This window comes from Rhinoderma darwinii, chromosome 8 (genome assembly GCF_050947455.1).
Source record: "Rhinoderma darwinii isolate aRhiDar2 chromosome 8, aRhiDar2.hap1, whole genome shotgun sequence".
Taxonomy (NCBI): Eukaryota; Metazoa; Chordata; class Amphibia; order Anura; family Rhinodermatidae; genus Rhinoderma; species Rhinoderma darwinii.
In genome coordinates this window covers 112,810,890-112,882,978 of record NC_134694.1, presented here as the reverse complement: position 1 = coordinate 112,882,978, position 72,089 = coordinate 112,810,890, and the positions used below count along the sequence as shown (strand labels likewise).

Below are 72,089 nucleotides of genomic sequence, written 5' to 3'. Positions count from 1 at the left end.
AGCGCCGGCCAGGGAGGCCAGTCTAGTCAGGTTGGACAAAGCGGCGGGGGAAAGGCGGGGTTTTGCTGGCAATTTAATGAAGGCCAGTGTAAGTTCGGGGCCACGTGCAAGTTCAAGCACATGTGTTCCGAGTGTAATGGTGCATCACACGGGGCGGCAAAATGTCTGCGGAAAAAGAGGTCAGGGAACCAGCCCTCCGCGGCTGGTCAAGGGGGTGTCGCCGGTGAGGGTGGAAAAGATGGCCCCTTATCTAAATGAGTATCCGGGTAGGGCGGCGGCTAAGTTGCTTTCCGAAGGGTTTCGTGTTGGTTTTGTTATTCCTCCGCCTCCTTATGAGGTTCCGGTTACGCGGAGGAATTTAAAATCGGCTTACTTGCATGCAAAAGTCGTGTCGGGAAAGTTGTTAAAAGAAGTTTCGTTGGGCCGCATGTCGGGGCCGTTTGTTGAGTCGCCTGTAAAAGATTTAGTTGTGTCCCCGTTGGGTATTGTCCCTAAACGCGAGCCCGGAAAATTTCGTTTGATTCAACATTTATCGTATCCCAAGGGTTCGTCGGTAAATGACGGGATTGATCACGAGTTGTGCTCCGTAGTCTATACCTCATTCGATAAGGCGGTGGGTTTAGTGCGGGCTGCGGGTCCAGGTGCGCTGCTAGCAAAAACTGACATTGAGGCGGCGTTCAGGTTGTTGCCTGTTCATCCAGAAAGCCAACGGCTGTTGGGTTGTTTTTGGGATGGGGCTTTTTACGTGGATCGGTGCCTTCCGATGGGGTGTTCCCTTTCTTGTGCATACTTCGAGGCGTTTAGTAGCTTCGTAGAGTGGGTAACGAGGGGAGTATCCGGGGTCAACTCGTTGATCCATTACTTAGATGATTTTTTGTGCATTGGCCCGGGGGGTTCGCCGGTTTGCGGTAATTTGCTTCATGCACTACAGAAGGTGGCGAGGGATTTTGGGATTTCTTTGGCGCCAGAAAAAACGGAGGGCCCGGTAGTGACCATTTTTTTTTTGGGAATTGAAATAGACTCGGTGGCAATGGAGTGTCGTCTCCCTGCGGATAAGTTGGGTGCTTTGAGGCTGGAGGTACGGCGGGCTTGTAGACTGAAGAAAATGACGCTGCGGGAGCTTCAGTCGTTGCTGGGGAAGTTGAATTTCGCCTGCCGGATTATGCCGATGGGGAGGGTGTTTGGTAGGAGGTTGGCGGCGGCAACGGCGGGAGTGCGTGCGCCGCATCATTTTGTGCGACTCAAGGAGGAGCACCGAGCTGATCTTCAGGTTTGGGATGACTTCTTGGGCCAGTACAATGGTCGCTCGCTATGGATGGCCCCAGCGCAGGATACGAGTGATTTGAATATTTTTACGGATGCGGCTGGGGCGGGCGGTTTTGGAGCTTACGGGGGAGGTCCGTGGTGCGCAGGTCAATGGCCGGCTAGTTGGGTGTCCAGTGGACTCACGCGGAATCTGGCCCTGCTCGAGCTGTTTCCCATCGTGGTGGCGGCTACCATTTGGGGGGACAGGCTCAGGGATAAGAAGGTCCGTTTTTACTGCGACAACATGGGGGTGGTGCTGGCCATTAATAATATCACGGCGTCCTCTCCTCCGGTAGTTCAATTGTTGCGGCATTTAGTGTTGGTGTGTTTGTCGTTGAACGCGTGGGTGGTGGCGGTGCATGTCCCGGGAGTACGGAATTGTATCGCTGATGCTCTTTCTCGCTCGCAGTGGGACCGGTTTCGGCAATTGGCACCGGGAGCGGAACGTCTCGGTTTGGCTTGTCCGGAACATCTTTGGGATCTGGTATCGGTCCCGTAGAACAACTGTTACAAAGGTCTTTGGCGCGCACGACGTGGAGTGCTTATGCTGCTTGTTGGAGGCAGTGGGAGGAGTGGGTAAGAGATTTGGGTGACGTCAATACGGATAGAGACAGGTTGGTGGCACTTTTGTACTGGTTAGGGGACGCCTGGGAGGCGGGGTTTTCAGTGGCAAAGGTGAACCGGTTCATATCTGCGGTGGCGTTTGGGTTTAAGTTGCGGGGTTTTCAGGATGTATCGAAGGAATTTCTGGTGTCGCAGGCTTTGAAGGGGTTGCGCCGAGGTAGGGTGGAGGCGGATAGTAGAAGGCCTGTGTCGTTTGCTTTGCTCAGCTCGTTGGGCGGTTCATTAGCATCGGTCTGTCGTTCTGCAGACGAAATGGATTTGTTTCGGTTAGCTTTTTCGTTAGCGTTCTTTGGGGCATTTAGAATAGGTGAGTTGGTGTCGCCAAGTACTAAACAGGCAGGGGGGCTGAGATCTGGGGAGGTGAGCCTATTCGCAGATCGGCTGGAGGTATGGTTGCGTCGGTCAAAAACTGACCAAGTAGGGAAGGGTAAGCTGATAGTTTTGTTCGCCCTCCCGGGGTCGGTTATGTGCCCAGTAGAGTGCATGCGGGGTTTTACGCCAAAAAGGGGGTCTCCAGATTTGCCTTTGTTACGTCATGTGGACGGGTCGTTTTTGTCCAGGTTTCAGTTTGGAGCTGTATTTAAAAAATGTTTGACGGCGGTTGGTGTTGCGGCAGGCTCATATTCATCTCATTCCTTCAGGATTGGCGCAGCAACAGAAGCGGGGCGCTGGGGGTTGGATGATGAGGGGGTGCGGCGTATTGGTCGTTGGGAGTCCAACAGGTTTAAGTCCTATGTTTGCCCCCATATGTTATGAGGTTTGTTGCTAACGCTTTAAAATGTTATATTGTTTTTTCCGTTTCAGATTCGCCTCCGTGTTTGGTGTGGTTGATGGGTCATTCTTACGTGCACTGGGGGGCTTTGAGGGCAGACGTCCGCCCGGATGGTCGCCAGTTGCGCATTTCGCGACAGGATGCGGTTGTGCATTGGCTGGGTTTTAGAGGTATGTCGTGGAGCAGGGTGTTGGCGGAATTTCAGACATATGCTCGGCTTGATAGGGTTCCGGAGGTTTTAGTGCTGCACGTGGGTGGGAATGACTTAGGAGTCCGCCCCTTTCGTGAGTTGGTGCGGGATATCAAACACGATATGTTGTGTTTGTGGGTTTCTTATCCCAAGTTGGTGATAGTGTGGTCGGACATAGTCCCAAGGAAACATTGGCGGTTGGCTAGATCTGTGGAGAGAGTCAATAAGGCTCGCATTAAAGTTAATCGGGCGGTGTCCCGTTTTGTGGCAAAAAGCGGGGGCATTTGCGTGCGGCACAGGGATTTGGAGTCAGGAGTGGGGAACTTCTGGAGGAGTGATGGGGTTCATCTGACTGAGGTTGGCATTGATCTTTGGAGCTTGGCGATAGCAGAAGGCATAGAAAGGGCGGTGGTGGTGTGGAGGAACTCACAGGCTTAAGGTGGTCAAGGCCTGTTTCGCTGTGGCGGGGGGAGTCCTTGAGGCCAGTCAGTACAAAATGGTGGGGGGGTCGCATCGGGGGTATGCGTCCCCCAAAAAAGGTACATGGTTGAAGACTTCATCGGGTGTTATCCCTTTGAAGTGGTCTTCTGGTAGAAGGTATATCACTTGAAGGCTTCATCGGGTGTTATCCCTTTGAAGTGGACTTCTAGTGGTCGGTATATCACTTGAGGGCTTCATCGGGTGTTATCCCCTTGAAGTGGACTTCTAGTGGTTGGAGCCATCTGCAGAGGTGAACGGTGCTTCCGAGCTGGTTTACGGCTGGAGGTAATTGGTGGTTTGCAGATGGCTAATTCGGTGTGTTCTTAAAAAAGGAATATCTGAAGGGGCTTCAAGGACTTCCTCTGCTCGGGTTAATGTTAACGTTAAATTGTTATTTACGATTCTGACCCATGTTGGGTCATGTGAATTATTAGGAGGAATTCTCTGGTGGATTCCTAACTAGTTATCCGAATGTTTCGGATTTAAATTGTTTTTATAAAACTGTGAAATTAATAAACGGCTGCTGTGGCCATTTCACATCCAACCTCGGTGTCATGTGTCTTTACTAAAGTGGGGGTGGTGGGATAGTATGGTCTAAGGTTAACACACGACTCTACTTAGGCAGGTCAAGAAGAGGCTGGACGCAGCCTGCAGGGCTTAAGGGAAAGCCGACATGACCGTCCTGGTAGGGAAAGGGTTAATTAGGTGAGGGAGAGTTGGAGGGGGGACGGGGAGGAGTCAGGGGGGACGGGGGCCGTTACTGAGCTTCCCGCTGTTTTTCGGCATTGAGCCGGAAGCAGCGGGAGGATTAACACGGGAGAAGTAAGCTCCCACCCTCCCGCCCTTGGTTTGTTACTCCTGTGGGTCTTATGTACGTCCGTCTATGAGCGTTGTGTTTTTATTTGTGTGCTTATTTAACATGTTTTTTCTTTTTTCCGGAGTAGGTTCTGTTGTCATGGCAGCTGGCGGGGGGAGTCCTTGAGGCCAGTCAGTACAAAATGGTGGGGGGGTCGCATCGGGGGTATGCGTCCCCCAAAAAAGGTACATGGTTGAAGACTTCATCGGGTGTTATCCCTTTGAAGTGGTCTTCTGGTAGAAGGTATATCACTTGAAGGCTTCATCGGGTGTTATCCCTTTGAAGTGGACTTCTAGTGGTCGGTATATCACTTGAGGGCTTCATCGGGTGTTATCCCCTTGAAGTGGACTTCTAGTGGTTGGAGCCATCTGCAGAGGTGAACGGTGCTTCCGAGCTGGTTTACGGCTGGAGGTAATTGGTGGTTTGCAGATGGCTAATTCGGTGTGTTCTTAAAAAAGGAATATCTGAAGGGGCTCCAAGGACTTCCTCTGCTCGGGTTAATGTTAACGTTAAATTGTTATTTACGATTCTGACCCATGTTGGGTCATGTGAATTATTAGGAGGAATTCTCTGGTGGATTCCTAACTAGTTATCCGAATGTTTCGGATTTAAATTGTTTTTATAAAACTGTGAAATTAATAAACGGCTGCTGTGGCCATTTCACATCCAACCTCGGTGTCATGTGTCTTTACTAAAGTGGGGGTGGTGGGATAGTATGGTCTAAGGTTAACACACGACTCTACTTAGGCAGGTCATGGCCCTGCTGCAGCTTCTTGAACTATTTGTCCTTGCTTCATATTGACCCCGGCTTACTGACTACTCTCCTGCTCTGCGTTTGGTACCTCGTACACTCCTAGTTTGACTCGGCTTGTTCACTACTCTCCTGCTCTGCATTTGGTACCTCGTACACTCCTAGTTTGACTCGGCTCGTTTACTACTCTTGTTGCTCACGGTGTTGCCGTGGGCAACTGCCCCTTTTCCCCTTAGCTTCTGTGTACACTTGTCTGTTTGTCTGTCGTGCACTTATTGAGCGTAGGGACCGTCGCCCAGTTGTACCCCGTCGCCTAGGGCGGGTCGTTGCAAGTAGACAGGGCCTGAGTGGCGGGTAGATTAGGGCTCACTTGTCTGTTTCCCTACCCCCGTCATTACAGTAATGTAATATATGTACACAGTGACTCCACTAGCAGAATAATGAGTGCAGCTCTGGAGTATAATACAGGAAGTAACTCAGGATAAGTACAGGATAAGTAATGTAATGTATATACACAATGACACCACCAGCAGAATAGTGAGTACAGCTCTGGAGTATAATACAGGCTGTAACTCGGGATCAGTACAGGATAAGTAATATAATGTGTGTACACAGTGACTCCACCAGCAGAATAGTGAGTGCTACTCTGGGGTCTAGTACAGGATGTAACTCAGGATCAGTACAGGATAAGTAATGTAATGTATGTACACCGTGACTCCACCAGCAGAATAGTGAGTGCAGCTCTGGAGTATAATACAGGATGTAACTCCGGATCAGTGCAGGATAAGTAATGTATGTACACAGTGACTCCACCAGCAGAATAGTGAGTGCAGCTCTGGAGTATAATACAGGATGTAACTCAGGATCGGTACAGGATAAGTAATGTATGTACACAGCGACTCCATCAGCAGAATAGTGAGTGCAGCTCTGGAGTATAATATAGGCTGTAACTCAGGATTAGTACAGGATAAGTAATGTAATGTATGTACACAGTGACTCCGCCAGCAGAATAGTGAGTACAGCTCTGGAGTATAATACAGGATGTAACTCAGGATCAGTACAGGATAAGTACAGGATAAGTAATGTAATGTATGTACACAGTGACTCCACCAGCAGAATAGTGAGTGCAGCTCTGGAGTGTAATACAGGCTGTAACTCAGTACAAGTTAGGTAGTGCAATGTATTTACAAGGTTACTCATAATTTTATGCAGTTTAGATCTATAGATACAGTCTATATTGCAAAGTGGTGGACATATTGTAACTGTAATATCTATCAGTCTAACTTCTTAATTACTTAATTCAGCTGGTTGTTCTGGGTGCAACATTGCATGGAATGGGATGGTTATTTTACATCTTTATATTAGTCTCTAAACTAAATGGCTGTAGTGAGATGTATTACTGCTCAATAGCGGTAAGATCCCCTAATGTGAGAGCTGTCTGTCACCCACAGACGAGAGTGAAGAGCGGTGGCAGGAGAACATAGTAAGGCAGAGACTATTTCCTTCCATCAGTACAGAAACTAAGAATGAAGGTTCAAATAAAAAAGAATGGAAATGATGATGGAGAAGAAGATGACTGATCGAGAGGGGATGATGGAAGAAGCAAGGCAGACGTGAAAAAGGAAGATTTTAGGAAAGTACGAGTGGCTGACAATAAAAAGTGACAGAAAGTGAAAGGAATAAATTCAGCTCAAAAATAGAAAGAGCAATAAAACATCAAGTGAAAGTTCTGTTTCTGACACTTCTCCTGTGGTTTGATGTAGAAGCCCCAGAAGTCTCCGCCGCCCTCTCTGTTCTACTAATCACGACTGGCTGTAATGACGCCGCTGACTCATAGTCATCAAATTGAGGTAAAGTTAGGTAAGATCTCTCATATCTTCTTCAATCAGTCGGGAACATGATAGACCATGAAATTGTAAAGTAGGGCCCAGGCTACATGACGTCACTAGACGCTTCAAGCCAAGATGACAGCACCTTCTACCATGGTGTTCAAGGAATAGCCTTCGTGTTCTTTGTATTGTACCAGCTCCGAAATAATAGATGGACTGGCCCACCGGAGGATCCTTCTACAGCCCAGTCTATAACAGAGTAATAGGCCTCAATGGTCTGTAGTTATAGGGGTCGCATCGGCCACCGCACCACGTCTATTTTAAGTTTCTATAGTAACTTGGGGCCTATGTTATAAACTACATGGGCCCCTGTTACTATAGTAACAGACAGTATACTTATCCTCCTCGTTCCCGAGCACAGCGGAGGTCCTGATGTCTCTTCGCGGCATGATGTCACAACGTTGTGGACCATGCATGACATCACAATGCTGTGCGCCGCGCACGTCATGACGCTGGATGGCATTAGGACCTTTTCTGTGCCCGGAGCCCAAGAGAGGGTTAAGTATAACATTACTGTCTGCTGGGGCCCTGTATCTAAGCCTACCATATGGTGTGATCCTGTCTGATGGGCCCTGTATCTAAGCTTACCACATGGTAGGCTTAGATACAAGGCTCCAGCAGATAGTAATCTTATACTGTATAAGATTACTGTCTGCTGGGCCCTGTATCTAAGCCTAACTTGTGGTAGGCTTAGATACAGGGTCCAAAAGACAGTATCACCCATGGGCCCTGTATCTAAGCCTACCACATGTGTCACTAATGGTTTTTCTTTGTGTTTTTTTTACAGGTTCGGTTATTAGACTATGTCAGACTCGAGGACTACTTTGATGACGGCTTTTTTTATTTTCAATAAAATGGTTAACGAGGGTTGTGGGGGGGGGGGGATTTATTTCAATAAAATATTTTTCCTTTGTCTTTGTATTTTTCTTAAGCTTTATTACTATAGCTTTAGTAATGGCCGCTGACTGATTGACAGCATCCATTACTAAGGCGGGGCTTAGTGTTAGCCACTGCAGAAGCTAACTCTCTCCCCCATTATTACCCCAGTACCCACCGCCACCAGGGGTACCAGGAAGAGCCGGGTGCGATCCAGTACCCGACCATCTGTAGTGATGATCGGGTACCGTGGCGGCCGCGGGCTGGTATTAGAATGGGAAAGGCCAGAAACCTTGGCCCTTCCCACGCTGGTAATGCTAGCCTGCTGCTGCTCTGTTGTATCTGACTGGTTATGAAAAATGGGGGATCACACGTAATTTTTTTAAAAATAATAATAATAATTGGAAAAAAGGATGTGGGGTCCCCCCTTTTTTTATAATCAGCCAAACTTTCTTGTCTCTTATGTATTGCATAAATGTGGGGTTAGTGACTGCCTCCATCTTTTGATCTTGCACTCCTCCCATTCTGCCCTTGGTGATTTTAATTAGTTTAATGCTGGTTCCTGCCATCCCCAAGAATATGTAGGCTTAGTGCCAGTTCTGGGTGTATGTGCAGCGTAGGTTCCCACCACATAGAGGTCGCCTTGTCGTGGCAGGTGGGCTCACACAATTTGATCAAAATGTGCGCTAAGAACCTCCCTATTGTAAGTAGATTTAGCAGTAATGCATATTTAATTATATTTAGCGGCTTAGGTGACATTAGTGTTCGCAGTGTGCTGTCGCCATTTTCTTGTGTACTGTATTTTTTGTAGTCACAGGCGTTCTTGCACCTGTATACACGTTTTGTTTCATTTTGCTGATATGTGCTGATCAAACTTTCTTGTCTCTAGTGTATATATATATATATATATATATATATATATATATATACACACACACTGTATTCTTATCTCCATATACTCACATTTTTCTAAGAGCTTGGTAATAAACCTGATGTATAACCTGACATCCTACACACGCTGATGCTAGTGCTACAAGGGGGAAATACTGATTTTAATCTCCCTTCTAAGTAAAACCACTTCCTCTGTTTTATGGTAAAGTACAATTACATGATTAATGGGGGGGGGGGGGGGGGGGGGTGAATGGAGAAAGTTAGAAGCTACATTATTGCTATGGGACCAAATATTGGAAAATTTTATTTTTTATGTCATATACTTAAAGGTTACTGATCCAGAGTTACAGCATTTATTATACCTCAGCGCTGCACTCACTATTCTGCTGATGGAGTAACTGTGTACATACATTGCATTACATATCTTGTACTGATCCCGAGTTACATCCTGTATTATATGCCAGAGCTGCACTCACGATTCTGCTGGTGGAGTCACTGTGTACATACATTACATTACTTATCCTGTACTGATCCTGAGTTATATCCTGTATTATACTCCAGAACTGCACTCACTATTCCGCTGGTGGAGTCACTGTGTACATACATTACATTACTTATCCTGTACGGATCCTGAGTTACATCCTGTATTATACGCCAGAGCTGTACTCACTATTCTGCTGGTGGAGTCACTGTGTATAATATATATTACATTACTTATCCTGTACTGATCCTGAGTTACATCCTGTATTATACTCCAGAGCTGCACTCACTATTCTGCTTCTGGAGTCACTGTGTATATACATTACATTACTTATCCTGTACTGATCCTGGGTTACATCCTGTATTATACCTCAGAGCTGCTCTCACTATTCTGCTGGTGGAATCACTGTGTACATACATTACATTACTTATCCTGCACTGATCCTGAATTCTATCCTGTATTAAACTCCAGAGCTGCACTCACTATTCTACTGGTGGAGTCACTGTGTACATACATTACATTACTTATCCTGTACTGATCCTGAGTTATATCCTGTATTATACTCCTGAGCTGCACTCACTATTCTGCTGGTGGAGTCACTGTGTACATACATTGCATTGCTTATCCTGTACTGATCCTGGGTTACATCCTGTATTATACTCCAGAGCAGCACTCACTATTCTGCTGGTATTTATTGGAAAGATTTAGCTTGTGAACAGTTATACTTCTACCAGTGTGGCCTTCAGCAAATATTGTACGGTATCTGGTATAAAGTCAGTACAAGAAACGTAATGTAATGTATTTACAAAGTGACTAAACTTTTTATGTAGAATATATCAGTTAGTGGATATAGACATATGCATTATAGTGGCACTGTAAGCACGGGTATTCTTTATTAAGTTACCTATAAAGGATACACAGAGTCCCACTGATCGGTCCCCCTGTCACACTTTGATGTCCCAGCATTGGCCAGCAATTGGCTGTCACAGTCATGCGTTGTGTACGACACGTCTTTGTGCTGGGGATGTAGACAGGATGTGGCGGAGGACCACGGCACAGGCGAATAAGTGATGACTTTTTACTCATCTTACCGTTTTGGAGTTTGTTAGTGGTTATTTTGGGGTGTTGGAAAACCCCTTTATCTTGTGAGATAATAATCCTATAACGGCCGCTTCACCTACAGTATATCAGTTGTTTGTTGGCTGCGCTGGACTCAACTGATGACAATGTTGTGCCCCTTTTACACCTGCCTGGGGTCACTTACACGTTTTCAGATTGACTAAACAGGGCCAAGATCAGCTGATGAGTAAGAAAACGCTCATTGATCGGCTGATCGCACACTTTATACAGCTACAAGAATGGTCGCTAGTCGGCAGGACGTCTCCTTGTATAAACATGGAGGAGTGCTGACGACATGGTACTAATCCACGGGGACGAGCGATCGTAGTAATGATTGTTTTTCCATATACTAAACAATCATTGCTCTGATTAAAGGGAGCGGCGAGCACCGATCGACAAGCTGCATTATTGATCAACGCTGTTTTTAAAAGTGTTAAACATGAGCGATATCTGCCCGTGTAAATCTCCCTGCCCCTCCCTCTCTCCATGTACATATGTATACAACTGTCTCTCTCTGCATCTCTCTATATAGATATATACACCTGTCTCTGTATATATATATATATATATATATATATATATATATATGTCTATCTAATATCTATCCATCCATCTATCTATCCATCCATATTTAACTGTCTCTCTCTCTGCCTCTCTCTATTACTGTCTCTCTTTCTCTCTATATATAATTCTATCTATCTATCTATCTATCTGTCCATCTATCTATCCATCTATCTCTATCTCTCTATTTATTTCTATCTCTATCTGCCTATCTCTCCCTTTCTCGCTCTCTCTCTCTATTTATCTCTATATATATATATATATATATATATCTATCTGCCTATCTCTCCCTTTCTCGCTCTCTCTCTATTTATCTCTATATATATATATATATATATATATATATATATATATATCTATCTGCCTATCTCTCCCTTTCTCTCTCTCTCTCTATATATATGTATATGTGGGGTTAGTGACTGCCTCCATCTTTTGATCTTGCGCTCCTCCCATTCTGCCCTGGGTGATTAAAATTAGTTTAATGCTGGTTCCTACCATCCCCAGATATATATGTGGGCTTAGTCCCAGTTCTGGATGTATGTGCAGCGTAGGTTCCCACCTCATAGAGCTTGCCTTGTCGTGGCAGGTGGGCTCACACAATTTGATCAAAATGTGCACTAAGAACCTCCCTATTGTAAGTAAATTTAGCAGTAATGCATATTTATTTATATTTAGTGGCTTAGGTGACATTAGTGTTTGCAGTGTGCTGTCGCCATTTTCTTGTGTGCTGTATAAATTTGCAGTCACAGGCGTTTTTGCACCTGCATACACGTTTTGTTTCATTTTGTTAGAATGTGCTGTTCAAAGTTTTGTGTTGTTTATGTGATCCATATATGTGGGGTTAGTGACTGCCTCCATTTTTGATCTCGCACTCCTCCCATTCTGCCCTGTGTGATTTTAATTAGTTTAATGCTGGATCCTACCATCCCCAGGTATATGTAGGCTTAGTCCCAGTTCTGGGTGTATGTGCAGAGTATGTTCCCACCACATAGAGGTCGCCTTGTTGTGGCAGGTGGGCTCACACAATTTTAGCAAAATGTGCACTAAGAACCTCCCTACTGTAAGTAGATTTACCAGTAATGCATATTTATTTATATTTAGTGGCTTAGGCGGCATTAGTGTTCGCAGTGTGCTGTCGCCATTTTCTTGTGTGCTATATATATATATATATATATATATATATATATATATATAACTCACTCTCTATCTCTTTCTCTCTCTCTCTCTCTCTATATATATATATATATATATATATCTGTCTCTCTGTATATAACTATCTCTATCTGCCTCTCTCTGTCTCTCTCTCTATATATGTATATATATATATATACATATATACAACTGTCTCTCCCTGCCGCTCTCTCTATTACTGTCTCTTTTAATCTCTATGTGACTGTCTCTCTCAATATATAATTGTCTCTCAATATATAACTGTCTCTTTCTGCCTCTCTATTACTGTCTCTCTCTCTCTCTCTATATATATGTATATATATATATATATATATATATATATATAAAACTTTTTCTCTCTGTATATAACTGCTTCTCTCTATATATAACCGTCTCTATACATTACTGTCTCTCTATGACTGTCTATACAGCTTATCATGAATCTTCCAGCAGGTACATAGGACACGTCTCGGGTGACATCTTGTGGCCTCCTCTAGATCTTCGGGTTAAGGAGCATTTCCAACCTAAAATACAGTTCCACCAATATCTGACAAGACGTCTGTCCAGAAAGTAAGCCCAACGTAATGAAGAGAGCACATGACAAGGTGGTTTGGGCATAGCTATATTTATATGCTAGTTCAAATGGGGTTAAATGGTTAAGTCAGAAGGGGTTTGGCTCAGGGGTGGATCTTCAAGTTAGGGGAGGCGCATGGTACGTGTAAGCCCTGGTGGGATAGAGGCAGCCCTCTTTCCCGCCAGACAACAGGAGAAGAAAGTTTGTGCAGGTAGTGTAGTGTGCTTACCTGCATGATGGCCAGTGCGATGGAGTCCATGATATCCCGAATCCGTGATGCGGCACTTCTGCATGGTCCTGGATGGCTGGAGCAACTATTTGCAGGGGCTCTGCCTTCTTTAGCAGCTGCTAACCCCACAGGAGGGGAGGGCCTCAGGAGCCGGCATTCCAGACCTCTGGAAAGGCTTTCTCCTGAGGTATCTCCTCGGTCCCGTCGATGTGATATCGGTGGTTATGTTACATACCGAGCAGCAATTTAAACCTTGCCCCATCATCCGACCCGCTCAGTATATTTCAGGTCCTCAGTAGTTGATTAATCCTTAAAGGAACAGCCCAGGCAAAACTGATACACTGCGTTATGTCTAGTGCAGGACCTGAGGGGGGCGGAGCATGACACAGAAATTCAAAGAATGGCAAAAAGAAAATCCCTGTGTCATGCTCCGCCCCCTCCGGTCCTGCACTAGGCATAACACAGTTCCTTTAATAGAACCATAAGAAGATAATAATCACTGTCCTTACATTTCACTTGTTTCTCACTTAAATATATTGTTTTTTGTGCCTAAATGTTATACTCTTATGTCCCCTGCACATTTCTATAGTAACCCCCACTTTATATTCTCCGCTATATCTGATTCCCTTCAAATATCTCTACACAGATCGGAGTCCAGCCTGGATATATAGAAATCGTCTTTATTTCACTGTATTAAGATGTCGGTCCCAAAAAGTCTCTTGCCGGTTGGAATGTTTTTTTTTCTTTTTTGTTTTTTATCTAGAACATGAAACAAAAGAGGCAAAAAGTCAATTTTGGGTTTTGAAAATTCAAAAAATGTAATTAGAAAAGAAATGCCCTCAATATTGCGGAATAGAAATTCATGATATATTAGATCATTTTAAGACTTTTTGTTTCATAATTTCAAAATCCCTCATGGCCTAGGGCAGTGAAAGGGTCAATAGTAAATACAGGTTGTTCCTGGGAGTATTGTCCCCCCAAAAAGCCCCTAGTAAATGGGGCCCTTAAAAATTTATCAACCCTAAAACCAGCCCTGATTAGATCGTTCTGCCATCCCACAATATCTTAACTCACTCCAAAAATTAGGGTGACAGCACACCAAAATCATAGGACTCCATAAAAAAAATCATAATAGCCTCACTTCCCACTCTGCCAAATATACTAAACCTTGATTATAGCTTTCAGGTCCAAAATTATGTGCAGATTTATTATAATATATATCTTTATAATTTTGACTGCCTGCAGCCACCACTAGGGGGAGTTAACTATATTTGGATTTATGCCGCTAGCATTGGATTCAATGGGAGCTGTATAAATCTGTCTGCAGTGAGCTCCCCCTAGTGGTGGCTGCAGGTTGTCACCATCATAGTGTCACGGTAAGCAGGGAAGAAGCTCAGTTTCTAAACCGAATAATAGCTCTGTAGCAGTTGCATGCCCCCTCTATTGTGGGTACCCCACAGTATGATACTATACAACCCCCTAAAACTTCACATCGGCTAAATACACAGTTCTTATATTCTGGTTTGGAGGAGCTGTACATAAAAAGTTATTCCTTCATATATTGTGATCTAAATACAAAGCATGACAGAAGTTAGTTTATAGGCTGGATAGAGCATGCCCTGATGTGGTTCATTATGGGAGATTTTGGCCCAAAATCAACCGAAACAACATATTCCACAATGCAATACATCAAGAGAATCAGAGACTCTCTTTCTAGAAGCTGATGGAGATGTTTTTGTCAAAATGGTGCTCTTAATGTTGGATTCTGCAGCTTCGGATGTGAATGGAGAAAATTAAATGATAACTAATTAGTAATAATTTGAGGTCAGTGTCCCTTTAAAACAAATATGTCGGCTTGTACAGTATTTTGATCCATAATAGTCCATAAAATCCATAAAAGTGGAAGCAATGACAATAAATGAGCCATCTCTTACCTCTATTCCTTCAGAAATGCCACACGGATTGATAAACAGGCTGCAAAGTGTTTGAATTTTGTCAGGTCGTCGGGTTTCGCGTGGCCGGATTTAGCTGTAACAGATGTGACCGGTTATATAAGAAATGACAGAAAACAATCAATGAACAAAGCACAATAATCATGTAAACCGGGGGCGGAGGTATAGAGGGTGGAGCGGCTCTAATCCCAGGCCTGGTATGTGATAGCCTAAAGAGAGGTTAAGAGTGGCCTGATTATCTAGGAAACCCCAATGATGATGCCCCAACTGTCTATCCACATGACCCAATAATAAATAACGCCCCATAACAGTGCCAATGATATTCTTCCTGGACATGCGCCATCCCCATGCCCTCCTTAAAATTGCCATCCATATACCCCCTTAAGAATGTTTTCCACATGACCCCCATATTACTATGATCCACATTGTCTCATATGTTGGCCAGCTCTCTACTTTAAACAAAGGCAAACCCAATATTTTTAAGAGAGGATACCCAACCGCATTGGTGTAACTGGTATTCCTGGATGGGATGGTAAAGAGGTAAAACTAAATGGTCTGGGACCGGAAAAGGTATCTATACTGTAGTCTAAATTCTTTACATGGGTCAGAGCCTTTCCTTTATAATACAAAGCTTAAGTTCTCCTTCTTCCCTACACACAGTTATAAAGTTACATTTTCTCTGCCTGTAGACACCACTAGAGGGAGCTCACAACATATGGATTTATACAGCGCCTTTTGATCGCTATAATAAATCCTTCTGCAGTCAGCCCTCTCTAGTGGCAGCAGCATGAATATTTCTAATTTAACTCGGCTTCTCATGAATGGCTCGGAGTGCACCCTGCTCTGTATGACATGGAGCAGTGTATATATGAAGGATGTGCGGCCGAGCAGGAGAGTATACCCATGGAGCTGTGTATTGTACACACTGAACTGTAGACTGAAGGAAAAGTGGAGCAAGGGCCACCGTTTGAGCATCCGAGGACTGTATGACAATTTCCCACCAATGGTGTTTGGTCAACCCTTGTTTTTTTTAATCATAAGATATATACCTAGATACAAGCACAGAGGATTTAAGATTTTTTTTTTACCTATGATACCTCTGTGCTGACTGTGATAATCAGAAAGTTCAGGTGTATTCAGATATTACTCATCTTTGCTGCAATCAAACCTATGACTCACGGGGGGCGCATTAAATATCATCAGTTACAGGGAAAAAACCTAAACAGTGATAACAACACCTATTTTAGCGGAAAAAAAGGAGTAAGGGAAATTTTGGGGTTTTTGCCTCCTCGGTTTCCAAACTTTTTTATTTTTAAGGTTATGTAGCTATTTAAAGAGGCTCTGTCACCAGATTTTGCAACCCCTATCTGCTATTGCAGCAGATAGGCGCTGCAATGTAGATTACAGTAACGTTTTTATTTTTAAAAAACGAGCATTTTTGGCCAAGTTATGACCATTTTTGTAGTTATGCAAATGAGGCTTGCAAAAGTCCAAGTGGGTGTGTTTAAAAGTACAAGTCCAAGTGGGTGTGTATTATGTGCGTACATCGGGGCGTTTTTAATACTTTCACTAGCTGGGCGCTCTGATGAGAAGTAACATCCTCTTCTCTTCAGAACGCCCAGCTTGTGACAGTGCAGACCTGTGACGTCACTCACAGGTCCTGCATCGTGACGGCCACATCGGCACCAGAGGCTACAGCTGATTCTGCAGCAGCATCAGCGTTTGCAGGTAAGATCGACTTACCTGCAAACGCTGATGCTGCTGCAGAATCAGCTGTAGCCTCTGGTGCCGATGTGGCCGTCACGATGCAGGACCTGTGAGTGACGTCACAGGTCTGCACTGTCACAAGCTGGGCGTTCTGAAGAGAAGAGGATGTTACTTCTCATCAGAGCGCCCAGCTAGTGAAAGTATTAAAAACGCCCCGATGTACGCACATAATACACACCCACTTGGACTTGTACTTTTAAACACACCAACTTGGACTTTTGCAAGCCTCATTTGCATAACTACAAAAATGGTCATAACTTGGCCAAAAATGCTCGTTTTTTTAAAATAAAAACGTTACTGTAATCTACATTGCAGCGCCTATCTGCTGCAATAGCAGATAGGGGTTGCAAAATCTGGTGACAGAGCCTCTTTAAGACTTTGTTTTTTCCAAGTTGAGTTGTACATTTTTGAGGATTATTTTATGTGCTTATATGGTAGATTTGAACTTATATGATTTTTTTTATAATGGCGGAATTCATAAAGAAAAGTAATCTCAGCATAGTTTTTTGTTTTGTTTTGGTTTTTTACCTGCGTGTGCTATTCGTGATAATAAATGCCATAACTTTATTGTATACTATCAGTACGGAGATATCTATGTTTATATTATTACTGTTTATTGACTTTTATTTAATATAAAATGAAGTGTTTATTGTATTTTTTTCCTTTTGTGTTATTTTTTGCAATAAAAAACCTTTATTTTTTTAAAATATTTTTATGGGACTTTGAAAAAAATTTGTAATTATGATATAATGTCATAAATCTATTTGACATTACATTCTTGCCTTTGCATTTAAAACCTAAGGTATGGCTTAATAGACACTAATACTGGATAGTCCTGGGGGCTTTAGTCAGGCTCTAGGCTGCCAATACAAAACCGTCATCCTCAGCGATCACAATGTCTGGGGAGATAACAAAGGTAATCAGTACTGATCATAGTTCTTAAATTATTAAATGACCAGGATCATCATTTTCCCCAATCCTGGCCATTAGTGAGGGAGTGTAGCTGTTAATCATGGATTTTGCATTGCTGCATGTGGGCTGTCATGTGGACATTTCTACCTTAGTGGGCTGCAGAGACATAGCAGCATGGGTTCAAACTCCTGCTGATGCTGCATTGATTGAGCTGCAGTCCCCGTTGGAACTGTCCAGAAATTCCTGACATTAAAAAGCTCCAACAAAATTCCCACATGAAATATTTGGTTCTTTTCCATGAATTTTCCTTAGTTTAATAAATAAATATATATATATGTAGAGGACTCAGACACTTACAGAAGAGGACCAAGAAGATTTTATGCTCCTTTGTATTCCCGACCCAAGTCAGCAGGGAATCCCCCAGAGGTTCGTGAAATCTCATCTCCATTGCATGCTCATCACCTGTGAAATACCCAACAATCCATAAGAAGAGGACGGAATATTAAATGCGCTCAGGACTGTAATATAGTCCCTACCTTTGGCATATTGAAGTCGTCTATTTTCTATCTTCAGAGCTGTACTTGTCCTGCAATGTCATTAAATTAGATGTAATATTTTCCACTTACAAATCAAAATTCCAAATTGTGTAAAATTTCCCATACATTCCATTCAATTTTAGAATTATTATCTCATCTCCCCTGGTGATGACTGTGTCTAAGATAGGAACATGTTACAATATAAACATTGTCCATGTGTAGGTCTTGATGTAGGTCAAGCCTTGGAAGGTGTTGGGACCCCTTTAACTATGGTGGGAGTCTCAGGGAAGCGTCCTATATAGGTTTGTTACAGAGATAGCTCCATAATTGAATCAAAATATAACTATCTTCCTGTTTCAGTCCTTCTCCTTAACCCTGGATCAGGACTTCACTTTTTCCCACAAAATTGGCACCGCTGTGCGGTCTGTTTAGTGCCACCAATTGGAACCACTGTGGGGCTCTAAAGAACTGCTGATCCCAGGACAGAGACATATTCTAGACATTGTTTAGGTGTCACCCTGTTACAATTCTTGTCTAAACCAGTGAATTAAGTTGGGACTAAGGGGTTGCAAGAAGCTGGCTCAGCTTTGACCCCACTATAGGTCCCATGAGGTTTCTCACTTCTATAGCAGGTACACTACTGCTGAATTCTAAGGATTTTTTTCTTACCAGTTGCCATCTGTGACTGTCACCTCCCCATTGTTCACAGTAAATTGTATTTCATTTGGAAAATTTACATCACCATCTGGAATATTGGAGGCAACAGCAGCAAGCTTCCATGAACCGGCAATCTGATGGGTGAGAAAAATAGACCAGCAATATAAATGATAGCATACAGCTTATAAAGATTTTTTCACTTTTCTACATGATCTGTAAGGGCAGGTAATCATCTGCAGCGTCAAGTAAACCCTTCTGCATGGTAAACTGGAGGAGTGTCTCAGAGTAATGTAATAAGCTGTCAGCTATATTGCTTTATACTGGTCACAAGGTATTCAGGCAGCACACTCCCTCTTTTATAGACCATTTTTGAAGGTGCACGTTTCCAGAACGTTTGACTGCTTCCCCAACAGTAATTTGTAATAGGATTGGAGTGCTGTCCTATTTCTTTACCTATTCTATATTGATTCATATTGAAACCCAAGTTAGAGAAGAAGCCGGCTACTTCCTTTCTCGCTGATGTCATCATATAACTACACTTTCTACTACAGCATTCCTTGTTTTTAACTTACATACACAAAAGCTTATATCCTTATAGGTTATCATAATTGTGTTCTATCTTATAAATAGTATGATCTATCTGACAGATCCCTGATGGTGATTACTCACTGTGGTAAGGCAAAGACTGGCGAGGTAGAGAGGAGCTCTGGGTGACCAGGTGACAGAAACATTAGCCCCTTAAACACTAATATGGCTGACAATAGTAGATGTCAGGCAGCTAGTTCCTGTCCTACAACTAAGGGCAAAAGAAGCGTGGAGAAGAAAGAGCTGGGTGTACAAGAGAAGGACTGGACGCAGTCAAGTGTTCATATTGGATGGAGGGACACTTTCATATTTACTAGTTTTGTGTCTGTGATCCAAGTTAATGCAATAGATGATTATACTCAGAGTCCCATACTCTGAGGTGCCTAGGCATATGCCATGGTTGGCCTGGTGAGAAGCCCACCACATGCCCAGGACAAAGCTTCATTATAACAATATTACCTTTTCCACATCTAGAGTATGAACTTCAGCAGGCATCTCCGAGCACAAATATGCTGAAAAATATAATAAGGGCATTCATAATACCTGATAACTCTCTGTGTCTAAGTCATCAATGATGTAGTCAGATAACTGTTAGCACATAAGATTTATGTATTGCCCTCAACCCTGCCCCATAGAGGAGAGTGGGCTCTATAGCAAGAGCAAAATTGGGTCCCCTCATTCTGCTGATTCATTTCACCGTGCTCTCCATGTAACCTGACAATGTGGGGCTCGTTGACTCCTCCGACCCATCTCTTGCAGAAGCAAAGGGACTTATGAATGCCTTCTTCTGCCTTAATTCGCTAATTTGGAGTTGCCTATGAAGAGGGAGTTTTGTGTAGGGTCACACTATCCATGGAGAAGAAGTATGGGGTAATCTGATTTGGGCACCCTTCCTTCATGGATCCCATGGCAGCCTCCTAGATTCCCTCAATAGTATTTACGTTCTTAGTCCTTCCCTGATTTATCGCACACTCTAAGCTGATTCTCTATGGCTAAATCCCCAAAATCCGATACTCACATGCAGGTTGGCGAATCAAAATTTTGTTATGGTTCCGACAAGTGGCATACTTCAAAAACTGACTAATGTCACCTATAGAAGGAAAATGTTTTGCACGACCTGTAATAGAAAGATATATGGAGCGTTTAAAGAAACTGGAGACAATATACAGTGGATATAAAAAGTCTACACACCCCTGTTAAAATGCCAGGTTTTTGTCATGTTACGAAATCAGTACAAGAAGAATAATTTCAGAACTTTTTCCACCATTAACGATATCATTTAAGGGGAGAAAATAAAAAGAACAAAACTACAATAATGTGGTTGCATAAGTGTGAACACCCTCTTATAATTTGGGATGTGGCTGTGTTCAGAATTAGACAATCACATTTAAACTCATGTTAAATAGTAGTCAGTACACAGCTGCCATTATTTAAGGTGATTCTGAGTAACCCCATATAAAGTTCAGCTGTTGTATTAGGATTTTCCTGACATTTTCTTTGTTGCATGTGACAGCAAAAGCCATCGTCCGTAAAGAGTGTACAACACATCAAAGGGATCTGATTGTTAAAAGGCATCAGTCAGGAGAAGGGTACCAAAGAATTTCCAAGGCATTGGATATACCATGGAACACAGTGAAGGCGGTCATCAAGAAGTAGATTACATTTGGCACAACAGTGACATTACCAAGAACTGGATGTCCCAAACAGACAAGATGAAAATTGGTCTGGAAGGCTATCAAGGGGCCACAGCAACATTAAATGAGCTGCAGGACTTTTTGACAGGTACTGGTTGTGTAGTGCATGTGACAACAATCTCCCGCATTCTTCATATGTCTGGGCTGGGGGGTAGGGTGGCAAGACAGAAGCCTTTTCTAATAAAGAAAAACATCAAAGCCCAGGTATGTTTTGCAAAGACCTACATCAAGTCTGCCAGAAGCATGTGGGAAAACGTGTTATGGTCTGATGAGACCAAGATTTAACTTTCTGGCCATAATTGCAAAAGGTTTGTTTGTCGCAAAGCCAACATTGCACATCACCAAAAGAACACCATCCCCACAGTGAAGCACGGTGTAGGCTGCATTATGAAGCACGGTGGAGGCAGCATTATGGAGCATGGTGGAGGCAGCATTATGGAGCATGGTGGAGGCAGCATTATGGAGCATGATGGAGGCAGCATTATGGAGCACGGGGGAGGCAGCATTATGGAGCACGATGGAGGCAGCATTATGGAGCATGATGGAGGCAGCATTATGGAGCATGGTGGAGGCAGCATTATGGAGCACGGTGGAGGCAGCATTATGGAGCACGATGGAGGCAGCATTATGGAGCATGATGGAGGCAGTATTATGGAGCACGGTGGAGGCAGCATTATGGAGCAGGGTGGAGGCAGCATTATGGAGCACGGTGGAGGCAGCATTATGGAGCATGGTGGGGGTAGCATTATGGAGCATGGTGGGGGGCAGCATTATGGAGCATGGTGGATGCAGCATTATGGAGCATGGTGGAGGCAGCATTATGGAGCATGGTGGAGGCAGCATTATGGAGCATGGTGGAGGCAGCATTATGGAGCATGGTGGGGGCAGCATTATGGAGCATGGTGGAGGCAGCATTATGGAGCATGGTGGAGGCAGCATTATGGAGCACGGTGGAGGCAGCATTATGGAGCACGATGGAGGCAGCATTATGGAGCATGATGGAGGCAGCATTATGGAGCACGGTGGAGGCAGCATTATGGAGCAGGGTGGAGGCAGCATTATGGAGCACGGTGGAGGCAGCATTATGGAGCATGGTGGGGGTAGCATTATGGAGCATGGTGGGGGGCAGCATTATGGAGCATGGTGGATGCAGCATTATGGAGCATGGTGGAGGCAGCATTATGGAGCATGGTGGAGGCAGCATTATGGAGCATGGTGGAGGCAGCATTATGGAGCATGGTGGGGGCAGCATTATGGAGCATGGTGGAGGCAGCATTATGGAGCATGGTGGGGGGCAGCATTATGGAGCATGGTGGAGGCAGCATTATGGAGCATGCTGTAGGCAGCATTATGGAGCATGGTGGAGGCAGCATTATGGAGCATGGTGGAGGCAGCATTATGGAGCATGGTGGAGGCAGCATTATGGAGCATGGTGGAGGCAGCATTATGGAGCATGGTGGGGGGCAGCATTATAGAGCATGGTGGAGGCAGCATTATGGAGCATGCTGTAGGCAGCATTATGGAGCATGGTGGAGGCAGCATTATGGAGCATGGTGGAGGCAGCATTATGGAGCATGGTGGAGGCAGCATTATGGAGCATGGTGGAGGCAGCATTATGGAGCATGGTGGGGAGCAGCATTATGGAGCATGGTGGAGGCAGCATTATGGAGCATGCTGTAGGCAGCATTATGGAGCATGGTGGAGGCAGCATTATGGAGCATGGTGGAGGCAGCATTATGGAGCATGGTGGAGGCAGCATTATGGAGCATGGTGGAGGCAGCATTATGGAGCATGGTGGAGGCAGCATTATGGAGCACGGTGGAGGCAGCATTATGGAGCAGGGTGGAGGCAGCATTATGGAGCATGGTGGAGGCAGCATTATGGAGCACGGTGGAGGCAGCATTATGGAGCACGATGGAGGCAGCATTATGGAGCATTGTGGAGGCAGCATTATGGAGCACGGTGGAGGCAGCATTATGGAGCAGGGTGGAGGCAGCATTATGGAGCACGGTGGAGGCAGCATTATGGAGCATGGTGGGGGTAGCATTATGGAGCATGGTGGGGGGCAGCATTATGGAGCATGGTGGATGCAGCATTATGGAGCATGGTGGAGGCAGCATTATGGAGCATGGTGGAGGCAGCATTATGGAGCATGGTGGAGGCAGCATTATGGAGCATGGTGGGGGCAGCATTATGGAGCATGGTGGAGGCAGCATTATGGAGCATGGTGGGGGGCAGCATTATGGAGCATGGTGGAGGCAGCATTATGGAGCATGCTGTAGGCAGCATTATGGAGCATGGTGGAGGCAGCATTATGGAGCATGGTGGAGGCAGCATTATGGAGCATGGTGGAGGCAGCATTATGGAGCATGGTGGAGGCAGCATTATGGAGCATGGTGGGGGGCAGCATTATGGAGCATGGTGGAGGCAGCATTATGGAGCATGCTGTAGGCAGCATTATGGAGCATGGTGGAGGCAGCATTATGGAGCATGGTGGAGGCAGCATTATGGAGCATGGTGGAGGCAGCATTATGGAGCATGGTGGAGGCAGCATTATGGAGCATGGTGGAGGCAGCATTATGGAGCATGGTGGAGGCAGCATTATGGAGCATGGTGGAGGCAGCATTATGGAGCATGGTGGAGGCAGCATTATGGAGCATGGTGGAGGCAGCATTATGGAGCATGGTGGGGGGCAGCATTATGGAGCATGGTGGATGCAGCATTATGGAGCATGGTGGAGGCAGCATTATGGAGCATGGTGGAGGCAGCATTATGGAGCATGGTGGAGGCAGCATTATGGAGCATGGTGGGGGGTTTTAATTGATATGATAATATTGAGCTGGAGTAAAGGGGCAGGAAGTTTTGTCATAAGGAAATCCAACCTAAGTTGACATAGTAATTAGATAACATTCTAAGTTTTAGAATACTACCAGATCTTCTCAAATATAGAGGCCCAGGTCTTATAGAAACAAGTATTAGATATGGATTAAGGTGCAGCTTTTTGTGTTGTCCAAAAAAAATGTTCTCTAAAACGAAAGATTGTATTGAGGGACACTTGCCAAAGAACAAACATTACATTAAAAATTGTTATGTCAATGGTTTAAATTATGCTATCAGTAGGGCCCAGGCAATCTGTAGTGTGCCCCAAAACCTTTAGAATTAGTACAAAAATATAACTACTATAATTCTGCCCCCTATGTACAAGAATATAACTACTATAATACTGCCTCCTACATACAAGAATATAACTACTATAATACTGCCCCTATATACAAGAATATAACTACTATAATACTGCTCCTATATACAAGAATATAACTACTATAATACTGCCCCCTATGTACAAGAATACAACTACTGTAATAATGCCCCCTATAGACAAAAAGATGTGAACAATTAGTGGAATGGAAATGCTCTGTATATACGTACTATAACACGGTACATTGGTGTGAGAATATTACATACAGTTAAGAAAGAGGCGCTGTCCCTCAGGTGAGAAGATGATGCAGTTGGGGCTCACACTGTGGATGGCGGCTCTGGTTCCCGATGGGGTATCTAGTGAGAGACAAGACAAGGTTAATAAATATAAAATATCACAGTGCCCAAGTCATTTCCTCTGCATTACTTTCGGCTTCACGTTCTTTTTGATCTTTGTACTTCCAACCTTTGTCAAATGTCGGTGAATTTATTGTTTGTCCACAGAACAAACAAGACGGATAACATGAATGACATCACTAGTCCCCAGTCTGCTGGACTATTCAGATGATTAAAATTATTGTATTATATTAAAATTGTGGGGGGAAAAATCACTAAAAATAAATCTCCAGGGAATATAACTGTTTGAGTCACCCTCTACATAATGGCAATATGGCTGTGACGACTGCAGATCCCACAGGACTCTCTAGACTTTAGGAAAGTTGTATGACAGATCCCATGGGACCTGTAATGAATGGCATACTAGGTGACGTCCATTGGTGTACCTACAATAGAGGCAGACCAGGCAACGTCTATGGGAGGTAGGGGGCCAGGAAACACTGAATTGCTTCCCCTGATTCTCACCATAGTAATTTATTAACTTTTCTACGCAAGTTTTCTGGCATCAAAAGTGGCAATTTGCACAAATTTTTGTTTTTTATTTACTTTTAATGCATTTATTTTGTTTTGACATTTTTTTTTTAAAGAAAAAGGAGATGCGGGGACATCCACGGACGTACACACTTAGGCCTAGTTCACACGGAAGTTTTTTGCCACGGTGTTTGACGCGGAAACCTGATGGAATTTTGAGGTAGATGTGCCTCTTAACACTTTTATCTTACTTCTGCGGGCTTCATACTAAGACTGGCATATGAAACGCCAGTCTTAGTGAATCTGCCCCATACTGTTTATCTGAAGGCTGCCACTACCTACACATTTATACCACCTCCATTGAATTGAATACTAACTGTATAAAATTAGCTCCCCCTAGTGTTGGCTAGAGGCAGTCAGAATTTTATAATTTAATAACTATTACAATTCTTATAGGGGAGTTTGGGCTCATTTTGAGTTTTGCTATGGGGCCCAATGTCTTCGATGCCAGAATTGATATCTATCTAACAAATAGTCATCTGTAGTAATTTGTGTGGTTACCTTTATAAATAATATGTCCAGTACTTTCTTCAACGTCTATATCCTCCATAGTGCTGATTGAACCATGACTGTAAATTAATAAATATTAAATGAGTGTAAAATTAGTTGGTAGTCATTTAGATAAAGGTTATTAAAGAGAATGTGACTAAGATTCAATACCAGACATAGCCTATGGACAAGAGAGGCACTGATTAAAAAATATATATATATTTCTTTCCAGGCCTCAACTGGAAAACCTTAAGGAGACTTTCCCACCATTGATGATGTTGCTGGGTGCCCCCTGACTATGTATTGATAACAGTCCTGCTGTCTTGGGAGAGTCCTCTACTTTCCCAAAAGGTTCAATGAGCCAGAAACCCTTTGGAATTTGGGAAGTTGCAATAATTATATTTCCTGTCTTAGAGGAGACCAGCAGGTGGTAATATAACTGCTGCCTCCTGCTCAAGAAGAGACTGGAGCCACAAGTTGGTTGGAAAAAAAAACGCCTATCAAGTTCAACCAATTACCCTACAATGATAATTCATAGGAAGGCAAAACAACTCCTAAGTCTCCAATTGCCTCTTGACAGATACATGTTCTCCTTGCAGAGATCTAGCTGGTGTAGGGAGACTTACAGGCAAAGCTCCCTGGGAAAATTATGCAAATTGGCTCTACACCAGAAGGAAGAAAACTTTCTCTCTAGCGCCACCTATTCCTGCACCCTAAGTTCTCAACACTGGTTTTCCTAGGATGTGTCATGCTCAGGTAGATCTGTCACTGAAGGTATGGAGGCACCCTACAGGTCACATCTTAGGAGACCAGAACAAGGTCCTTCAGCTACAAGGATTGAAGCAAAAAGAATCTGTACATCCCCATGGATGCCATGATAGTTGAGACTAAAGATCAACAGTAAGTAACCATCTAAGAAGGCCATGCAGGGGTAAGAGCATCTTCTAACCCCAGATGTTCTCTAAGGCTTGGTCCACCCTATTGCTTAGTTCCACAGTAACTTCTGAGTAATTACTACCACTCCCATAAGGTCATACTCACTATATTGCAGTGTGAGACAAGTGCACTTTATCATTGACAACAGTAATTTCTGTTGCTCCGTAAGAAGATAAAATGTCATTCAGGGCTGTTACGGTGTCTTCATGGGCTGAAGCTGTCAGGATCCATTTTCCTACAGACTGAAGTCAACCAATGAAAAAATACAACAATTAGATTATATTAGAAAAAGTCAAAATTTTCCTAGCCTGAAATTCATTTCCTATAGTTTGCAGTCTAAGTCAAGGGTCAAGTCTATATCCCGTCCTCTTGGATATAAGACAACCTATTAATAAGCATTAGTCAATTAAACAAAGTCATTGAACCACCGCCATAAAGATCGGCACACACAAAAATGACATTTGTTGTATGAAGCAATAAAGATTTGTGCTGCCTTCCGACTACGGGAAAATAAAATTTCAGGTGAGGAAATTTTAGACTTCCTGGACGTCTTCAGGCAGCACACAAATGGGGTTGGGCAGCAGTAATAAGAGGAGGAACATTAGGTTAGAACATTTCGCCTTTTCTAACACTTTTTTGCCAACAGCTGATTCCTCTGCTGCCGCGATGTCCGGCCTGTAATGTTTGACGTACGTCAGTGGAGATGACTATGTGGCGGCTCTACAGATTGTATCCAAGGGAACGAAATTTGCTTCAGTCCAGGATGTAGACGTTGAGCGAGTAGAACGACCTCTTAGTTGAAGAAGAACTGGAATTTCTTCTATTGTATAACACTCCGGGATAACTGATCGGATCCACCATGATAGAGTAACCTTGCTCGTCTTTTTACCCTTGGAATTGGAGGAGTAGAGATTCTTCTTGTCTAAAGGTTTCTACTCTTTTAAGGTAGGTTAGCACCACTTGTTTGACATGAAAGGAATGAACTTGAATACCTTGTTTATGTTGGATAGGATTTGGAACTGGTGGCAAAGGAAGAATCCACCTTTGGAAGAAATGAATATAAGGTTCTGAGGATAAGGCCATTAGTAAGATACCTCAGGACAATGCTTGTAGTTCGAAGGCGACGAGCTGATGTAATTGCCACCAACAAGACTGCATTTCACATAAGTTTATGTCGATCTCAAGAAGACGTTCAAATGGATTTCAAAAAAATACTTTCAGCACCAGGCCTAGATCCCAAGTTGGAGGCCTCAGAATTTGTATAGCTTTAAAAAAAAAAAACTACTGACTAGTGCATCACTAGAAAATCTATCAGGAAATTCTGCTGAGGTATTCAATTTTAACAATTTTTTTTTTATTACATTTTTTTAAAACAAGGAAAAAAACCTTAAATTTTATGAATTGCTGAATATCCTCCAATCAAGGTGTTGTAATATTATTTTTACACCATCTGAAAAAAATCTTCTGAATTCTGTTATAGACTTTTCATGTGGAAGGTCTTCTGGGAGCTAGGATCATTTTAATTACTTAGTTGGAAAACCCAGAAGATATTAAATTCCTTCTATCAGTTTCCATGCCGACAGGTGAAGACAAGAGGGCTCTGGGTAAAAAAAACCTTTCTGAACCAGCAGATCTTATATGTCTGGAAGCTTGAGGTGACCTTGGAAAGATTTAATAATAGCGGAAATTATGCCCTGCGTATCTAGTACGGAGCAATCACAATTGCCACTCTCTTTTCTTCCTTGATTTTTTTTTTTAGTACTCTGGGAATAAGTGGAAGAGGGGCAAAGGCATAAATAAAACTGTTCTCCCAGCTGACTGATAGACCATACAGGGCTAGTGGGCGATCCCCCTTGTTCAAGGAGCAGAACTTGGTTAGTTGAGCATTGAACTTGGTTACCAGAACATTCATTTGTGAGCATCCCCACTGGGACTTCGTCCATATGAAAATTTTCTGATTTCAAAGACCATTCTCCCGGAATAGGAGCATTCCTGCTCAACCAGTCTTTTTTGGCGCTTGTTGACCCTCTGATGTCGACTTCTAAAAGATTCCTCAAGTTCCCCTCTGCCCACAGCATTATCTGGGCACATTCTCTGGACAGCAGGTCACTCTTTGCCCCCCTTCCTTGTTGAGAGAAAACACAGTTGCTAGATTGTTCGATTGAACAAGGATTTCCTAGGATTGAAGCAAATCATTTCAAGTGCCACAGTGCTAGTTTGACAGCCCTCATCTCCTTGAAGTTTGACAACTCCCTCTCTTGTAGACTCCCTTTTAGGAAAACACCTGTTCCCTTAAGGTCGCTATGACTACCTTTATACCTTCTGGGTGGTTCCTCTTTTTCCTTGGGCCTATCGCTTTTCTCTGTCCTTCTGCCAATCGACTATGTGGTTGTATTTATACCTGGCTTCCTCTCCCTGTCTGTGCTTGTGAATGTTCCTGTCTCCTGTGTCTGATCAAGCTTCTGTCACTCCCTGCACTTCTGACTTCTGGTCCTTTTGGAAACTGACCTCGGCTTGTCTATCGTTAACCCCTTGTTTGCTGATTTGGATTATCCGTTCCCGGCTGGTTTTGACCTTTGCTATTCCTGATATCCTCTTGCCTTCTGATTTGAACTTTCGGTGAACCTCTGGCTGTCTGATTTCCTGCTCAGGTTAGTCTGTATTGCACCTCCTATCCAACGCTGAACTCTGCTAAGACAACCTTGGTCCTAAGCAGCAAAGACCATCCCACCTTGCGCTCGGCTCTGGCGAACACCTTAGGGTTGCCTTGGACACTGTCGATCAGAGTTGTGACAGGTTTGAGTCTACGGTTTTTTTAATTGCACGCTCTCTCCCGACACTCTCCAGCAGCCTTTGGAGAATCGCTGAAACTGCAATTCCATAGCACTCCCATTCTTCTGTTTCCACAGTTTTAGTACATGCGCATCCCAACCCCAATCTGAGGTATCTGGGGTGTTCTCTGTAGGCTCTTAACCCTGAAATTTCTTCTTCAGCCACCAGGCCAAGTCTTGAACTGTAGGTGAAAGATACATCAATGAGTCTACACCTTCTAGGCACCTGAATCACTGTTTGAGAATATTCGCTTGCAGTTTTCTTATGCGAGCTTTCGCCCACAGCATTGCCACTATCGATGATGTTAACAAACCCAGCACTCTCATTGCCCTGCAGAGAGACAAAATGGGGCGAAATATGTTTTTTGGAACAGCTTTTTTCTAATATTCTATCCTGTCCATCAGCTTTAGATTTATCTTGTTGGTATCAAGAAGCCCAAAAACGGAATTATTTTTATAGGAAGAAGATTTTTCCTTGTTGTCCAAGGAACCATGCGCCCAAAGCATAAGAAGTGTCAGATTCAGATGTTTTTCAACAGGCTTACCGAACTGGCCTTTTGTTAGCCAGTTGTCTGAATATGGGATGATGAATACTCTGCTCAGGGCTGCTGTTAGTACCACTATGAGTTTTTGAGTTTTGTTAAATCCCTAGTCACAGAGGAGAGGCCAAAGGGTAGACAGGTGACGAGGCAATGAAATATCTTTGTCCACTGCTTGATGCCAACTCTCAGAAATCTTCTGTGATGCTGCAGGATAGGAATGTATAGGTACGTAACCTTTATATCTATCGTATCCATAAAAATCCTTTATCTGTATGTTCATGATTAGACTTTATTGCTTCCATTTTGAATCTTCTTTTTTCGATAAATTTGTTTAAGAAGGTGAGGTCTATGACCAATCGCCACTTCCTTCTAGCTTGGCGACTGGAAAGATGTGTGAGTAGACCCCTTTTCCCCTTTGATCTTGCGGAACAGTTTTGAGGGCTCCTTTTTGTAGGCAAAAAGTTCACAACCGTTTCCCTTGGCACTCCTTCTTGCAGGTCATGAGTTTGTTGGCATAACCAAATTCTTAATGATCTGGCCACAGGAACAGCCGGTAGGACTATCTTGCAAGATGCTTCCGATGACAAACAAGATTTTTTTTTTAAAGTTGACCTAGCGGTTCATTGCATCTTTCAAGGCAGAAGACTCCACAGAGGGAAAGACAGTTCTCATCCGAAGCTTAGCAACAGCAACATTTACTTTAGTCGGAGTGTCCCATGAGGAAATGATCTCAGGGTCCAATTTATAAAGTAATTTGAATCTAGTACCGGTATCAAATTTTTTTATTTGTTCCCTGCCAGTCTTTCTCAATCATCAGTCAGGACCGGATGTTCAGGTAGGAAATTTTTGGGAAAGTAGAATAATCACTCTTTCTTAGAACGATCTTTAGAGTATTTATCTGACTTGACCGTCTCTTTCATTGATCAAACTGATCACGGTTAATCAAAAAATGGTTCTTCCGATATGATTTCTCTTTCAGACAAAACAAGTGAATTGGAAGAATCAGATGAAGGACTAGGAGCTCTCTTTCTTTTACAGGAAGACTTGCGTTTTTTAGATGAAGATAATTACTGAAACGTACTGGACAGCCGAGACTTGATCACAAATCTTCATGGCAGCGTCATGGTAATGGCGGATGGCATCCTTCACCCTGCCTGTGACGAGCTTTTCTCCACTTCTTTCCCTTTGATGACCGGTTGGACATCTCGGCGAACAGAAACAACAATAGGAAAATAATTACCCCCATACTCCATCCTCCAATAAAAACACCATAGAAGGCAAAGTAGAGCGTTAACATATGTAAAAATACCTTACTGCCTGGCAAAGTATGGACAAGATAGAAAGCTTACCCGCCTTTTACATGGAATGCCTTAGCCGACGCACTGTCTGTCCCGCATAGGTCATCGCGTAAAACGTGATAATGCCTAGTAATGGCCCTACACACTATTGTGATCTGCTGTGCACCCGCTCTCCTGGCTGCTGGCGCGTACGCAGAACGCTCCAGCAACGCCAAATGGATCGGAAGAAAAAACAAGATGGGACACCAGGGCTATAACCCTGCAATTAACCCCCCAAAATAAACTTGCGTAGTCCACCAGATGGAAGGAAGAAAAGAAGACACGTGTGATTTTTGTTTGTGCTCGTCTTTAAAGTGGTGGTGCAAAGACTTAGTTTTAAAAACTTTAATGTTTCGCGTCATGCTTGTAGTTTGTATTTGTAGAAAATGGCCATGACTTTGTTTTGTTCTAGTTTGCGACAGGTTTTTGCCATTTCAAAGAATTTTTTCAGCGCAAATATTTGTTGCAAACTAAACCAGTTCCAAATTTGTTCAAAGTCAGACAGAACTGTCTAAAGATGCGCCAATTTTATTATTTAGCAGTAGCCACTGTGATAAATTTGGCGCATCTAGACTAATATTAAGCTAAATTTAAGACAGTATTAGTAAACCTGGCCCATTGTGCCGAAAACACCAGAAGACTTTCTAGACTTACTTCTCGGAAATTAATGGGCACCTTCATCTCCAGTTTATTAGCACAAGTTTCATCTCCTAAGATACAGAAACAAAGATAGTACTGCCTCCCTGTGTCTCTCTGTAAATAACATATGCACATATAGTACTTCCTCCCTGGAAATGATGTACACACAGATAGTACTGCCTCCCTGCATCTACCTGCAAATGATGTAGACACAGATAGCACTGCCTCCCTGTATTTCGCTGTAAATACTATAGGCATCTCCCTCATAAGTTATGTAATCACAGATACTCCTGCCCATTCAATTTCTCCCTGTAAATTATGTAAACACAGATAGTACTGCCTTCCTGTCTTTCTCTGTAAATCATGTAGGTACAGATAGTACTGCCACCCTGTCCCTCCCTTTAAATATTATAGGTACAGATAGTACTTCTTCCCTGTCTCTCCCTGTAAATGATGTAGGTACAGAAATTACTGACTTCCTGCCTTTCACTGTAAATGACATAGGAAATGGTAGTACTGCTTCCCTGTCTCTCCCGCTAAATAATATATTCACAGATAGCACTGCCTCCCTGTCTCTCCCTGTAAAAGATGTAATCCCAGATAATACTGCCTCCATGTCTCTCCCTGTAAAAGATGTATACACAGATATTACAGCCTCCCTGTCTCACCCTGTAAATGATGTAATCACAGATAGCACTGCCTCCATGTCTCTCCCTGTAAATAATTTATACACAGATAGTACTGCCTCCCTGTCTCTCCCTGTAAATAATGTAATCACAGATAGCACTGCCTCCCTGTCTCTCCCTGAAAACAATGTAATCACAGATAGTACTGCCTCCCTGTCTCTCCCTGTAAATAATGTAATCACATATAGTACTGCCTCCCTGTCTCTCCCTGTACATAATGTAATCACAGATAGTACTGCCTTCATGTCTCTCCCTGTAAATTATGTAATCACAGATAGCACTGCCTCCATGTCTCTCCCTGTAAATAATGTATACACAGATGGTACTGCCTCCCTGTCTCTCCCTGTAAATAATGTAATCACAGATAGCACTGCCTCCCTGTCTCTCCCTGAAAATAATGTAATCACAGATAGTACTGCCTCCCTGTCTCTCCCTGTAAATAATGTAGTCACATATAGTACTGCCTCCCTGTCTCTCCCGATACATAATGTAATCACAGATAGCACTGCCTCACTGTCTCTCCCTGTAAATAATGTAATCACAGATAGCACTGCCTCCCTGTCTCTCCATGTCAATTACGAGTAAAGCAAAGTATTTGAGTCGAAATAAGTGATTCTTACCTTCATCATCTTCCTTGATGCTCCCTGGTATAAAGTAATGATATTTAGTCTCAAAGCACACAGTCTGGGCCTTGAATTTATTAATGACAGATTGTTTTACGGTTGGCGTCCTGGCTGCAAGACATAGAGGAGAATAATTAAGTATTCTAATTATTCTTAGCGTGATTATCTTTTGTATGTACAGATCATATCCACTTTTCATTGGCTCAGACTGAACTTATATTCCAAGCCGTTTTGGCATTACATAAAAGACGATCCTTGCAAAATGCCAGCCCCCGAGGTGCCCAAGTGTTATTACTTTCTTGCTGGAAAAAAATATAATATAGAAATTTCCAAAAATCTGGAGTTTTTTATTTGAGCTAGAAGCCAGGGGTCACGTGTATATCAGGGAATGGGTTGTGACTTTTTAAAACTCTAAGTTTTTGCTTGGGGTTTGGGGTCAATGTAGTGTTGGCTTTATGGCTAGTGCAGCTTTTCTCTATCTCTCTATAATCATATCTTGCTTAATAAAGAGATCATTCTGAGAAATTAATGTGGGAATAATCGCATTAATTGGGCAACTCCCCTATTCTTTAAAGTGTACCTATCATTAAAAAAAACAACCATACGCTCTTACTCTGTAGATATAGAGCAGCTGGAACGTTTGTATCCAACCTGCATGTTTTGGGTATTTGTCGGTCCCTCTGTTGGGTTCTGATTATAAACATTTGATCTCTCCATGTTTGCTGATGGGCTGGGGTGGGCTCTTTCTGGTGTGCTCTGAGCCAATCAGATGTCTCTGAGCCTCCTGCTGCTTCCCTCCCTCCACCTCCCCCCTTTCCTCATGCTGAAACACTGGGGAAGAGAAACTGCAGCTGCATCTCCCTCCTCCCCCTACAAGGGCTTTAAAGGCTTCTGGAGGGTAAGAGAGATGGCATGTCTCCTAATAAGATATATTACAAAGTTTTATGTATTCCCCTATACTACTGATTTATGATTAACCATGGGTATATTTTGAAGAGGTCCTGTTAACACGTTATCGCCTATGAAATAAACAGAGGAGAGATGATATTTTAAAGGTGAGATTGGAGCCTTGAAATGTACAGCTTTTTAGCCAATCACGAGACAAATCAAAAACTTTTATGTTAGCGAAACTCTTCTTTGATGAGACTCCTCGAAGAATAGTCTACACTCACAGAAGAAAATATTTCAAGGCTCAAATCTCATTCCTTGGCGCTCCTAAGACCCCCTACTCAAAACAATGTACACCAAAGTACCCCCCGAGGCTACAATCATACACTGAACTGCCCATTAAAAGCACAACATGAGCACAGTGCAAATACACCCTAGAGACATGGCATGTACCTCCTGGGATACATGTGTACCATCGGTTGAGAACCTAGACCCTAGCGCAATGATTGGGTGACCCCCTGTAGAAGACACAATCCCCTGAAAAAAGTTCAGACAAATGCTATTTAAGGTGTTTTATGACATCTCTATGTCTTCCTGTCGAAGTTCACCACTGAAAAAAACATTTACAGATAAAGATAAGGTCAATGACCTAAGTTGTAATAATGATTATATTAGATTATTAGATAACGGCTTGGCTGACCCAATTATAGAGGCCATTGCATCAATAATGGGAGTTTCTGTATTCTAACTGACCTCACATAAAGCATCATCTTTATTTTCAGCTCCTTTAAACACCACACGCACTGTGAACGGATGCTGCATAAAACCACACTCTACCGTGACCCAAAAAGTAGAAAAATATCTGAGGGGTTTTCCATTTAGAAGACTACATCTCATCTATGGTTCTAGATTTGTTTAGAAGGAAAGACACAAAAAGAGATGAAATGCAAACACAACTATGGTCTGAACTATGGTCACAACAGGGCTGAGTTATAGCATATAATGGGGCAATCTCCCTTTAATATGAAGACGAACAGTGTAATACTTCAGTTCTCCTGTGGAGGTGCTGTAGAGGAATTGAACACTTGCTGCCAGGTTTCCCTGCAGATTACAACTGATTGTTGGGAGTCTCAGCAGCAAGGCAACTTGTGTGATCAGTTTATTGTTGGGGGACCCTTCTAACAAAAATAGAAATCCCCTTTGGAAAAAATGGTATAAAAATGTATTCAAACAGGGGCGTTGCTATACCGGAACCTGAAACCTAAAGGTGGATTCACACGTGGCGTAATTTTACAATAATACGTAATTTTTGCAGCAAAACTTAATTAAGGTTGTAATATGGAACGAGATCATTACATTGAAGTATTATAATATATGAACTAGGTAACAGAAGCCCAAAGTTATAAATTAAAATATCTTAATCGACTTCCTATAATCCTACTTTTAAACAGGACCTGTCCCCTCTCCTGACATGTCTGTATTAGTAGATAATTGTATTCCCCATAAAATAAAATAAAAATTCTGGAACATCTTTTCTTAGAACTCTGCATTGTACCATTCCTCTGTTATTCCTCCTACAAATTTATTAATAAATTGACAACTGTATTTTACCAGTTGGGGATAACTGACATTGCCCAATCAGTGGTCACAGAGTGAGACTGTGTAGGGACACGCCCCATTTGACAAGGGGGTTGGTTGTCAATTTATTCATAAATTTCTAGGAGGAATTACAGAGGAATGGCACAACACAGAGTTCTAAGAAAAAATGGTCCAGAATTGTTATTTTATTGGGAATACACGTAATTGCTGAAACTGACATGTAAGGTGATTGTTAAAGATCCTCTTTAACAAACAATTTCAGGGATCCTTTAAATGCAGAGTGCTTGGCAAGCCTGAATTTTTTTTTAATCTATGTAAACCCCGCCCATAACTATAGGATACACCCCCATAACGAAAGCAAGAGTGCCTCCATTAACAGTGCCATCACAGTGAATTAATTAACAGCATCTGCAGAGTGCTACCCTAAACAGTACCGCCACAGTGTCCCTCAATACAAAATACTGCCAGTAAAGTGCCCCCTCACCTACCTTCACACTTTCATAGTAAAATTTTGTCTGCCTGAACCTGCCACTAGGGGGAGCTCACTATTTACATATTTATACAGCTCCTATTGAAGTCAATTAAAACAGTAGAAACACATACAAAGCTAGCTCCCCCTATTGGCGGCTGTTAGAATGCGGCTGTAAGAGTTGCCTGTTCCGCCAGCAGTTCGGGAGCCCTCTCCTATTTTGGAAGAGTAGGCAAATAATGTATTATATATTAATCATAGCACGTGTAGGTGCACATGATGGGGAATATAGTCTATAAGCTCCACTTGGGCCTAAACTTCTTGAATGTATCCTCCAAAAAGTTTGCAAAATATGTCAGCGTCATATACTCACATGCGAGATATAAGGTTTTTCTTGTTTTAGTTTGTGCCCCCAGAAGCAGCAAATCGTCCTCAGTCTTGAAGGTCAAGACTATATCCCCATCTAACAAGAAAATAAAAAAAAACATGAAATATATTATTTTTTGGGCAGATCAGACACTGAGACGAAAGTACGTAATTGGTTGACCAGTGTAGGACATTGCAATTGATTGGCTGGCATAAAATTAATAACTGGTTGTATCATTGAGTGGGTGGGGGTGGCTCGCCAGTGTTTTCTCAATCGTGTGCACATGTTCAGATGATCCAGCCTTAAATATGTCTGTACCTTCAATTGAATTGCCAAACTTCAGCTCTGAGAGGATGGTGTCAGCAGGCCTGAGGAAGAAGGTAGAAAGAAACAGCAAAGATATTGTGAGAATGAGCTACAGCATTTCAAATATTTCCAATTCTTTTCTTCTTCTATGTGTTATTTTAATATATCTTGTCTGTTTTATGTATGCCTGTCTTTTTACAGCTACTTTTGCTCATATTCTGTCCTTCGAGAGGATACATGTTGCTAGCATTGCCTGCTCCCAGGGTCCATGTGGGCTATTATGTGGACATTATTACCTCCATGTAATTAAGAACATAAGGCACAGACTATGATTGTAACCTTCACAAGATTGACAATGGTCGGAGACATATAATGTAGAGCAGGGAGTAGTTTGTATTTACTTGTATACAGGTTGGGTGACCGGTTGACCATAGGCAGTGCTACATAACCCATAAAATGGCTGACTATGGTTGAAAAATGTATGACCACAGAGAAGTTAATAGAAACATTGATCTCTATAGTGGGTTTAAAAAGCAAAAATGTGGTAAATGTAAACAATCGACCAACATGGTCACTGAGGAACTAATAATATTAGGGCACAACTTACGCTGTGATGATCTCTTTTAAGGTATATTCTCCTTGTTTCCTGCTGACCTCCAGCCGGGCAGTGTAGAGGATTCTCACATTATAATGTTGGTCCATAGAATTGGAAGACTTAGCCAGAAGATGCCAGGAAGTAAAATTATCCTACAGAGTATGGGGAAAGAGTATGGAAGAAGGTCATCATTGTCTATGTGTCCTAACCTAGGGTAGTGGGGTAATCTGATGAGTATAACTGTATGATTGGTTAGGATCCCACCACTGCAACCCCCATCAAATGGGAGAATGCAGAGCCCATGCCCTCCATTACTACTACAGGGACAAGAGGAGCATTGTAGAGGAGCACGCACAAGTTATGTAATCAATGACTGACTGGTAGGGGTTCCATTGTTGGAACCCTCACCGATTGGGTGAATAGGGATCGCATGCCATACATTACTACTCTATATCTGGGACAAAAGACAAGGAGAGGGCCATTGCGGCAGTCTCCATTTACATTTATAGGCAATTATGGGAAAAGCCAAGCAAGAAGGACTGCTTGCGTTGCTCCCGATAGACTTCAATACAGACTGCCACAACAGTCGCAAAGATTTTACCTGTATTATAGAAAAAAAAATCTACTACTACAACTCTGTTTCTAAAACACAAATGGACACAAACCTCAGTTTCCTCCAGAAATTTATTTTCTTCAAAAAGTCCATAACATTTCTGTGCTAAAGAGAAGAATACACATTATAGTAAAGGGTTAGCTGAGACCTGGCAGAATACTCAATATCATATATATCAAATGTTCTGTACATTATAACCCATTCTGTAGGCCACTCCTGAGATCTTCTGGTCAGATGTTCCACCTGATGGTTATGAGATTCTGACAAGGCCACAGACCTCCCCATGTTATACAATATTACTCAGTGGCCAGCATGGCAAATGGAGGCCCTGGTTTTATTTTTCTTATAGCTAGGCTTTCCTTTACCTGTGGAAAAGATTCAGTAAGCTGTTCTAGTCCAGCATCTAAATATCTCTATAAGGATGAGTAGCTTGTTAGTGCTACCCCTGACACCCAGTACCCATTTCACATGCCCCACCAGCCCCTTAGATATGTATCGGTCAGTAGCGGTCCAAGCTCATGGATCACCACTGATGATATCTTCTGACATGTCAAGAAGTAGTAACCACCAAAAAGTTTTAAATGTTGGCATATACTGTAGAGTACATTGCCTCCTAGACTTTTTTTTTTAAAGGGGATCTCTGCCTGAGCAGATAGCGGCTACAGAGAGTGTATCTCACTCTGGAGGACCCATCACGTCCATGCATTACATGGGCATCCCATTGATTTCAATGGGCAGTGTGTAATTCTCCATTTCCCCTGTGGAGGCACTGCAGGGAAATTGAAAACTTGCTGACAGATTCTCCCACAGATTACAGCTGACCGCTGATTGTCCAAAGCAGACAACACATTTAATCCTTTCCCACATATTGATGTACATATACATCATAAGCGGGAGGTAATTCATGTATTTTAACATCCATAAACGCCAATGCGATCTCGTGGGCAAAGAATCTGTCCACGTGTGATCGTCCACTGGGCCAGCTATGATTGACAGTTACCCTCCTGTATTATTAGCCAGGATCAGAGGAAAACTCCAATACCAGCCATTTAACCCTATAGTACCACGAATCATGTGGATCAGAGAGCTGACAAAGGAATAGGGCTCCCTTTCATGTCACTGTCATTGCGATCACAGGGGCCTAATAAAGTCCCCCAGTGCTATCTAGAATTTGGGACTTGACATTTTACATGCACAGGCATTAGCAGGGTTTTCCCTTAAGCACATTCATCACCTATCCACAGAATAGGTGATAAATGTATGATTGCTGGGGGCCTCACTATTGGGACCCCGACCGATAACTAGATCTTCTTCACTGCACGATCACAGTGAGGAGGGAGCTCAGAAGCAGAAGGAGCAGTAGGCTCCTGAGCTCCCTCTAGTTGCACCTGTAAGCTGTCAGCCTGTTGCGTTTTAAATCTATGTCTATGCAGGGGATTTGGAGCTTTGTATCAGAAAACAGAGCTCTGTTCGTTCTGAAGCTATATTAAGAAAATGTTAATCAGCGCAGAATTTGAAACCTAAAAATGACATAATAATAATAATAATAATAATAATAATAATAATAATAATAATAATAATAATAATAATAATAATTATTAAAAAGCGAGGATTCACTTTAAGCCAAAAATTGTCTTTGTCCTTAAGAGATTAATTAAAGATCTCCATATATAAGGCCTATGTGAACCATCTTAGCCCTCATGAAATGACGACAGTAAACATGAGCTGAAATAAAATCGAATTTTCCCCACGGTTTTTTAATGGTAACTGTAAAGCTAATGATAATAGTAATAAGTTTCTTACCATAATCTACAGTGATGTTGAACTCCTGAAGATGGGTCAAGTCCTTGCATTTGATCCATTTTTTGAAATGTTCCAGCTGTAATTCTGGATGTGTAGATGATCTCACTAGGGAATGTAGTAAGTAGTGATCTGATAGCTCCAGTATTGGTACTTATGCATACATAGTAAGAAGTCTGTCTATAGTGTAAGGCCACGTTCACATCGCAGATCTGTCATATTTCACGGGAAGAATAGTGTAACATGCAGCGCCATTCTTCCCATCAAAACGAGGGACACTACGACAGAACCCAACGGACTCTATTATAAGTCAATAGGGCCGCCGAGTGCCGTTGGTGTCAAATGTGCGCCGATCCAGTACTGCATTGTGGTTTCCATATTTAATGGTAACCATGACACAGATATGACTTTAACTGTACATGTTTCATATTGGCTGCCATCAATCCCCATCTCCAGTACAGCTCACAATCTAATTCCAATATAACATACCACACAGGGAGCAAGAAACAAAGTAAGACTCTCCCTCATGGCTACTTATTTTATTATGTTTGTTTTGTTATCATAAATTCAAATGCTATACATATATATATATATATATATATATATATATATATATATATATATACACACGGGTGTTTCCTCTCCTACCAGTTCTCTTATTTCAACATACCCTTAGATGTGTGGCGCAAGATGACGATCTTTGAAACAAAATAAAATGATTTCAGGATACTCTGTCACGAGATGTCCTTGAGATATGTGTCTTTATGTGGCCACCCAGTGGATGAGATGTGAACTGCAGCCTGTCATAGGTTTTGCTAGAATATTGTGATATTGTATTACATTTATCGCATAATAAATTGGAGTCCTTCACCAAATTCAAGCAAAAGTAAGGGTGAACTCATCTGTATATATCACAGATATTTCCACACTTTTTATCTAAATAATTACACCCATTGAGCGTCCAAATAATGCCACCATACAATGCCTAAATAATAGTGTCCACATAATATTGCATATACAGCAAACATAATACTGACATAAAGTGCCAAAATAATCCTGCCATACAGAGCCCACATAATACCACCAGATGTATATGTAACAATTATATGTGCCCAAATAATATGCAGTATCCAAATAATATTTCAATTCAATTAAAAAATAATACCGATAAATATTGATGGGTGGTTTTAGGGTTAATTTTAATTTATTGTCGGGCAGAGTGCTGAGTGTAAATTAATGATCTGTTCGACTACCGTAACTGACAGTGGAGGGAAATGTTTTCCACCCACCCTCAGGTTGTTCCTGGGGGTCGAGGTTTCAGGTCTTTCAAGGAAACAGGGCGTTGGGCAATTACTAAATTTGCCTCCTCCTAAATATTGGGCCTGATTGTCGGGGGCACTGAGCATGTTGCTGTACAGACCCCATGGTTTTTTTCTGATGGCCTTGCCCCTAGTTGAGTCAAGGATCACATGATGTAGGTTGACCACCATTGGTTACTTCAGGTTATTGTACATTAACATCTTTATAACCATCACTCACCATATAAGACTGACAGTGGGATTAATTCCTTTGTTCGATGATTTACAATTAACACATCGGGATGAACTTGAAGAAATGTCAACAACCCAAATTCTGGATGGAAGAGAAATAAAATGAACATATCACGTTTTAACGGGCATCTCCAATCGGGTTGTCATGATGTTATAATTCATTCCTGCTATTGAACATTGAAACATTTGAGAAACTAGTCTGTCCTGTATGTCTTCATCTGTCCTCTTCTGTCCAGTTCTAATATCTAGTTCTAAAAAAGATGGGTGACAACCTATGTGGGAGCTGTAATGGGGGCCGTGTTGGTTTTCATGCAGCTTTTGTTAAACTATTGCTCAGGCAAGTTCAACTTTAAACCTGCTATGCCAGAGGGCACTAGAGGGGCATGTGCCCCAAATGTTGGATGCCGTAGGGCGGTCACCAACAAACCGTTCTGTCTTGGCCAGGGAATTTAGATACAGGTCATGTCCCCTGTGAAGGGAAGCCTAGCGATGGCTCTGTGCTATGCCCACACTGGTATGCTCTTGGACCCTGCTTGGGAACAAACTAGATTTAAGTCTCTTCTTCATATGTAACTGTTAAACTAAAAACACAAGTAACATTTTATGCAGGGAGTTTTGTTGGTATGAGGTTGAAGGCCTAGACCCATTCGAGATGCTATTTGGCTATGAAGCCCCCCACCCTATATGCTAATACTGTTTGCTGTTATTACCAGGAGTGCTCATGTAGATAACATTAGAGTGGGACATCATTATGCAGCGCTTATCGTAAAGGAAAACAGATAGGCAGCTTCCATCCTTGGTGGAACATCACCAAGAACAAAGCCTCCAATGAAGCCATTAAGTTGCATCTAATGGATGTTTTTGAACTATGATTTGGTCTTGAAGCTTGAGAAGTTCTAGAACCCAGGCTATAACATATGATATCTCACCATCATGAGCTACATTTCTGTAAGCCAGAGTCTTCTTCTCATCGTACACTCTCTCAATAATAAAGGGTCCACGCTCGATCCTCTGCAGGCTGTAATCATTAAGGCAAAGTTAATTTGTAAATGATACAATGTGACAATCAGGGGCTTCCAAAATTAGGTTCCACGTGTAATAATAATAATCCCTAAGACAATTTTTGAAAGAGTATACAAAACCATAACAAAACAATTTATTATTGGGCTCCATGAAAAAAGAATAATGGACACTGTTGAAGTGTCTCCACCAAAGGACCCGAAATGTAAAAATGTCCAACACTCGAAGAGAAGGATTAACTTACGGATTGAAGTATCCTGTTACTGTTCCCTCCTTCTCTGTTAAAGATATTTTGGCATAGGAATAATGGATTTCATCTTGAGTAGGCAGTGGTTCATGGGACGCGATCGCTTTCATGTTCCATAGGCCATTAATCTGTAGGATAGAAAAAACACTAAGCTTCTTGCACAGTACTACTTCCCTGTCACCAATGGTTGGGTAGATGAAGCTGCTGGTGACTCTTTATGGTTCCATTATGAAAATTATTGACTTGTTAATAACTTTTTGAATATTATTGTTCATAATTTTTGTCTCCTGTATAGCGGGCTACACTGTTCTCGAAACTCAGGAGCTACGGAAATAGCTGTGCTGCGCTGTTTGTGTAGCGCCCATTCACTTCTGCGGAGTTATGGAAACAGTGTAGCAAAATGTGCTCGGCTGTTTCCGGAAAACCCGGCCACCTCGACATCCGGTAGCTGGAGCCCAGTTACAGAAGGCAGGACTGGGGTCAGGGGTGGGACCCACATCTTTCGGACATTAAATGTCTGGGATACGACTACCCCTTTATACCCTTCACTGTACTAACCTAAACCACCAAGGATGTAATCATTAACCACTTCACTACTCTAGACCACCATTAACTATTAACTTTCTCACTTCCCTAGACCATCCTATGTCACCCATCGCTGCAGAGAAATTTAAGACTATCTGAGATATAACAGCAAAAATCTTTTTTTAAAGTCATTATTTTTTGTAATGATGATGTAAGTTGTGGTATTTTGGTGGAAGGGGGCTTAGGGGCACAGGAGAAGCAAAGTACTGAAGGCAGCATTGGGGGTATAACTTTCAACTCCGAGGCAAGGAGAGGTTTTCGCTCTTTCCCCTTCTGGACCACCAAACCCTGGACCACATAGTTGCGGTGTCAGTCATGTGGATCATGTCGACCAAAACAAAAACAGGTCAAGAAAAAGAATATCATTGGAAATACATGAGGAAATAAAGAAATTTATAGCATCAGCCGAATTTCAGAAGGGAAGGACATAACGAAACAGATGTATTTTTATCTTGACCAGGGGCGTAATACCATAAAGACAGATCATGCGACTGCTATGGGGCCCCTGGAGAGAGGGGCCCAGTTCTAGTTGGTCCTATACCACTTGTTACTGGGTGAAAAGAACCTGTAAAGCAGTCCTCATTCCAGAGGGGGTAGGAAATTGGCCCAAGCGTCTTGGATGGAAATAATTGGCACCTAAATGCCGCGAGCATAATACTCTTTGCTATGGGGCCCCCTCTTTTTATGTACACCAATGGTCTTGACTACTTACCTGGCTTAAGTCAATGGGTAGCCCGCTTATTTCTGTGCAGGAATCCGAGGAGCCCCCCCAGGTTACATGAAGGAGACAGGCAAGAAGCAGTGGGAAGGTGGTGGCGATCTTCATGGTTTTAGGAGACAAGTAAAAACTAGAGACCTGAATTCCTGGAGCAGACTATGATATTCACACAGCAGAACAAAGTCCTATCTGAGGGCCCAGGGGGGCGAGGAAACAAAGTGCATTTTATACAAACTAAATATTGACACAAGTCTTGCAATCAGGAAAACTGAGCGTTTAACCCCTACATTACATTCCTGTCACCCCTCATACCAGGGCCGCCTCCAGTTTTACGTGGGCATTTGGGCGATTGAGTCACAGTGGGCCCCTCATGCCTCAGCTTCTTACCTCCACCCAGTTTACTTTACAGCAATAATGTCGCCTGTAAACTTTTCATCACATTTCTGATGCATTTTTTTTGCAATTGTGTTTCTTTGGTTAATTTATGTTTCTGTCACTTTGCCAAAGAATGGCCCCAGAAAAAATAAAAATAAATGTGAATACTGAACTTGTTTAGTCAGAAGAATTTTTTTCTATTTTTGTCTTCACGGATTTATAGCCATAACAGTCATTACTTTTTTATTTTTTCATCAACATAGCGGTATGAGGTCTTGTTTTTTGCAGGACGAGCTATAGTTTTTTAGTCACTATTTTGTCAACCACATAAGTAAGCATTTTATTTATATTAACCATAAATATATATTAAACGCAGGAATAAAAGCAATTGCGCCATTTTTATTTACGCCACCATGTATAATGTGTTCACTGCATTGCACGGGTTGCTACGGTTATGGGGATATCAAAAATGTCTATATTATTTCATGTTCTGTGATGTATTTTTAAAACGTGTATTACAAAAATGTTTTTTATAATTGTTTTTGTGCCGCTATTTTTTAATAACTTTACAGAAAAAAGGAACTTTTACTTTTTATCTTTATTTTTCTACTTATAATGTTGCGATATATAGAGTTATATACTTATATACCAGTACATTATGTCTGTGAAGAAAAATATTGAGGTTTTTAGGCTGCAAAAATCCTCTCATAGACAACAGTGCAGCCTGTGGTCACTGATGTGTTTTCGCTTCCCATACAGCTGGTCCTGAGTTGAAAACCTGGCAGAGACCTAGTAAAAGAAGAGGCTGAATAAAAGTGAATGGATTATTCCCACATGAGACATATATGCCATATCCATGGGATGATCCAAATATGTCTCATAGATATGGGTCCCAGCCGTCCAGGTGGAGACTGGATGAAGAGTTGGTCGTGCATTGATTCCTATGGGAGTTATGGAAATAGCCATGCCCACTGGTAGCCAGGCTTGCCCTATAGATACCAACATAGCGCGAGTTCGGTATGAAAGTTTGCCTAGAAGAATGACTGCAACCAATATTTTCCATTAGAGTTAAGGTCATAAAGTGAGAATAAGCATCTAACATAATAATTCTATGTAAGAGTCTCGGGACCAATTAAAAAATAAATACTGATATAAACAGTCTCAAAGTTTAACTAAACTTAAGATGCTATTTCTGATGCCAACCATGCTCAAACATCAATAATAAATTTCATTAAGTAGAGATAACAACCATTCTCTGACGGAGGTTGTCACAGCTCCGCCCCCATTTTTAGCATTACACTGTAGTATAGTAGACTGTATTACTGTATGTCATTCTCCAGTATACTGTATCCAGATCTAATTCTGGGTTCTGAAGGTCCTTCTGGGACATGGATTGAATGTAATATCATACATGAAGCTGTTGTCATCGCCCCAGTGTCAACAGCTTTGAACCCACACAGTGCAAATAGCTGTATTTACAGTACTTCATGTCCAAACATTCTGTTTTTTGCTGACCGGGTTGAAATATTTACAGTGGTAAAGGGTCTGCAACATCCTCATGAGCCGCAGAATAAAGCATTACAGTAGACACTTCAGCTCAATGTTTGCATTACTTTTTTGCAATTTTTTTTAAAGGCTATGTACACCTTCAAAAGCAATATATATATATATATATATATATATATATATATATATATATATATATATATATATATATGTGTGTGTGTGTAAATTAGTGTGTTTGGTGTGACTTTCTTATTCGTTTTTATTAAAAATTATTTTTACTTTTTGAGATACAGCTGCTTTGCATCCTGTATATAGAGCAGCTGTATCGTGCACTGGGACTTGAATCTGTCAGGTCAGCGGGACTGACGGGTTCAGTGACCATGGGTTCTGCGTGTCTCTAAGGGGTTAATCGAGACCTATTGCAAAGTTGTAATAACGACCGTTCGTCCCCTTACAATGCCATAATTTCTCTGTTTATATGGAGCAAACGAGCGCTGATGGACATGCTGTGCAGAAAATCTGACCGTGTAAAACCACCTTAAGGATCAGTAATGTACAGTATTTGCTCAAGTTTGTTACTTAGACTAGATCTAAAGTGAACCTCTACTTCAATGTGTGATAAGGGAGACATGGCTATGATAAGGGTCATCATTTATCTATGGGACCCAGATTTTTATGAATTTGTCAATATCAATGAAGAAATAGAGTTTTGAATTTTTGCGTTCAAACAACTAAAGTAGATAAATCCGCCTGGAAAAGAACGCTTAAAAAATCGTTCTTTTCCAGGCGGATTTATCTAATTTGTCAATGTCCTGTTACTTTTAAAGGGTAACTAAACATTCAACAAACTTCTGATATGTCATAGTGACATGTCAGAAGTTTTGATTGGTGAGGGTCTGAGCACTGAGACCCCCACCAATCGCTAAAACGAAGCTGCAGAAGCGCTCGTGTGAGCGCTGAGTTGCTTCGTATTTGTTCGGCTTTTTCCGGAAAGCCGATGCAGCGGAGTACGGGCTCATAGACTTTCTATTAAGTCCTTAAACTAAGCGGCTGAGCGCTCACATGAGTTCTTCTGCCGCTTCGTTTTAGCGATTGGTGGTGGTGTTAGTGCTCGGACCCCCACCAATCAAAACTTCTACTTTTCACGTTTAGGGAAAAATTGAGGAGACACAAGTTATGGTCTTACAATTTTTTCACAAAAATGTCAAAATAAAAATGTAGTTTTTCGACAGTTCCACGAAGCTACACATCCCCAATGGCTCCGCCATAGCTTTCAAGTGTATTCACATCCTGAGGACACGGATACGGTTGAAAGTGGTGTTGCCTCTGGGTAGCCCGCTGCAGAAGAACTGTTTGCCCTATGGTTACAATGGTCCCGAATGTTGCGGTGCATGGGTATAGCCTAAAGATTTTGTCCGGAGTTACACTCTAAATACACATGGAAATACTTAAATCATTTAGCATCAGAAATCCTTGTTTTTTTTACAATCCGGTCCACTATTCCAGGTGACTACCCATGAATAGTGGAACAACGGACATATTGTAGCCCACTCTGGCCAACTGTACCCTTACCCAGATCACTTCTCTAATTCCCTGCCCTTCCTTTCATATATATATATATGTAGATGCTTTTTGCATGACAACTGACCAACTCAATTTCTTGACAAGTACATGACATAACTAAGTAAATAGGAAATAGGGCAAAAAAAAACACGAAATTCCAGCGTATTATTCTAATTTCGCCAGATGATTTTTCACTGGAAATTGAACCGGACCGCCAAGTTCTCAAAAGAGCTGCCAAGGTAAACAGTTGGCATCTCATAAAACTTTTTCCCACCCGGTTACTGTTTAGCCCTCAGATGACTCACAATATACATCTGCTACAACTCGCTGGGTGGGTATTGTGAAACGATCGGTACACAACGGTGTAAAAGTTTGATGGGAGTTGTAGTTTCACAACAGCTAGAGAGCCACAGGGTCCTGACCTATTACTTGTTCATACATAAATACTTTCTAGTAGTTAATTGTTTGTTCAGAACTTAAGTTGTAAAATTCTCTGGAGACGCCAGAACAAGGAGATTCAAAGATATATAAAGACTGAACGTGATACACAAAGGAGGAACACACAGAATGAGAGCGAGAATGAGTTCCAGGCAACTATTTTCACACATTTCTGATTTCATTTTGAATTATTAGTCGGATATATGGAAAACTGTATATATGACTAATAAATATTCATATAATATCATGCCTCGAACTATTTATGAGAACCACTGTGGTGGAGCGGACTAAGAACATCTGAATATGCAAATCGAAAGTGACTTGAAGACCATCTTAATATTGAGTATGAAGAGTCTTCCATTTTCTTGCCTCTTGGTTTCTTCTCAAGCGTTCCTCTGCGGCTCAGGTATGTGCCATAACAATGTATATTTATTACTATGTAGTAGAGCTGAGTTTGTTATTTGGGTGATATATAGTTTAATAATTAATTAGGTTGATAAAAGTCACTTGTCCATCAAGTTAATCTTTTCTCAGAGCTAAATCCAGAGAAACGCAAAATAACCCCCCCCCCCCCCTTGACCAACTCTATCCAAATTTGTTCCTGACCCTGAATGACCGTTGGATAATTTCCCTTGATCAATTAAACATCACTTATCACTATATTAATTATAAAAATCATTGAGAGATAAATGTCTAGGCCTTTTTTAAATGTTGTCATTGTCATCAGCCAGTACTACCTCTTGGGGTTGGGCAATCCAAAGTTTGACTCCTGTGATAATAACTCTTTCCTTAATTTGTTTCTATCGCTTTCTCTCCTCATGTAAAGGTGCCCCTGGTCCTTTGTACAGTTCTTGGAACGAATGGCCTTTCATTGTAACAGAGACCTCCCATCCCATTTATTATTTTAGATAACCTTCTTTGAACCCCCTTTAGCTCTCCTAAATACTTTTGACTAAGTAGAACCCAAAACTGAACCCCGTATACAAGATGAAGTTAACAAGGTATTTATAGAGGGAAACTATTACAGTTGGATAACAGGTGTAAAATCTTTCTATACCCCCTAAATCTATGTCTGCTTTTGCAGCTGCTGCTTGACATTGAGCACTACCGGTAGCCAGTATACCAAAGTACTTCTGTTGCTCAGTTATCCCAAGTTGTATTCCATTTAATGCATATGCGGTTGTACATATCTGTTGAGATATCAACTAAACATGTCAGAAGGTATCATCAGTGGTTCATGAGCGTGAGCCCCAAGACTTCTGCATTATAGACATATATGAATTACAAGTCTATTCATCTCAATAGCTTTATGTGAGATCTGGAGACCTGTGCTTGAAGTACCATGGACCACTTAAATTCTTAGGCTGGGTTCACACGACCTATTTTCAGGCGTAAACGAGGCGTATTATGCCTCGTTTTACGTCTGAAAATACTGCTCCAATACGCCGGCAAACATCTGCCCATTCATTTGAATGGGTTTGCCGACGTACTGTGCCGACGACCTTTCATTTACGCGTCGTCGTTTGACAGCTGTCAAACGACGACGCGTAAAATGTCTGCCTCATCAAAGAAGTGCAGGACACTTATAGGGTATGTGCACACGACCTCTTTTCAGACGTAATGGAGGCTTTTTACGCCTCGAATTACGCCTGAAAAAACGCCCCTAATACACCTACAAACATCTGCCCATTGCTTTCAATGGGAATTACGATGTTCTGCTCCCACGAGCCTTTATTTTACGCTTTGCTGTCAAAAAACAGAGCGTAAAAAGACGCTCCGTAAAAAGAAGTAGCATGTCACTTCTTGAGGCGTTTTTTGGAGCTGATTTTCCATTGAACACTATGAAAAACGCCTCAAAAAACGTCTGAAAAGAAGCCTCAATAGAAGCTCCAAATTTCATTCTCAGCTTCAAAAACGCCTGAAAATCAGAGGCTGTTTTCTCTGAAACCAGCTCTGTATTTTTCAGACGTTTTTTGTTAAGCGTGTGAACATACCCTAATACACTATTCATTGTTTATAATCATAGACATACATGGAGATAACAGGAGATCACCTGATGGTCGGAGGAAGCCTCCGTTGACATTTGAAGAGTGGACAGCACTTCCAAGATGGCATCTATCTCATCCCAAGGCTTGATCTGAGAGGCTCATAGTGCCACATCCTCAAGGCTTTGTAGACGGCGCAATAGCAGTGATGGGCATCGGACCCAACACCTAAAGAAACTTTTTTTTTTTAATTATTTAGTACTTCTACCTTCTTACTGCTTTGTTTTTAGTCCCTGTGCACACTCCCCATTATTACACTGTCAATGATCCAGCATTTTTGCGAATCCAAACCATTACCTTAATGGTCCCCAGTAGCTGTATATATATATACTAGACTATCTTTGTTTTGTATTTCAGGCTTATATTATGTATGTGAATCTTGAAAATCAAACATCTAAGGATTATTTTATTATCATGGGAATATCAAATGACCCGAATCTGCAAATTCCAACCTTCCTCTTGGTCTTGTTCATTTATATTCTCACGTTTGGTGGTAACCTGACCATTCTTCTTCTGGTCTGTCTGGATCATCATCTCCACACACCCATGTACTTCTTTCTGGCCAACCTGTCTATAGTTGACATGTCTTCAACCTCCATTACCCTTCATAGGGCACTCGTTGACTTTATAATAGGGGATAACACGATACATTTCTTGGCCTGCATGCTACAGATGTATATATTTGCAGGCTTAACATGCAATGAGCTTCTGATACTGATGGTTATGAGTTACGACCGGCATGTGGCAGTCTGCAATCCTTTACGTTATCATGCAGTCATGAACCATAGAGTTTGTTTAACCCTGGTTATAATGTGTTGGGTGGTAGGGTTTATACAGGTTCTTCCAATTGTTGTTGTCCTTTCAAGTTTCACGTGTTATAGGTCCAATGTGGTCAACCACTTCTTCTGTGACCCTTTATCCCTTAAAAAACTCATTTGTGGTTATACATATTATCTAGAGCTTTCAATTTATATAAATGGAGTCTTCGATGCAACGTGTCCTTTTCTTCTAACATTCCTTCCTTATGTTTTCATTATTTCCACCATACTGAAGATTCGTTCCAGCACCGGAAGACGTAAGGCCTTCTACACATGTTCCTCACACCTCACGGTGGTCATCCTGCTCTACACAACTCTCGTCTTTCAGTATCTAAGACCACACTCAATGATCAACTTAGACTCTAATAAGCTCTTCTCGCTGTTTAACACAGCTGGTGTCCCGATGCTAAATCCATTGATTTATAGCTTAAAAAATAAGGATGTGAAAGCTGCCCTAAGGCGAAGACTCAAGAGGACGTAAAAAAAAACAAAACACAATACAAGTGGGTAAATATAGCAGAACTTGTGTTTAAAGGCTATGTACACCTTCACAAACAAATATTTATTGCTCCAATGCATCTGAAATAAAAAATTAAGCAACTTTGCAAAAAGTCCTCATTAAGCATTTCCTACTGTTTTACGTCTACTGCTACTTTGCAGACCTTTGCGTCTCCATGGTACCAGACTACAAACAAATCTTATGTAGTCTGATCCTGTTGTCATATTACCTTCTATCTATCTCCTACCTCCTGCTCATACAACACATGTATGTGAGAAGAAGTAGGGGATCATGACAGCAGGATCAGACTACACAAACTTTGTTTGTTGTCTGTTACCATGGAGACACATAGGTCTACAAAGCAGCTGTAGACAGAAAATGTTAGGATATTTTTAATAAAGACTATTTGCAAAGTTGCTTCATTTTTTATTTGCATTGGAGCAATAAAACAAAAATGGTTGGGAGGGTGGACATAGCCTTTAACCCTCTTACTGCCATCCATTCTCGTTTAGCATCATGGCAAAACCAGAGTGCAAGAAATAGTGGTTTTAGGACTAATCGGGTAATTTGTTCTCCTCCTGCTTAAAGGGACCGCTGGCTGCTGCTGCATCTGAAGGTCATCTGCTTTAAGGCTTGGTTTTTTAGGTTTTTTTTACTTACCGTTTTTTGTTCTTTTTACGTTTTCTAGTTGCATGTGCTTAGGAGGATGGATTTCTGGTGCTATTTAACACAACCGCAGCCATACAGCAACTATCTCGGACATGATCTTTGGGTTGTTTCCCTTGTTTGCTAACGCTGTAGGGCTTGTGAAGAGGGGTCCCTGCACATATTCTCACCACCCATTCAAATATGGGATGCAGCCAATCCTTTTCCATAGGCCCCATAAAAGTCAGTGAATGCCAGCAGAGCTATAGGAACAGCTCCCTAGAGACTAGAACTGGTTCTCCACTGGTTAATACTACTCCTCTGCTGGATTATTGCCTGCTGACATATGTGTATGCCAGAGAGGTAAACAAACACGCCAAATTATATCACCGGCACAATCACAGTGCATGACCGATGAATGGGATAACTCACTCCTTCAATTACCAACCTTACTAATTACTCAGAGACAGAGGGTGGAATGTCATTTTGGCCAAGGCGATTTATTAAGTACAACCTCTCTGTACCTAAGTACAAAGACCGAAAATTAGCCAGCCATATAACATAACCTGTTATCACAAATGAACATAAATTAACATAAAATGTAAAATTTTTACCCGGAAGGGGATCATCTTCATGCCCCACCCAGTTTTCAACTGAGTGAGGATGCTCTCAGACTTCCATTTTTCCGAATACAACCCCCCCATGCCGACTAACCCCCCTACATACTGTCTAACCAGTTTCTGTTTGATCTCAATTGTCACTGCTGCTCTTTCTGTTTGTTTACATCCCTTGCTTCTGTTCCTGGCTGTTTCCGGTCCTGTAACCCACCATACCCATAATCCCTTGCTGCATCTGAGGAGACAGCTTGCATTCCCCCGCTTCCTCCCTCCACAGCATCTCCGCTATTTGCATACTGCCACGTCCCTGCACACAGGTCATTCCCTGCTCTAATTATAGTCATCCAGCTCCCTCCACTGTCACACATACCCAGTAATTATCACACAGGGAGGATGGGGTTATATATACAGGGATGATGGGGGTTATATACAGTGATGATGAGGGTTATATACAGGGATGATGGGGGTTATATACAGGGATGTTGAGGGTAATACACAGGGATGTTGGGATTATACACACGGATGATGCGGTTATAAACAAGGATGATGATGTAATATACAGGGTTGATGGGGGGTTATACACAGGGATGATATAACTCCATCATACCTGTATACAACCTATATGTAACCCCCATCATCCCTGTGTATTACCTTATCCCTGTATATAACCCCCATCATCCCTGTGTATTACCTCATCATCCCTGTATATAACGCCCATCATCCCTGTGTATTACCTCATCATCCCTGTATATAACCCCCATCAGCCCTGTGTATTACCTCATCATCTGTGTATTACCTCATCATCCCTGTATATAACCCCCATCATCCCTGTGTATTACCTCATCATCCTTGTGTATAACCCCCATCATCCCTGTGTATTACCTCATCATCCCTGTATATAACCCCCATTATCCCTGTGTATTACCTCATCATCTGTGTATTACCTCCTCATCCCTGTATATAACCCCCATCATCCCTGTGTAATACCCCATCATCCCTGTATATAACCTCCATCATCCCTGTGCATTACTTCACCAACCCTGTACATAACCGCCATCATTCCTGTGTATTACCCCATTATATAACCCCCATTATATGTGTATTACGTCATCATCCTGTGTATTATACCCCATTATCCCTGTGCATTACCCCCAACATCATATACAGGGATGAAGGCGGTTATACACAGCGATGATGGGGGTTATATACAGTGTTGATGGGGGTAATACACAGGGATGATGGGGGTAATACACAGGGATGATAGGGGTTATACACATGGACAATGGGAGTTATATTCAGGGATGATGACCCCTTCATTCCTGTATATAACCCCCATCATCCCTGTATTTATATAACCCCCATCATCCCTGTATTTATATAACCCCTGTAATAACTGTATATACCATCAGGGGGGTGCCGCCGCAGGGGGGGCAGCGTGGGAGATAAAAGGAGACGGGCAGGCAGTGCGGTAACTCCGCGATAGGAGGAGGAGGGGGCGTGTACAAGCAGAGACGACGTTCCGTGTCTCTGCTCAGCCAGCCCTTCCTGCTGTGTAGAGACATGACGCGCCATCAACTATGTTTACAGACGGAAGGACCAGAGGAGACGGAGCTCTGAAGAGCTCATGAAACATCCGCCCGGCCCACTGCCTGTAAATGTGGTTGATGATGCGCCGCGCCTTTCGCAGCCGGAAGTGCTGGCTGAGCAAAGACACGGAACGTCACAGGAAATGAAAAAACTGACTCTTGGTGCGGTCACGTGACCACAGGTCAGAACAGAGTAATGCTGCCACAGGTAAACAGACATTATATTAGAAATTTACTTGTATATGTCGAATTGAGTTCAAATATAAATAAAATTTATTCCTGGACAACCCCTTTAATGTCATTTGATTGTCCCTTTTTTTTTTTAATAAAATGTGTTGTTTTTTTATAGAAATCGAAATTGATACAACAGAAGCTTCCCATTACAAACGTATCAACAGCGGTACAAATCCCCCCCCCCCCCCCACATTCCACAGGGTGGGCGGGAGGGGAAACGTTCCTTCCCTCTGCTCTGTTCGGTGCCAAACTCCACCTTTTGACGCATGCACAGCGTCTCCCTTCCCGGTCAAGCTGCTCCTCTCTCGACGTGCCGCGGCTCCGTATCTCCCAATCTCAGTGCTTTCATAAGAAGCTGGGAGTAATACTGTACATGTACATTCTCTGGACTTCAACACCACTACACCTCAGGTTATATAGCAGAGATGTCTGGAAGATGCCGTTTATCCTTCTGTCCCTATGAAAGTAACAATGCCCACTCAGCAGATCTGAGTGCATGCTTATAGAGAAGTTTGACAGGTTTTTTTTGTTTTGTTTATCGTCACCATAAAGGGGGTTGTCCAGTTTGGAGGCTGTTTTTTATACTGATGACCCATCCACAGGATAGGTCATCAGTATATGATCGGTGGGGGTCCGACACCCGGACCCAGCACCGATCAGCTGTTCCGGCTGCCTCTGGGCGCTAGGAAGCTATGCAGAGTCGGTGGCGGAAGCAGATGGCTCCGGTCACAGTATAGTGGCTGTGCTGCAGTACTGCAACTCAAGTGAATAGGAGCAGAGCTGCAGTTACCCAGCACGGCTGCTATACAGTGTTAGGAGTCACCTGCTTCTGGCACCGACCACTGCATAACATCCGGTGCCCGGAGGCAGTCAGAACAGCTGATCAATGCGGGGTCTGGGTGTCGGACCCTCACCGATCATATACTGATGACCCATCACAGTGGCGTAACTACCGCTATAGTAGCCGTAGCAGCTGCTACGGGGCCCGCAGCATGAGGGGGCCTGTGCCACCCGCCGGCACGTGCCCCCCCCCATGACCGGAGGCTCCGCTAGCAGCTGCTATGGCTGCTACAGCGCAACGCCACTGAAAGGGTTGTTCCTACAAAAGACATGCATCCCCTACCCACAGGATAGGGGATACATGTGTGATCGCTGGGATGCCCAGCGATAAGGAGAACAGGGGAGCGAAAGTCCCCCGAAGTTCTCCATGACAAACCTCGGACTTCCGGGGTCTGTGTCGGCAGCTCCATAGAAATGACTTGCGCACCGGTCGCGCTTGTGCGCATGCATGATTAGCGCTCCTTTCATTTTTATTGAACTGCGCAGACGCCGGAAGTCTGAGGTTTGTCATGGAGAACTTCGGGGGACTTTTGGTCCCCCGTTCTCCTTATCGCTGCCAGCGATCACACGTGTATCCCCTATCCTGTGGATAGGGGATGCATGTCTTTTGTAGGACAAACTATAGGCTGTTTTTTTTTGGGGGGAGCTGTATGGCGTTATCTACAGGGGGTGGTTCTGTATGGCGTTACCTACAGAGGGGTTTGTATGGCGTTATCTACAGGGGGGTTTGTAAGGCGTTATCTACAGGGGGGTCTGTATGGCGTTATCTACAGGGTGGGTCTGTATGGCGTTATCTACAGGGGGGTCTGTGTGGCATTATCTACAGGGTGGGTCTGTATGGCGTTATATACAGGGGGGGTCTGTATGGTGTTATCTACAGGGGGGGTCTGTATGGCGTTATCTACAGGGGGGGTCTGTATGGCGTTATCTACAGGGGGATGTCTGTATGGCGTTATCTACAGGGGGATGTCTGTATGGCGTTATCTACAGGGGGGTCTGTATGATGTTATCTACAGGGGGCTGTATGGCGTTATCTACAGGGGGGCTGTATGGCGTTATCTACAGGGGGGATTTTGGGCTGTAAGACGTTATCTACAGGTGGGCTGTATGGCATTATCTACAGGGGGACTGTATGGCATTATCTACAGGGGGACTGTATGGCGTTATCTACAGGGGGGCTGTATGGCGTTATCTACAGGGGGGTCTGTATGGCTTTATCTACAGGGGGTCTGTATGGTGTTATCTACAGGGGGGTCTGTATGGCGTTATCTACAGGGGGATGTCTGTATGACGTTATCGACAGGGGGCTGTATGGCGTTATCTACAGGGGGATTTGGGGCTGTAAGACGTTATCTACAGGCGGGCTGTAAGGCGTTATCTACAGGCGGGCTGTAAGGCGTTATCTACAGGGGGCTGTGTTAGGCGCTATCTACAGGGGGCTGTGTATTGCGCTATCTATAGGGGGGCGCTGTGTGGTGGAATCTATCGGAAGGCACTATCTCAAGGGGGGGGTTGTGTGATACCCAGCGGAGAGGGGGCCCCAGTCAAAAGTTTGCTATGGGGCCCAGTCTTTCCTAGTTACTCCCCTGGGTCATCAGTATAAAACCACCCTGTGCCCGGACAACGCTTATAATGATTACAATGAATAACATTATAATTTGTGTCTATGGCCCACATTTAGTATTCAGTTTATGCCAATTTGGGCCAAAAATTCACAGGTTGAAAATTGGCACCAAAAGCAGCGATATTTGTCTTTTCACTCCAAAAAAAGAGAACTGGCGAGAAAAGTGGGCACAGACAATCTGTAAATGTACTTTTAAACTCATTTACCAAAGGAAAAGGAAGTGAGTAGGAGTGGACTGTAATACTGTGACCCGCCGCTACAAGTGTGTCGGCCCCTTCAAAACAGCTGATCGGTGGGGATACCGGGAGTCGGACCCCAACCAATGAGATATTGATGGCCATCAATTTCTCAGGACTGAAAAACCTTTAATTATGAGACATACATCTCGTAATAAATTAGGAGCAATTTTACCCTCTCCAATTTTATTAGAGTGATACACAATTAGTAATACATGTGGCCGATATGTACTAGAGGTTCTATGACTAATTAAAAGTTTCTCAAATCCAGATGTTCACATTGATGATAGATATGTGCCGCCCGAGGGACTGATGTTTACAGTCAAATACTAATTAGTACTAATGAGCCAGCAGTCCCACAACATAGGGGGGGCCTCTATTTAAATACCACCAGCTGGAAGAGTTTATAGTTTTGCGCAAAGAAGCCCCATAACGTTTATTTCTTAACGTTTACTGCTATCATTTACATGATTACGCTGCTAAACAGTAAGGTTCTTCATCCTTTTATTTGTACGAAACAATATTTTTTTTGCCATTGTTAAAAATGATCAATTGAATTGTATTAATATTATTATTATTATTGTTGTTATTATTGTTATTAATAATAATTAATTATATTATTACCATGATTAATAATAATTATAGTTTGTATTTTATTATTATTACATGTATTTTATTATTATTATTATTATTATTATTATCATTTTATCTCCTATTATTGTTATTATTCATTTTATTGTTTTGTTATTATTATTATTATTATTATTATTATTATTATTACTACATGTATTTTTTATTATTATTAATATTGTTTTAACTTCTATTTTTGTTATTCATTTTATAATGTTTTGTTATTATTATATTTTTTATCTGTGCTATTATTATTTCTATTCATATTAATCCTATTTTTTCTATTTAGTTTATTTATGATTTTTATAAAACACATATAACATACATTTAACAATCATTGTCTAACAGATGAAATAGCAGCAAAAAAATTCCTTCAAGATATGGTATATATGGTATAGTAAGGATGTCATGCCTAACAGATATAAACTATATCCAAGGTATAAATGCATTAAGAGAACAGAGACTACAATTATTCCACATAATATATTCATCAGAAGGAAGAACAGATTAGAACAAAATGTTGATGTTGAGGGTTTAATAACATGTTGCTATCATGCTAACAATATTTAAAGGCTATGTACACCTTTGAAATTGTTTTTTTTTTCAGTGGGTTTGGTGCAACTTTTTTTTATTAAAAAACGTATCTTTGCTCTTTGAGATACAGCTGCTTTGTATCCTGTATACAGAGTAGCTGTATCTAGCGCTGAAACCTGAATCCGTCAGTTCCACGGAACTGCAGGTCCTGTGTGTCTCTGACACGGAGGATCGAGCTGTTACCGATCACATCTGAGTTCATAACTTACATGTGATCGATAACAGGTGGATCCTGCTTGGACCCGCTGGCATCAAACCCGTCAGTCCTGCGGACATGACAGAAATTTTTGGGCAGGTACAGAAGGAGCAGCAGATGCCATCCAGCGGAGGGCAAAAGCTTTTCTGGCTATAAACAAAGTGTCACATCAAAATCTGTCGTGGTGAGACCATTGAACCTCATCTATAGGACCAACAATACATGGTTGTGGTCAAGGGGAACCTGGTTCCCCTAATAAAAAAATATATTTTACCCCAGAATTGAGCAATAAGAGTGTAGGTTCATATCAAGTGCCAATTTTATTATTTTCATTATTATTAATAGTATTATTATTACTCTTATTAATCATTTTATTATTATTATTATTATTATTATTATTATTATTATTATTATTATTATTATTATTATTATATGATTACTTTTATTATTAACTTTATTATGTTTTTCTAAAAACTTTTTTTCATTATTATTACTAATTTTACTCTTATTATTGTTTTTGTTATTAATATTATTATTGATACAATTTACAAAAACAATAATTATTATAGCAATGTAATTATGAGCTATTTCAATATTTCACAAATTTAGGCCAAGATTTGTCTACTTATTATCAGTGAAGCTTTGCTGTCTTTTTGTAGTCGTCCTGTTTTAGCTCATTTATGTGGGATCCAGATAAAAATATATAATAAAGTGATACAAATAAAAAAATAATAGAGAATTAATTCACTATTCATTATGCTACATGCAGTAAATTGATTTGTCACACTCTTGGTTCAATTTTCCAAATCATAACCAATAATGGGTGAAATAATTTTCTCATTATATTGTATGGGCTGGGAATATGTAGATCTGGAGGAAATCAAAGTAGATTTCTTTGCTCATCTATCATTTTTAGCTGTAAGGTCGTTCGGGGACCCAGCTGATTACAGGAAACATCGCAATTATATTATATTGCTATAATCACAGATCAGGAAAGAGTTTGATCGTTGGTGCTGGTCTAAAAATATTTCACTATCTTAGGCTTGGTTCACATTTGTGGATCTATTAGAAGTCTCAATAACAGATTCCATCAGAATTGACGAAAAGAATAGAGCCGCATGCAGTGCTATTCTTCCTATCAAAACATCAGACACCATGGCGGAACCCGACAGACCCCATTATAAGTCAATGGGATTAGACGGGCACTGGCGGTGTTCGTCATGTGACCAATCCGGCACTGTGTCATGGTTTTTTTATATAAAAGAAATGTATATAATTAACTATTTACATTTAGCGCAATGTCTGTTTACAATATTTTTTTCATTTTAAATGTTAGATATGAGATAGATAGATAGATTAGATAGATAGATAGATAGATAGATAGATAGATAGATAGATAGATAGATAGATAGATAGATAGATAGATAGATAGATAGATAGATAGATAGATAGATAGATAGATAGATAGATAGATAGATAGATAGATATGAGATAGATAGATAGATAGATAGATAGATAGATAGATAGATAGATAGATAGATAGATAGATAGATAGATAGATAGATAGATTAGATAGATAGGTAGATATGAGATCAGTTGCCCTTAGCTCTGTGGGGACCATTATTGTGTCAGAGCCTGAGCCCACCAGATGATCTTTTGGTAGAGTAAGTCTTCTATAGGACTTAATATTATCTGTTCTGAGCATTTCGACTACTAGTACCTAGAAGTCTAAGGTTACTTTGCTTTATATTTCACTGAGGACATTTAGTGGTTAAATGTCTACTGATATTCAAGTATGAATTAAACCAAATCCAGCAAAATATACAAAACTCCAGTATTATAACTTATTTTTTTTTAGATCCAAAACCAGGCTATGAGTCTAAACCCCCCAAATCAGACCATCGTGGCCTACTTTATTATTAAAGGGATATCGGATGCACCAGAGCTGCAACTCCCATTATTCCTCCTGGTTCTCTTGATATATCTTGTAACTCTTGGTGGTAACATGACCCTTCTCCTACTTGTATATTTCGATCATCAGCTCCACACTTCCATGTACTTCTTCTTGGCCAACTTGTCCATGGTGGACATGTCTTCATCGACTATCACCCTACACAAGATTCTCCTTGTCTTCATCTCAGGGAATGATGCCGTTTCCTTCCACGGTTGTATCACCCAAATGTATTTCTTTGCCTCCATTACTGTTGATGAGCTTTTCATTTTGGCAGCTATGAGTTATGATCGGTATGTGGCCATCTGTAACCCTTTACGTTATCACTCAGTCATGACCGGTAGAACCTCCGTTCTTTTGGCTTCTTGCTGTTGGGTTTTAGGTTTCTTGATGGTTATTCCTCCAGTTGTTATTGTATCGGGCTTTACCTGTTATACCTCCAACCACATTGATCATTTTTTCTGTGACATGATGTCCCTAGTGAGTTTGACCTGTAGTGACACCTCAATACTGGAGATCATGAACCTCACCGAAGGACTGATTCTTGCAACCCTCTCGCCCTTTATTTTGACTTTTATACCCTATGGCTTCATCATTTCGACCATAATCAAGATCCCGACCAGTACTGGGAGACGGAAGGCGTTCTACACGTGCTCCTCACATCTGACAGTGGTAACAATTCTCTATGTCATCCTGACCTGTCAGTACATATTACCAACTACATTGAACACAGCAGATAAAAAGTATTTTGCACTTTTCAACACGGCAGCTGTTCCAATGCTAAATCCACTGATCTACAGTCTAAAAAACAAAGACGTGAAGTCAGCCCTGAGAAGGTGGTTTATGAAGAACAGAATCTAGAGATCAAACCCGTCAAATTATTGTACTGTCCGTATGTAAAGCAATATGAGAGGACACATTGACAGCAGTGCTGGTGAACCTTCTGAAGACCTTCTATAGTATGGTCAATATGAGGCCATGATGTCAATGATCTATTTCAGACCATATGTTTTTGCTTATTTAACTTTTCATTAACCTTGATCTGGGGGGTATAATGAGCTATCATAGATGTGTAGTCATCTACAACCCTCATGTTCTTGCTGCCATTTAAAGCATATGTACACTTTTGCAACATTTATATTACTCCGATGAATCTTAAATAAAAGAAGATGAATCAACTTTGTAAATAGCCTTGATTAAAAGTATGCTCCCGTTTTGTGTATACAGCTTCGTTAAGTCTCCATGGTTATAAGGTACAAACAAACCCGCCATGTAGTCTGACCCTGCAGTCATGCTCTTCTATCTCTCCCTCTTTTACTGTCTGTAGGCTAGCAAGAAGAGATGTAGATGGAGTGGAGTAACACATGACTATAAGATCTGACTACACAGGGTTTGTTTGTAGTCTGTAACCATGGAGACACACAGGTCTGCCTAAGAGCTGTATAAAAAAAACAATAGGAGATTTTAAATCAAGCCTTTTTGCAAAGTTGTTTAATTTTTTATTAATTTTTTTTCAGGAAATTACGTTTAGTTGCCCTTTCTTCTTATATTATCATTGTATCGGCCATGGTGGGAATCCGATCCTGTAAAGGAAGCGAGAAATGATATCACATCTACATCAACAACTTCTCATCTGTCATCAAAATGTCTGCTATGTTTTTGCACAAACAAATTTTGAGGACATAATAAATATATTTAGCTCCATGTGAGGGTGATTGTCTTCTTATAACTGACTGGGACTCTCCTAAATAGATTAAATAATTGAGCAGCTTTTTATACATATTGATAGCTGATTGGCCTGTCGTGTTAAGTATTATATACACTGCTGAAAAAACAGTGAATGTGATTGGGCAAAGGCCTCACTGAACAACTGTACAAGCTCCGCCCCATAGACTATTTCAGAGGCAAACCCCTTAGACTCATTGGTACAAAAGTAAGAGACATAATTTAATTAACTATTCCCTAATAAAAAAAATATTGTAATATAACATTAATTTTAGCTTAGAAAACATTGACAGATGCTTTAGATTTTTGAATCTGAATAGGTCCAAATTTTATGCTGTTAAATTTCTTATCTTTATAGCAGTCGGAGATCTACATAGACATAGAGTTAAATTATTCAGTTCTGTCTGCAGTCACCACTAGGGGGAGCTTAGAAGCCTACTGCATACCGTTTATACATTGAACTCAATAATAAAACAGTATACAGTAAGTTATTAAGCTCCCTCTAGTGGTGACTGCAGGCAGACAGTTTTCTCATTTTACCCTTTGTCTTTGCAGTGGATTTGGTGCTCTGTATCAGAAAAAAAGATGCTCCAACCACTATAAAGATATATTAGGAAATGAATCAGCACAATATGTTGGTCCTAAAAAATGACAAGATGATAAAATTAGGAAATTCACTTTAAGCACTATGGTTATGATTCAAAAACAGGTTATTGACAACAAATACTTCTAGTGACAACCACGGGTGATAGATGGATTCGATTTTAACCACATATATGACAATGAACATATTTCGAACATATCTACTTTTACAGGTGTTCCACCGAGACAGCTACTGAGCTGAGACAGCTACTTGCTCTGTCATATGACAGGGTCTGAGCGGCAAAGTGGCGGAATTTTCTTGAAAATAATTCACACTACATGTATCCATAAAGCCACACACCCCTTTTGGGGGCTTAATGAATGCCATCTTCTCAATTGAATTTCCCTAAAAATTGGTACAATTGCACTGGTAAATTTGCCGCAATATGCATTATTGAAATAATATTGAATAACGAAGATGAACAGGATTGACTTGCAGTAAGACAGATGTATAAAATCAAAGAAATTATGATTAATGATAAGTCCCAGAAGACTACAAGACATTCTAGAGCAGTGGTCTCCAACCTATCTCTCCAGCTATTGTGAAACTACATTTTAAAGTTGCCCTCTTTTAGCTGTCATGTGGTCCATGCTAAGGGCAGTCATATGATCCTTGATACTGTATGGCGTCAGGACATTGTATGTGCCGTGGTTTGATGTGGCCCCGGCTCCAACTTGTTACACACCTGGGCCAAACCCTGAAAAACAGCCCATTATCCCTCCTCCACCAAATGTTACAGTAGGCACCGGTAGGGAGGTTCTCCTGACTTCCACCAAACCCATATTCCTCCATCAGACTTCTTGATAGTGAGACGTGATTCATGACTCCAGAGAACTCGTTACTCCAGAGTCCAGTGGTGGCGTGCTTTACACCACTCCAGCAGCTGCTTGGCATTGTGCATCGTGATATTAGGCTTGTGTGCAGTGACCATGGAAACCCAATTCATGAAGCTCCAGACACACAGTTCTGGTGCTGATGTCACTTTCAGGGGCTGTGTGGATCTCTGTAGTGAGTGATACAACAGCGGATAGGGGATTTTTACACGCCACGTGCTTCAGCAATCAGTTTGCGTGGTCTACCGCTTCGTGGCTGAGCTGTTGTTACTCCGAGACTCTTCCACTTCTATGGAGATTACATGGCTGGGTGCTTGATTTTATGGTGGAAATTACCATAAAGTGTAGTACATTTGGCTCTGTGGGGGTGGAGCCTACTCTGAGTTTTAGGGGCTTTGATTTGGGTGTACGCCCCTGAATAGAGATCTTGGGACCTAATTATTAAGATAATCTTCCTGCTATAATGGCTTTATTGTCATGGAAAACCATTCTCTTTCTGATGATCCACATTCTGCTCTCTGTAATGAAATGTCACTTCTAGAAAACATTTGTTGACGTGTTTATGTTTTACCTGATATTTAATTACCACCAAGGCCCCGATGAGCTGTTACAGGTCTGAGACAGCGATCTCCAGAGATTAATTATAGAAGTACACTATATAAATATCACCATCTATAAGACAGACGGCTCGAGGCGTAGAAATACAGTAACACAGCTGGCTTGTTCTATTATACAATATAAGGTTATAATGTGATAGTACAGCAGTTATTATAACATAAGGAGCTGCCATATTATATAAAGTTATGATAATAATATAATAGTAATCATGAGTTCATAGTAAATGCATTATTTCAATGTTATTATACAAATTTATATTGGAAATCTTATTTTTGCGCTCCTCTGTTTTCCGGCTTTCTTGTCTTTGGGGGTCTCATGGGGCTTTCCATGGGACATTCAGGACTAGAAGATTATAAGGAAGCAGCTGCGACGAGAACAGACAGGTAACTGAGGTAAGTCTTGTCTTCTGCTTCCATTACTTGCTGTAATATATCTTTATTATTCATGCTCACGACACCATAGAGGGTCAACCGAAATGTTTTTTATTTTTCGGGACATATTAGACTTTCTTACCGCACCAAAATGTAACCGTTACCTTTTCAGTTTGCCAGAATTATATACAGAGGCATAACTCAAAGCTCCTGGGTCCCGGTGCAAAATATGCAAAATGACCTCCCGCCAACTATCCTGATATCTTCTTATGTGGCAGATGGGTCATTGGGCCCCTTCAGACACTAGGGCCTGGGTTTAATTGCTGCCTCGGCATCCCCTATAATTAAAGCGACCCTCCGGTCCTGAGGCTACATTTTAAATATGATGGTGTATATGGAGTAATAATATGTGATGCCCTCCAGTAGTGCCCTCTGCCGTTTCAGGGTCCTTTCTGTGCTGTTCCAAAATGGCCACAGCACTTTTTAGACTACTTCTCTGAGACACTCCCACTGTTCTTGGATTGGCCGGAGCTGCTCACGTGAGCAGTTCCATCCAATCCGTGAACAGAGGGAGTGTCTTAGACTTAGTCCCAGAAGCACTGTGGGCATTTTTAGACAGCACATGGATGACCCTAAACCGGCGGATCCACGCAGAGGGGGTGAACAGGAGGCCACCAGGTAATATTACTCTATATACCCCATCACATTTCTAATTTTGTCCTGAGACCGGAGGGTCGCTTTAAGTCCCTGATTATATAGGAAAAAATTATACCAAATATGTACGAGTTCATGGTTGCCTGATGTAGCCATTATAACCAAGAACTAAGATTAAGGTTTGTTAGAACCTCTACCTCCACACAGATTTTTGTACATGGGGTGAAGCAGCCGGTGGAAACATTTTTGAGCTAATTGTAAGAGCAGAAAGGGCCAGGGCAGCAAATACAAAGATAGAGGACAAGGATTATTTTTTGTGGGATTGGGAAGTCTCTTTCCTGCATGATGTGGACATATAATGGCATAGGACAGGATTATTATGGGTAGAATATCCATTTTATAAAGGATGCACGACAACATTGTTTCTGGACTGGAAGGTGTGGAGCATAGAATTTTTTTGTTATTTTTCTTTATTTTACGATTTTATAGGAAGTGTTTTCTTTGGAATTCAGGAACATGGTGCTTAGATTTAGCGACAAAGACAATTATTTTAGCTCTTTGTCACATTAGTAGGTTCCCCTTGTCACGATGACGACCCGGTCCGGTGGGATTGCAGTGTGCTATAAATTATAGATAATTACAGCGTTTGCAATGAATGAAGAAAAAACATTCCCATTCTGCACCAAAAGAGCCATTTTGTAAGAGTGGCCCCGACCCGTTTATGCATTATATGAACGGCTTTTTATTGAGTGACTGGCATGTAATGCTACATTTCTTGGATACTTCATGGTAAATGTAAATGCCTAGATGCAGGTTGGGGAAGCCGGACTCGTTACAATCAGCTGTTCGCCTCGCTTCTTTTTAAAAAATAATTGTTTTTGTGAGACAACCCCTCTAACCAATATTTCAATAAACTTCCATTGCAATTCCCTTCCATTCCCACTGTGCCCGTCCTTTGTGTGTCCATGCATTGTGATTTGTCATCCATACAGACCACATGTCACATGACCATGGCATTCACTATGGACAACACATCACAGATGCAAGGACTGGTGAGGGACCCGGACACTGGAAACATGGGAATAAGAGAGAATTGCAATATTAAGCTCAATGTTTTTCAGTTTTATGGCAATAGAAACCATATTTAAGAATCTGGAAAATTCCTTTAAATAAAGGGAACCTTACACTGGGCACCTTTACCTCTAGTTTAGCATTTTCTTCTAAATTGGAATGGTCCAACATGATTTTGTGTTGTGCATTTGTGGCCGTTTCTATATTGAAATCAAGGAGTTTTTGTGCCAGCCATTCCCAGATCCATATAGGACGTGGATTACTTTGCCTAGGTGGGTCCATTGGGATTCCAGCTCCTGGACCACTAATAATGATGTTTACTAACAAGTCAATAAATTCTCAAAGACTTGGGAACCTCTAGGCATTCAGTAGTATACTTAAAACCTTCCTAAAATGATATACAATTTTTGTGTTGCAGATAAATGAATAAGTCATGATTCCAAATTCTACAAACCAGACATTGATGGGGTACTTCATTATCAAAGGGATCACGGATGTCCCCGAGCTCCAGGCTCCCATCTTTCTTCTGGTTCTGCTCATTTACCTGATCACATTTGGTGGTAATATGACAATTTTTCTACTGATCTGTGTGGATCATCATCTCCACACACCCATGTATTTCTTCTTGGGCAATCTGTCCATTGTGGACTTCTCCTCCACCACCATCACTTTACATAAGGTCCTCCTCATCTTCATAACTGGTGATAACACTGTTTCGTACCTGGCATGTATAATCCAGATGTATATTTTTGCCTCTTTGATTGGTCATGAACTTTTAATCTTGACTGCTATGAGCTATGATAGATATGTAGCCATCTGTAACCCTCTACGTTATCATGCGATCATGAACCGTAGGGTTTGTGGTCTACTATGTTCTTGCTGCTATTTATTGGGTTGTGGCCAAGTCCTTGCACCTGTTGTCATCTTATCAGGTTTCTCATGTTATATATCCAATGAGGTCAACCACTTCTTCTGTGACATCATCCCTCTCATAAAAATGACTTGCAATGACTCCTCGGTCTTGGAGATGGTGGTCTTCATTCAAGGACTTTTTATTATAACGCTACTACCTTTGGTCCTCACGTTGATCCCCTATATTTTTATTCTATCGGCCATATTGAAGATCCGTTCCAGAAGAGGAAAGCAAAAAGCCTTTTACACATGTTCCTCCCATCTTATCGTGGTCACCCTTCTCTATGGGACACTTAGCTCACAGTACTTGACTCCCCCCTCACATGGGTCAATGAATGCCAAGAAGCTCTTCTCACTTTTTAACACAGCTGCTGTCCCCATGTTAAACCCACTGATTTACAGTTTAAAAAATAGAGATGTTAAGTCAGCGATGAGGAGGAGACTGGCGTTCTGTAAATCCGTAAGCAATAATTTTTTGTAATAAACCCTGCCAATCATATGTTGTATCCCCTGTGTATTCTGCAACTTTATTTAAATCTGGATTTTCAAAAAAAATAAATAAATAAAACATAGTGTGTATATCTATATACATATATATATATATATATATATATATATATATATATACATATATAAAATCATGCATATATATATATATATATAATATATATATATATATATATATATATATATATATATATATATATATACACTATCGTTCAAACGTTTGGGGTCACCCAGACAATTTTGTGTTTTCCATGAAAGCTCACACTTATATTTATCAAATGAGTTGCAAAATGACTAGAAAATATAGTCCAGACATTGACAAGGTTAGAAATAATGATTTTTATTTGAAATAATAATTTTCTCCTTCAGACTTTGCTTTGGTCTTGGAATGCTCCATTTGCAGCAATTCCAGCATTGCAGACCTTTGGCATTCTAGCGGTTAATTTGCTGAGGTAATCGGGAGACATTTCACCCCATGCTTCCAGAAGCCCCTCCCACAAGTTGGATTGGCTTGATGGGCACTTCTTGCGTACCATACGGTCAAGCTGCTCCCACAACAGCTCTATGGGGTTGAGATCTGGTGACTGCGCTGGCCACTCCATTACAGATAGAATACCAGCTGCCTGCTTCTTCCCTAAATAGTTCTTGCATCATTTGGAGGTGTGCTTTGGGTCATTGTCCTGTTGTAGGATGAAATTGGCTCCAATCAAGCGCTGTCCACAGGGTATGGCATGGCGTTGCAAAATGGAGTGATAGCCTTCCTTATTCAAAATCCCTTTTACCTTGTACGAATCTTCCACTTTACCAGCACCAAAGCAACCCCAGACCATCACATGACCTCCACCATGCCTGAGATATGGCGTCAGGCACTCTTCCAGCATCTTTTCAGTTGTTCTGCGTCTCACAAATGTTCTTCTGTGTGATCCAAACACCTCAAACTTCGAGTCGTCTGTCCATAACATTTTTTTCCACTCTTCCTCTGTCCAATGTCTGTGTCCTTTTGCCCATATTAATCTTTTCCTTTTATTAGCCAGTCTCCGATATGACTTTTTCTTTGCCACTCTGCCCTGAAGGCCAGCATCCCGGAGTCGCCTCTTCACTGTAGACGTTGACACTGGCGTTTTGCGGGTACTATTTAATGAAGCTGCCAGTTGAGGACCTGTGAGGCGTCTATTTCTCAAACTAGAGACTCTAATGTACTTGTCTTGTTGCTCAGTTGTGCAGCGGGGCCTCCCACTTCTCTTTCTACTCTGGTTAGAGCCTGTTTGTGCTGTCCTCTGAAGGGAGTAGTACACACCGTTGTAGGAAATCTTCAGTTTCTTGCCAATTTCTCGCATGGAATAGCCTTTGTTTCTAAGAACAAGAATAGACTGCCGAGTTTCACATGAAAGCTCTCTTTTTCTAGCCATTTTGAGAGTTTAAACGAACCCACAAATGTAAGGCTCCAGATTCTCAACTAGCTCAAAGGAAGGTCAGTTTTATAGCTCCTCTAAACAGCAAAACTGTTTACAGCGGTGCTAACATAATTGCACAAGGATTTTCAAGTGTTTTCTAATCATCCATTAGCCTTCTAACACAGTTAGCAAACACAATGTACCATTAGAACACTGGAGTGATGGTTGCTGGAATTGGCCTCTATACACCTATGTAGATATTACATTAAAAACCAGACATTTGCAGCTAGAACAGTCATTTAGCACATTAACAATGTATAGAGTGTATTTCTGATTAATTTAATGTTATCTTCATTGAAAAAAACTGTGCTTTTCTTTCAACAATAAGGACATTTCTAAGTGACCCTAAACTTTTGAATAGTAGTGTATATATATATACATACAGTATATATATTCATATACTTATGTACAGACACACATACTGTCTAGAGAGAAATTATTGAATCCATCTTTAACCCAAGATCCGATAATCCATAAAGTCTGAAGCAGAAGACGTAGCGAAGAGAACCAATTAGCAAGTTATAGCATCAGATTTTGTGTTACCGTTTTATTTTGGACTGTTTTGCACAAGGATTTTTACCTTTCGGGTATGTGCACACGACCTATTTTCAGACGTAATTCAGGCGTTTTACGCCTCGAATTACGCCTGAAAAGACGGCTCCATTACGTCTGCAAACATCTGCCCATTGCTTGCAATGGGTTGTACGATGTTCTGTTCAGACGAGGTGTTATTTTACGCGTCGCTATCAAAAGACGGCACACAAAAATACGCAAAAAAGAGTTCAGCATCCTGATGGCTGTTTTAATAAATTTTCCAGTGCAAAGATATCATAAGTGCCACTTCCCCTACGGCTAGAGTGTAAACAATATGGCACCCAAAATGAAATCGAAAACACTATGTATTACGCTGTGCCGACTTTATCTCGACAATTCCAGACTACTTTTCACAGAGATTGCCACCAAAGTGCTAGCCTTTGGTGCCTCCATCATGCCAGCCACAGATTACCCCATGTAGTCACTTATAGCATACCAAACCTTTCAGGTGACTTTTCAGAATAAGCTGTGTGTACATGAGGAATAAGACTACTTCTGGCCAGGCTCTCTCTCTAATTCTCAGTTGTTTCTGAGCTAGTGGGCTGAGCTTAACTGCTATCATGTCTCCCATACAGTGCACACATAGAAGAGGAGAATCCTGCTCTCCTATCTCTATCTATCACATAAACAGAAGCTGCAGCAGCCTTGAGGATGTTACACAGCAGTAATGAGCAGTGTAGCTGTGTATCCAGCACTGGGGGAGGGGGAGATAACTATTAGCAGAAGCAGCAGCATGAAGGAGATTATCCAACAGTAATGAGCAGTGTAGCTGTGAATCCAGCACTGGGATGAGAGAGAACACTTACTAGAAGCTGCAGCAGTGTCTCTGTGTGCCTCTCTCTCACTCTGCTCCATCCTCCCCCTCCCCTCTCCAGAGACTTCTATGGGCAGCTGTAACCTTTTTTTTTTTATTGAACTCTTTTTCTTTTCTGTTTAAGCAAATATAATACAAATAGCAGAATACAAGCTATAATAGTTAAATATCATGTAGTCTCTGAATTGTTTTGTACACATCTGTAGGGATTTTTCATCTATTGTAATAAATTAGAGAAATATACTAGTCAACAAAAAAAATTAAAACATTTTTAAGCTGCCTGAAGCCACCACTAGGTAGAGCTGACTACATACCAATTTACTATTTAATTCAATGGAAGCTGTATAAATCTATCTTCAGTTAGCTCCCCCTAGTGGTGTCTCCAGGGAGCCAGGATTTTAAGATGTAACTCTATAGCTGTGTGAAGGGAAGCAGGGGATTTGGAGCTCTGTATCAGGAAAATGGAGCTCCAAGACCTATAAAAATATATTAAATTAATGGCAGCTGTACCTGAAGAAGACATTGGGCAATTTTCCTCTAGATATAACAACTGTGTGTCACCTTCGTAATATAATAATCTGCTAATGGCTCAAATGAAAATGAAGAAGCTTAGTAGTTCCTGTCTTATTAAGTCGAATATCCTCAGGGGAAGATTGTTCCTAGAACTAATCTCTAAGTAAAGTGGTTTTCCTGGTAATTATGGACAGCAGCCAAATGTAAATCCCTAATGAGTGTTCCTCCTGTGCATATAAAGACACTAGTAATAAAGAAGTATAGCCAAATAACAGACACAGGTATTAATGAGCTGAGCCTAATTAACAATGTAACATCTACAGTCATGTGAAAAAGTAAGAAAACCCAATGTGAAGTTTTATTTTTAACATATTTAAACAGATCAATATTTCATCTTCTTAAAGACCTAAAATTAGAAGCAGGGTCACCAGTTCAGGTACAAATAAAAACATTGTTAGGGTCTATTCACGTAGCCTGGTCATATGCATTTTTGCATCAATTTTCCTGAAAAACTTGATTTGCTCGCAACGCGTGAGTAGACTTTACGAGAGGATCTTGAAGGAAACAATCTTATTTAAACCTCAGACATTTAGTTTGGTTTGCTCTATGTTAATAAAATGTGTGGTATAACCATATCTAGATCCAAAGAGCTCCTTGAGGCCTTCAGAAAGAAGGTTCCAGATGTATATGAGCCTGGAAAGGGATTTCAAAAGATCACCAAACTGGACATCAATGATTCCACTACCTGGAAGATCCTATACAAGGGGAGTAGATTTCTTGACTTTCAACTTATACAGGCCAGTCTCTCAGCTCGAGAGAAGAATATAAGAAGCTGAAAGAAGTCTCTAAGAACTTCTTCATAGGACCTACAGGAAGTTCTCACCACTATTGCTGTCAAAGTGCATTTCATTAGAAAGAGGCTGCACAAATGACACCTACATGGGAGGTGTCACGGGCACAGGGTATGTGGACCCACTAGGCCGCTCCGCCGTAGCGGGGAGGCAGCTGACCAGGTCACAGTCTAAGCAGAAGTAAATGGTAGACAGTATGCTTGGGTACCTGAAATAGTCCGGGCGGTGGCTGTGGCTTCAGCACGGATGGAGGCAGGTGCGGCAAGTGGCGCCAGACGTGGCGGGCAGTATCCGAT

The 72,089-nt window shown here is 41.7% G+C and overlaps 4 protein-coding genes across 4 annotated transcripts; 3 read left to right on the top strand and 1 right to left on the bottom strand.

Moving 5' to 3' along the window:
• Nucleotides 1-13,434: 13,434 nt before the first annotated feature.
• Nucleotides 13,435-44,020, bottom strand: LOC142659864 (uncharacterized). The gene is made up of 21 exons (XM_075836402.1): nt 43,831-44,020; nt 42,531-42,661; nt 42,196-42,284; nt 41,256-41,348; nt 39,720-39,824; nt 37,969-38,021; nt 37,316-37,455; nt 36,721-36,770; nt 36,409-36,498; nt 33,077-33,190; nt 31,786-31,841; nt 26,527-26,663; nt 25,498-25,565; nt 24,337-24,426; nt 20,196-20,294; nt 19,637-19,689; nt 18,605-18,726; nt 17,936-17,985; nt 17,757-17,861; nt 14,703-14,796; nt 13,435-13,527 (listed from the first exon to the last, which is right to left on the bottom strand). The coding sequence occupies exons 1-20, from the start codon at nt 43,942-43,944 to the stop codon at nt 14,705-14,707; spliced, it is 1,851 nt and encodes a 616-aa protein (XP_075692517.1). The 5' UTR covers nt 43,945-44,020; the 3' UTR covers nt 13,435-13,527; nt 14,703-14,704.
• A 6,109-nt stretch (nt 44,021-50,129) lies between these two features.
• On the top strand, nt 50,130-51,062 carry LOC142660052 (olfactory receptor 8D1-like). Its single transcript, XM_075836700.1, has one exon. The coding sequence runs from the start codon at nt 50,130-50,132 to the stop codon at nt 51,060-51,062; it is 933 nt and encodes a 310-aa protein (XP_075692815.1).
• Nucleotides 51,063-60,155: 9,093 nt separating this feature from the next.
• On the top strand, nt 60,156-61,094 carry LOC142660051 (olfactory receptor 6C74-like). Its single transcript, XM_075836699.1, has one exon. It carries the CDS (start codon nt 60,156-60,158, stop codon nt 61,092-61,094), a length of 939 nt encoding a protein of 312 aa, XP_075692814.1.
• Nucleotides 61,095-66,581: 5,487 nt separating this feature from the next.
• LOC142660048 (olfactory receptor 8D1-like) lies at nt 66,582-67,541 on the top strand. Its single transcript, XM_075836698.1, has one exon. The coding sequence runs from the start codon at nt 66,582-66,584 to the stop codon at nt 67,539-67,541; it is 960 nt and encodes a 319-aa protein (XP_075692813.1).
• Nucleotides 67,542-72,089: the final 4,548 nt, after the last annotated feature.

Bases quoted from the DNA above. Each gene is read 5' to 3' on its own strand.
- LOC142659864 (XM_075836402.1), bottom strand. From the start codon at position 43,944: ATGAAGATCGCCACCACCTTCCCACTGCTTCTTGCCTGTCTCCTTCAT. The intron at 42,662-43,830 runs GTAAGTAGTCAA...TCTATCCTACAG, and splicing joins TACCCATTGACTTAAGCCAG to ATTAATGGCCTATGGAACAT. The intron at 36,499-36,720 runs GTACAGACATAT...TTTTCTTGTTAG, and splicing joins GTTTGGCAATTCAATTGAAG to ATGGGGATATAGTCTTGACC.
- LOC142660052 (XM_075836700.1), top strand. From the start codon at position 50,130: ATGTATGTGAATCTTGAAAATCAAACATCTAAGGATTATTTTATTATC.
- LOC142660051 (XM_075836699.1), top strand. From the start codon at position 60,156: ATGAGTCTAAACCCCCCAAATCAGACCATCGTGGCCTACTTTATTATT.
- LOC142660048 (XM_075836698.1), top strand. From the start codon at position 66,582: ATGATTCCAAATTCTACAAACCAGACATTGATGGGGTACTTCATTATC.